Source organism: Chanos chanos, chromosome 6, assembly GCF_902362185.1.
Source record: "Chanos chanos chromosome 6, fChaCha1.1, whole genome shotgun sequence".
In the NCBI taxonomy this organism is placed as follows: Eukaryota; Metazoa; Chordata; class Actinopteri; order Gonorynchiformes; family Chanidae; genus Chanos; species Chanos chanos.
Window position 1 is genome coordinate 33622339 of NC_044500.1, and position 60948 is coordinate 33683286.

At 41.2% G+C, this 60948-nt stretch overlaps 7 protein-coding genes across 7 annotated transcripts in view; 3 read left to right on the top strand and 4 right to left on the bottom strand.

The window, feature by feature from the left end:
* vamp3 (vesicle-associated membrane protein 3 (cellubrevin)) overlaps positions 1 to 1084 on the top strand; it is an 8695-nt gene extending 7611 nt beyond the window's left edge. The window contains exon 5 of the mRNA XM_030776616.1: positions 4 to 1084. Coding sequence (XP_030632476.1) covers positions 4 to 20 — 17 coding nt within the window. The 3' untranslated portion in view covers positions 21 to 1084. The remainder of the gene's footprint in view (positions 1 to 3) is intronic.
* A 697-nt stretch (positions 1085 to 1781) lies between these two features.
* On the top strand, positions 1782 to 18462 carry per3 (period circadian clock 3). The gene is made up of 22 exons (XM_030777470.1): positions 1782 to 2030; positions 5299 to 5823; positions 6955 to 7112; positions 8799 to 8917; positions 9126 to 9327; positions 9564 to 9615; positions 9835 to 9977; positions 10107 to 10185; positions 10424 to 10530; positions 10856 to 11012; positions 11138 to 11246; positions 11595 to 11723; positions 11857 to 11959; positions 12106 to 12241; positions 12549 to 12685; positions 12806 to 13006; positions 13245 to 13502; positions 13716 to 14503; positions 14823 to 15015; positions 15242 to 15422; positions 15922 to 16072; positions 16407 to 18462. The coding sequence occupies exons 2-22, from the start codon at positions 5453 to 5455 to the stop codon at positions 16539 to 16541; spliced, it is 3909 nt and encodes a 1302-aa protein (XP_030633330.1). The 5' UTR covers positions 1782 to 2030; positions 5299 to 5452; the 3' UTR covers positions 16542 to 18462.
* A 582-nt stretch (positions 18463 to 19044) lies between these two features.
* Positions 19045 to 20244, bottom strand: uts2b (urotensin 2, beta). Its single transcript, XM_030778720.1, has 4 exons — positions 20139 to 20244; positions 19683 to 19808; positions 19295 to 19338; positions 19045 to 19155 (listed from the first exon to the last, which is right to left on the bottom strand). The coding sequence occupies exons 1-4, from the start codon at positions 20242 to 20244 to the stop codon at positions 19045 to 19047; spliced, it is 387 nt and encodes a 128-aa protein (XP_030634580.1).
* A 3386-nt stretch (positions 20245 to 23630) lies between these two features.
* Positions 23631 to 33950, top strand: ccdc50b (coiled-coil domain containing 50b). The gene is made up of 11 exons (XM_030778686.1): positions 23631 to 23679; positions 26961 to 27023; positions 27211 to 27334; positions 28378 to 28468; positions 32247 to 32349; positions 32579 to 32679; positions 32793 to 32843; positions 33104 to 33223; positions 33401 to 33510; positions 33631 to 33725; positions 33805 to 33950. Exons 1-11 carry the CDS (start codon positions 23631 to 23633, stop codon positions 33948 to 33950), a joined length of 1053 nt encoding a protein of 350 aa, XP_030634546.1.
* A 1654-nt stretch (positions 33951 to 35604) lies between these two features.
* Positions 35605 to 38183, bottom strand: tnfrsf9b (tumor necrosis factor receptor superfamily, member 9b). The gene is made up of 7 exons (XM_030778286.1): positions 38057 to 38183; positions 37216 to 37335; positions 36776 to 36913; positions 36581 to 36653; positions 36386 to 36456; positions 35990 to 36124; positions 35605 to 35726 (listed from the first exon to the last, which is right to left on the bottom strand). The coding sequence occupies exons 1-7, from the start codon at positions 38181 to 38183 to the stop codon at positions 35605 to 35607; spliced, it is 786 nt and encodes a 261-aa protein (XP_030634146.1).
* Positions 38184 to 40305: 2122 nt separating this feature from the next.
* fam83e (family with sequence similarity 83 member E) lies at positions 40306 to 44386 on the bottom strand. Its single transcript, XM_030778287.1, has 6 exons — positions 43919 to 44386; positions 43468 to 43614; positions 42668 to 42792; positions 42109 to 42496; positions 40658 to 40852; positions 40306 to 40494 (listed from the first exon to the last, which is right to left on the bottom strand). The coding sequence occupies exons 1-6, from the start codon at positions 44384 to 44386 to the stop codon at positions 40306 to 40308; spliced, it is 1512 nt and encodes a 503-aa protein (XP_030634147.1).
* A 2003-nt stretch (positions 44387 to 46389) lies between these two features.
* On the bottom strand, positions 46390 to 48609 carry emp3a (epithelial membrane protein 3a (MAM blood group)). Its single transcript, XM_030777856.1, has 4 exons — positions 48532 to 48609; positions 48223 to 48325; positions 46975 to 47115; positions 46390 to 46565 (listed from the first exon to the last, which is right to left on the bottom strand). Exons 1-4 carry the CDS (start codon positions 48607 to 48609, stop codon positions 46390 to 46392), a joined length of 498 nt encoding a protein of 165 aa, XP_030633716.1.
* Positions 48610 to 60948: the final 12339 nt, after the last annotated feature.

Sequence of the window (60948 nt, forward strand, 5' to 3'; positions counted from 1 at the left end):
TAGTTTGGAGTCAGTCGTAAAACAGGAGCCAAGCATAAGAATGACATGATGATGGGATTGAGGAGTAATTAATGAAGGAGCGTGGACTGAGGATAAGAGAGCGAGAGAGAGAAAGATCTTTTGAAATGAAATAATTCTAACCTGCTGAGTTTAAGAAGCATATTTTGTAAACTATCCTGAACATTTTCCTTTTTTTTTTTTTTATTTTCTGTTTTTAATGATTGTGATTTCATTGTGGCCACACAGGCTAAGACAAGTGCTTGTATGTTTAACTCTATCTCCTGCCTTTATTTACTGTTAAATCTTGATTTGTGTTCCAAGTTGACACTCCTCTTGTATACATACCACAGAGCATAAACTTTTTTGTCAGTCATTTTAAATAATTCACCTTGGTTTAAAAAGAAAAGTGTCTCCACCAACTAGCATTCAAACTTATCACAAGTCACCTTTTAACTACATATTGAGTAGTAATTGAAACACAGAAACATGCAAAAACAGAATAGCTATGTTGCACTTTTATCATATTGGCCTCATCTTTGAAAGGTTAAAAGATTATTGAAAATACCTCCATAATATGTTGATTTGGAAGCAAAAGCACCAGGAGACACATGCCTATAACTTTTAAAACAGTAATGTTTCACATCTTAAAGGCATGTAAAACAGTGATGTTGCCTTACATTCTGTGTAGCCCTGGACATTTGTCAGTGCCAGTACAAGTTACAACCATACTGCCATTTAAAGATATCTCCAAAACAGTAACCTTAATATGTGCCATTAGACACCAGTAGTGCCTTTTAAAGCCAATTGGCCGCTCTGATTCACACAGCAGTTTTTGGAACAGTCAGTTGAAGCGTTGTCACCTACCAGCTGGAACTGTACATGAGATAAATTTCCAAATTGGTAAAGTAGTGGTATTCATTTAATAGAGCAATGTTCTTTGTGTAAAAATAAATTGACAAGAATCATCCTTTCTTTACTAATATCTGCAAACCTCAACTCAAGTTTTACATATTGAGAGCATTTTTTTCACACATGGTGTTCCAGGTGCCAAAGCAGATGACCCATGTTTGTTTTCTGTGCCTTATATATATATATATATATATATATATATATATATATATATATATATAGTAATCAAGTGCAATTGTATACTGTTTTCAACCAAACTTCCAGGCTTATAAAGATTGTTCTTGTTGACTTAATAAAAATGGATCTAACAACCCACATTACTAATTACTTGCCTGTTTGATTTTGAAATGTGTGCACGTTGCAGTTTTAATTGTGCACAGTATTGTGGAGGTATATTGTGGAATGTCTTGTTTTAATATTTATAGGGGGGGGGGGGCAATACAAAATGAAGATTCTGCCCTAAAGCCGTTCACCCCTACGTCGTTTCTTAAACGCTTTTGACATAATTTTCCAAACATGATAAACCGCTTGTGGTGATTTACGCACTAACCACAACCACAGAATGGCGCCTGCAAGGTTGGACCCAATCAGGTGCGACCGTTAACGACCAATGCGGAACAGCCCGCCCGTGGTTATGACGATTAGCTACGACGAAACAAGACTTGTTTTCCTACGTTGTATAACATGGGGGTACACGTGAATGCAGCAACAGTCTGTTTAGACCCACCTAGGCTGAAGACACGCCCAAGACTATGTGTCCAAGCAAATCAAAACTGCCTATAGTTGACGTCAGTATCCAATGGGCTTCTAGGGGGTGTGGTTCCCAGTGGCTGAACTCACGTTGCAGTAATGTGTATCGCTTCTCCCGGTTGAACTGGAGAACGTGAATAGCCTCTAAACAGAAAAAAAGAACAATCAATCTAAACAGCGAACTGCAACACCAAACGCTCCCAATTATGCTACTTTGTGGATCTGTTGAGTTGTTTCACACTGAATGCTATTTGTTTGGAGTTCTACTGCGATTACAAGAGTGAAATTCTCTGAAGAATTCGAAAACCGCGAACTGTCATCGGCTTTCAGAAACTACTTGGGAGGTTCAACACCGCGTCTCTACTGAAAAGGTGATTAATGGTACAGCCAAATGTTTATGTGTGTGATACGGATTTATTGTCATTATTAATAATATTATTAACAATAATATACCTATTGTTAAGTATGATGACTGTAAAGCAACCCCATACGATAAGGTAGCGTTCATTGAACGCTCTCGGCCTAGTTCTGCGTTGCTGATTGTGGATTAGCGAAGCTGACCAGCGACAGCTCTCTGACATTTCAGCCTGTAGATGTATTCTCATCAACGAAAGTTGAAGTTTTTGGCTTATAGAAAATACCTGTTTGTTTGGGGTTTTTTTTTAAGTTTTTGTTTTAGCGTTTGACTACATTTTCCCACGCGAAATGATTAGCCTCGTGCTGTTCCATGTGTAAATCTGTAGCGAAAACACAGCTATGCTAGCAGCCGTATCCAAGGATTACTTCTGGTTGCTCGGGCCTATGGCTTGCTTTGGGGTTATTTAAACGTGCTTCTGTAAACCTTTGAAATCTGTATTTTGTTGTATTGACAGTTTCTGGAACGTGGAGTGTCGAACACAGAGTGCATTCTATAAAATACGTTTATTACATTCTTAAAGGGGTTTTTAATAGTACAAACGCATAACTAACACTGCTATTGTAAGTGTAGGGGCGAGCCTGGCTTGCACCACTTTAACAATACAAAGAGATTTATTAAAAGTTATTATCCATGGTTGGTCCGTGAGTTGTTTTCTCGCAAGATCGCAAGCTATACGTCGTGTGTGGAAAACTTGACTTTTCTCTTAAGTTTCCTGTTGTGGTGGTGTTTGGCTCACGCCTCTCTGTTAATCAGACTTGTCTGCCATTCGGCCCAGAAGGGGAGACAAATATGTTGTGAATGTGTAAACACAGGAAATCTGAATCACATATACGACGTGTGTATAGTGTTGTCTCCTCTATATTCAGTGTAGTGCATCTTAGCCATTGTGGTCTAGGAGTGAGGCTCCAGAGGCGCATTGTTCTAATTTTGGTTGAGCTGAGACATTTCACAGTTGTTTATTGAGACACAAAACATAATTACTCGAGCTAATATCATGAACTAATTCTCTGTAAAATACTAGTGACTCAAGAATTTGAGAGAATTCTCGTCAGTGTTAGATGTTCTGTAAAGTTACAGAAGAGTATATCTGAACATCAGGAGTGATCGCCACGAATTCTGAACCAAGTCACAAAATGGGTACAGATCAAACATCAGTGGAGACATGTTGTTCAGGCAATTACTTAAACACGTTGACTTGTGTATCGTTCTACTCTGTCATGTGTACGAATATAGTCTGTTTACCTAACGTTACATCTTGGAGAAGTAGGTCAGACCCATTCAGTTTTCTGCACTTGTAATAAAATGCTCAAGTATTTCACAGAGGGCGTTTTCCATCCGAAATTAAAAGGGGCCAGGCAGAACTACCCTGTGTGACTCCAGCCGTTTCATGGCATATAAATGGTACTAATGTAGTGGAATGTCCAATCAGAGCAGCAGCTGCGTTAGGTCTACGCCTCTGGAAAGGGGAGACTTAAAAGGCAGTGTCTGGCCGATATATCATGTTTTCACTGTGTGTGTTTATAAAATCCTTCTATGTACTCACTGAAGGTTAACATCAATGACTAACTTGACAGCTACAGACCAAAGGTTTTAAGCTAAGACATACATGGTTCGAGCGAAATGTGCCTTGAGAAAGTTGGATGAGTTATCTATAGATTTATTGGTACCTCAAGGCAAAGTTCCTTAGCATTTGAAAAATAAAGATATTATTTATGTAAAAAAAAATGTATGTATATATATATATATATATATAGAGAGAGAGAGAGACCAGTTACATATAAAAAGTTACACATATAACATTTTAACGGGTAGAAAGTTTCCTCTCTTATGTAAAATGCCAGTAAACTGGTGACACTCTGGTATTCAGAACTAGTAGATACAGTGGTTGTGGTATTGATGGACAGACCCTTTCACACTTGCACCTAATTCCTGGAAATGCTTATATGTCCATCCAGGAGACCATAATGAGGATAGTTTTTTTTTTTTTTTTTCCTGAAGTTAAGATTGACACTTCCCAGGAGTCTGTTGTCCTATTAGTCACCAACAGATAAGTGGTGATTGTGGCTTACAGGGACAAATTAAACAAAGTGTCCAGTGTGTATTTTGGGGTATTATGAATACAATACATTTCTTCTGCCATATTGCATGCCTCATTATGAAGACTACATGCCTGCCTTTGTACCCTGTAAAGTCCACTACTGGAATTTGTACATTTACTCTTTGTTTATCTCCAGAGCAGTCATAGTGCTGAAGCTATGTTTGAATAAACGGACATGGCTCCCCTAAGCAAATCATATATGACATAAGCCAAAGCTTAGTCTTCACTGTCCAGTTATTGTCTGCTCAAGATCAGCATAGAAACCTATAGTATATTTTTTACATGGGCCCAGTATACTATTTATAAGCAGTTGCAGAAGGCGATATAAATGTCTGCAACTTGTTGCCATTCTGATACACTCTATTTTGAGATGAGCCTAGGGCTGCTGTGTCAGTGAGCTGGGGTACCACTCGGAGATTCGGCAAGGTTGTGAAACTTCAGATCACAGGGGTGAATGGAACCTAAGTTGATGGCAGAGACCTGTATTGCACAGCACAGTTTGACCCATGTTAGGCGGAACGACAGAGAAAGCTGATAGCAGACTGGTGTATAGCGGCCCTGTCTCCTCCTTCAGACTTCAGATCTCCCCTGAATAGTGCAAGCCTGTTATATAATGAGACAGCAATGACTCACTGTATTCCAGATTGGGTCTGGCACCTAATTATCTGCTGTTTGGAGCTGTGAAAGTTATATTATAAGACCCACCATAATCCTGTTGCGAGGTGTTAAAGATTTGGTTGTTGTTTTGGTCGTTGATGTACGCCGTTAATGTGCCTCAAAGTCAGTCATTATATCAAGGTAAATATAATGAATATCAAACAGTATTTTTCTTGTAAACAGTATCGCCTTCACTACTATATTGCAATTTATGATTTTTGGACAACTCAGAGTATTTCTGATGTTGACGTTGAGTGAATCTGCGGTTGTTCTTGTTAAAATTCTACAGACTGGAAAGTCCCGTCGTGTCACATTTGTCACCGACTGAAACATGTAGCCTGTGTCTTTACCTTAAGCCCGACTGGAAATAATACATACCTGTTTGACGTAGTTCTCTATTAATCACCAAATGTTATTGATTTCCTAGTTTGGACAGAGGTACAGTGACCCCTTTTGATTTTTGCAGTGTTTTCAAGACATAGCCTTCATGCAAGATTCTGCATGACCCTCAGAAGGTCTCCATGGATTTCTCTATAGAGGAACACTGTTAAAAAGACCAGAGTGGAAAGGGCATCAGCTGATATTGGATTGTCAGATTACCACAGTGGGTAGGCCTGGACATGCCGGGAGGCGACAGCTACCCAGACGGGGAGGAGAACGCCTCGCCATCTGCAGACTCTGGGGAGCAGAGCGGTCAAGCAGACCAGACGAGCGGTGAGCAGGGCACGGACGCCAGAGGAACAGGGTCAGGTTCAGGAGAGGATGAAGAGGCAACTGAACAGCGAAGAGGGTCAGTTGGTCCTGAGGGTCTGGGCGGGTGTGAGGAGAGCGGCAGAGAGACCTCGGGCGGAGAGACAGGCCATGAGGATGTTGAGATGAACAGCGGACACGAGTCCAGCAGCGGGAATGACAGCATGGGAGGTTCACAACGTCAGTCCTCCTCAGCCAATCACAGCCCCAGCAGTACCACAGGCTCTGGTAGCTCCAAAAGGTACACCACTCAATCGTTACTGTTCAGCACAAAAACTCCTTAGCACTCTTATCCGACTGCCCTTAAACAAACATAAGTTCAACAGGTTCAACCTGCATTTATATGTTTTTGCTGATTAAACAATTGTTCACATGTCCTTTTTGAGTACATGGTTCAAGATTTCCACGGGGAATCACCCACTCTCTTTCAAGACTGGACTTTCATTCTTAGTGGCACGGCCATAAAGACCCGTGATTTTAAAGGCATCTTGACCAAAGGCTAAGACTCTTAGGCCATTAATTGTGTGTGTGTGTGTGTGTGTGTGTGTCTTGTTTTGAACACCAGTTTACTAGGTACCACAATATTACCACTAATTACCACAGACTAGGACAAATATTACATCTCACTGTGCTGATGTTTATTGTTTGTTCAGTGTTTGATCAGAAAAGCATATTTCACAAATTAAACGCTTTGGTCAGTATTACACAGTAGCTGTTAAACAGTGCGTCCATTTTTAGAGTAAATATTTATATGTTTTGCCCACATTGATTTGAATACTCAGTTTTATTTTATTTCACTGTAAGGAGTGAGACTTAATTTATGCAGAAACAAAGTGCTGAATGCAGTCGCTCTGGGGAAGGTATGGAAGGAACTGGATGGGTAATGACCACAGCAGGAACTTCCTGACTGCACTGCCGCTCATAAAAACTGATGCAAAAACTAACCAGTGTGAACTGGCTGACCTTTACTCAGGCAGTTTATAAGTAAACCTATCCTACTCCTTCCCGTGCCTTCCTCAGAGAGGCCGGTTTCACCGCTTTGTTTCGGCATGAATTAAGCCCAAGTGCTTTCCCAGTCAGAGCCCAGGAACAGCACTCCGTGCCTCACATCCTTTGAAACTTCTTTTTCCTTCTCTTTGAGCAGGCCACACATCACATTGTGCAGATTTTTTTTACCTGTACAAAACCCTTTAGGGAGGCTTTGCTCTGTGACATAACTGCAGAGTAATCCACTCTGATTTTTGGACATGTGGAAATGGGGAACTTGTTGTCTTTGTGGACTTGTATATACAATAATAATGCCTTTCTCCTCACACTACTTTGTATCAGCCGTAGCATATGTATCAGACTGACTCATGGGTTTTGCGTGTAGCGACCAGACAGACCAGGGCCGTGACCAGGCCCACAGGGAGATGATGCAGACTGTGCAGGAGATGAAGAAGAGGCTTCCTTCAGAGAAGAGGAGCCGCAGCAAACCCAGCACTGTAGAGGCTCTCAACTATGCCCTCAATTGCGTCAAACAAGTACAAGGTAAACACACACATCACACTATGAAAATCTCCACGAGAGGGAAGGGGAAAAGTGAGACTTGTGGGAGGCAAGTAGAAGCGTGCACATGGAGTCAGGTCATAGAGACGGAGTGAGGAATGCTGTTACCATTTGAGCTATTTCCAGGTTCAGCAGGGTCTTAAACATCTAAGCCCCTTTCACGCATAAGACCCGGAACATTGTCGGATTAACCTCTCCGGTTAATGTTGACAGACGCCCCCCTTTCACACTTGCACCCCACTCCTGGAGAATTGCTGGGACTTCACACTTGGCATGAAAATCTGAGAAAGGTGGGATGTGACATTAGCATATGTACTGGAAGACGCTGTGTTTTGAACAACATGGTAGGTGGATTCTATCGAGCATTGATTTGCTGACAATATTATTCATTTATAACACGTTTTGTAGACAGCTGATGTTCTTGCATATGATATTGGGTTCACAAAAATGTGTTTGTGACATAAAAATAGATGATAAATGGGAGAGGATTAGAAAAGAAGGCAAAACTGCTAGACTCTTAGCACAGAGTTAAGTAGTCAGAAATGTCATCCCCTTATCTGACTGTGTTCACACTGGAGTCTGCCCAGAACTTTTCTGGAAAAAGTTACTAGGTCACGGAAAATTGCCAGTTCAGCTTTTCTAGAATTTTGACTGTGCCCGCGTTCAGATCTGACCCTGTTCGTGAAAATTTCCGGTTCAATTACGGATGAAACTGCCTTTGTGGCAGGGATTCTAGTCATTACGTAGGTAATCAAACATACTTTTGTGAACTATAGGACTAGAGCAGAAAAAAATGATGTCAGCATGATTTTCAATTTGACAAACATCTCTGCGCAGTATGTGCCTGCTCTGTGTATGTCTTATCATTGGCTGACTGCTGCTCTCTATGTGACTCAGGAAGTGGTTATGTAATACTCTGTGAGATCTATCTGCAAGAATGGAGGGTTTAGTCCCAGGCTTTAGGCTCTATTGTATCCGTTCGCAGTGAAGCCAGACTATTAAATGTCACCTCCCTTTCAGAGACTAAAAGTCCCTGAGTCAGTTTATGACACTTCTCAGGAGTTTGTCATTTTTCAGTTATTCTCACTCATCTGCTCCATCTGATTTTCAATGTACATTGTTTTTATTCATTTTGGCAAAATTGTGTTTCTTTATGGGAACATTTGTTTTCTGTCAGACGGATAAAATATTGTGACATATTTTGTCATATACATTGAGAGTGGAAAACCACACTGAAAGTGAAAGCTGTACTACTGTCATTCTTGAATAACTTGCTCCATCTTAGCACCCTCTCTAATGTTTAACAGTACCTTTAATATAGATCTCTACTGCCTCTGGTAGCAAAAAAAAATTCCTCATGCCTTCTCAGGGGAGCTATTAAAAATTGAGTTCACAGATTATTTGGCAGTTAGTATTGTGAACTGCAATGGAAATCAGTAAGTCAGCCTGTTGTGTAATACTGATGTAAAATGTCTGGGCCATTATGCCATAACGTAATGAGTTGTAAAATCTGGCATTTGTCACTTGTGCATTCAGCTTTTCAATGCTGTTGTAACTAAAGGAGGTCATGTGTAATGGAACTTGCATTATAACTATGGTAATGAGTGCATGTGATGGCAGACCCTTCTTCAAGGCATTTTTTTGTTCCTTTATTGGCGCCACCTGTAGCTAATAGCGAGTACTACAAGCTCCTGATGAGCAACGGTGTAGAGGAGAGGAGAGATGCCACTGTCTGTACGCTGGAAGAACTGGAGAGTATCACCTCAGAGCACACCCTCAAAAACACAGTAAGACTGCACTCTCATCCAGAATACGCATCTTTTTCTACCTGCCAGAACGAAGCCAAAGAGAATTTGCCTCACTATTTCAGCTTAGCTTTGTCAGTTATTGAATTATTTACAGAGTATTCAGAATGTTGAAATGAAATAATTTTAGCCTTTTTTGAAAGTTGAACCTAACCCTTTTTTTTTTTTTTTTTTTGCTTGTTGTTTTCAGGACACATTTGTAGTGGTGTTTTCTTTGGTCACGGGCAGAATCGTGTATGCGTCAGAGCAGGCCTCCAGCATTCTCAACTGCAAACGCAAATTCCTGGACTCAGTCAAATTTGTAGAGCTGCTCTACCACCAGGATGTTAATGTGTTCTATTCACATACAGCACAGCCTCACCTGCCTCCCTGGAATGTAGGCTCCAACAGTGGTAAGACAGGCTTAGGATTTTGACACACTGCTTACATACTCTGTGTGTATGATTCAGTCAGTGAGCACTATGAGTATTGCAGATACCCTGACCATTCACTGTACATTTTACTAGTTATGAAAATGTATTAATAAATGCTCACAGTAATTACTCCGTCAAGCCATATCTGTGTTTGCGCTCTCGGATTTCTCCTTAAATAACAATTTGAATCTCCTGTGTTTTTTTTTTTTCTGCAGCTGCACTCCTATTTAAATGTGCCCAGGTCAAATCTTTCTTCTGCAGAATTAGGTTAGTCTCCACGTTTCACTTTCTCAGTAGCATTCTGAACCAAAGACCTTATCACTGACCTATGACAGTACATACTGACTCAAGTCACATTTTAACCAGTCTGTTGCAGTATCATAATGACTTAAGTACTGTCACGTGTTCTCAATTCTATGTGCTAAGGAACATTATCTGATTAGAAGTGTTCTGTGTAAATGGTTATAATGGGTATGTTATGTGCAGGGGTGGTAAGGACCGTGATGGGGAGATGCGGTACAACCCCTTCCGTATTACACCCTACTTACTGAAGGTCCAGGGTGTAAGGGGAGAGGAGGAGCAGCCCTGCTGCCTGGCGCTCGCTGAACGCATCATCTCAGGATATGAGGGTACGACCACTCTGATCTTTCACTTCACGCACTACTTAAATTACCATGACTCCAAAATCCTACTTCTTTAATTGAAGTTGCCTTAATTTGGTTGTCTGTTTATTTGTTTGCTTGTTAATTACTCTCCAGCCCCACGCATTCCCATGGACAAGCGCATCTTTACCACTACTCACTCCCCGGGCTGTGTTTTCTTAGAAGTGGATGACCGGTCAGTACCTCAAATCAGCAAACCAGAGCCAATCCCACCCTAACTACTATTGAAGAGCCCACAATAAGAAATTATCAAAGGCCTGCTGTCACTGAGAATCATTGAAATAAGAAAACAATATAGCTGTTTTTGTCAAGTTAACACATAATGATTATTTCCCAAACCATCTCATAACATTAAGTCTCAAAATCATATCAGAACTCTCTTTGTAAACAATAATGTCTGTGTCCTTCCGCAGTGCTGTGCCTTTGCTTGGCTACCTCCCTCAGGATCTGATAGGCACTTCGCTGTTGACCTGCTTGCATCCAGAGGACCACACACTCATGCTTGCCATGCATCGCAAAAGTAAGTCCTCGGAATTCCACTGGCCCCATGCATGATCAAGAGAGAACTCCTCTGGCCCTGTGAAAACATGCAGAGTTAAGGAGGAACATTTATAAAGTAAACAGCTTTCCTGCTGTTTGGTCATCACACACGCACCAGTGAACGTCCCTCACTAATTCATAGCTTTCATAAGGTTAAGTTAAGTTTCATCATTTGTGATCCATCATGTCTGTTTCTTTCATTTTACGATTGGTTTGTGGTGAACTGATTCCTTAATTCCAACTGACTGCGTATATTGTATGATAGTGAGTGTGTTTGCAACCAGTGTTTGTTTTTTCCTTTGCAGTTTTGAAGTATGCAGGCCAGCCTCCCTTTGAACACTCTCCCATCCGTTTTCGCTGTCAGAACGGAGACTACATCACCTTGGACACCAGCTGGTCCAGCTTCATCAACCCCTGGAGCCGCAAGGTGGCCTTCATCATAGGGAGACACAAAGTCCGCACGTAAGTATCGGACACAAGCTGTACTGAGTATACCAAGCTTGACCCTCTGATAAATGACACATGATGGAGTGTGAACATATATTGCTTAAGTGCTGCTCTGACCGTCTCTTGATGTCTCTCTGCAGTGGGCCTCTGAATGAGGATGTGTTTGCTGCAGGGAGCAAATCCGATATGCCTGTGATGCATGAGGACATTAAAGAGCTGCAGGCCATGATCTACAAGCTCTTTTTGCAGGTTCGTGTTACACCGTCCTGACTAGAGAATTACCCTGAACGCAGTGAAAGTGAGATTACCCACTTATCCCACCCTCAGCAGAACACAATGAAATGTCCTGTTACGTAGTGTGGTGATATCTGTCAGAAGAGTGTTGTTTTTCACAAGCAGTTTATGATTAGTATGAGGTTTCCCAAAGGATTTTGTATCAATTAAAATAGGTAGCATAATTTAGCAAATGGTATGCATAATTATAAATTATTCAAATTTCGTTCATGACAGATAGCATGTGAGATCACTTAGACAGAGATGTCTGCAGTCTAAAGACTTGATGCATCTTGAATCCTGACTCTTTTGTTTTGCCCACAGCCGGTCCACAACAATGGCTCTAGTGGATATGGCAGCCTTGGTAGCAACGGCTCCCACGAGCACCACATCAGCGTGGCCTCGTCGAGTGACAGCAATGGCAACCTGTGGGAAGACTCACACCGAGAGCCAGTATGTCACAAGTTCTAGCTTAATGGAAATAAATTAACAAACAACACATCACCTAAAACATACAGCAGTTCAATTTCATCTTGATGCACGTGCTCGCTGTTCTTTGAATGTAATTCATGTTTTTTGCTCGTAGATGACATTGCAGCAGATATGTGCTGATGTAAATAGAGTGAAGAGTTGGCGCCCAACCTTCGACTTCCGAAAAAAGCACAACCCCATTGGCAAAACCACTACAGGTAAACAAATTACATCCTGAACTAAACTGCATCCTGATTATCAAGCAAATGCCATCTGAGCTTCCACTAACTAATATTACACAAGAGGAAATGCCCTGTTCTTCACCTCTTCTTTACCCCTCTTTCCTTCCTATTTCTCCACCCAGAGGCTAGAGCTGCTCTTTCTCAAACCGCCCAGAATGTGGAGGTCAGAGGTCACCTCCAGCAGTCTCAGGCAGAATCCAGGAAGCAGCCACACATTCCATCCTACCAACAGATTAACTGTGTTGACATCATCATTAGGTGGGTGAATATCCAACCTGCAGATATATCTGGATAATGTATTGTGTTGCTTTATTCTGTGTGCTGGCCAGAGGAGTATGGGCTCCCCCTGTTGAGTCTTGGTTCCTCCCCAAGGTTTCTTCCTCCTCTTCACTTCAGTAGGGAGTTTTTACTTTGCACCGTCACCTTGCACCAGCTCAATGAGGCTTAGGCACTGATCGCTGTAAAGCTGCCTCGAGACAATTTGTGATTGTAAAAAGCGCTATACAAATCAACTTGAACTTTATTTTAGGATGATTAAGGAATGTTCCTCTCCCTTGTCTCACAGGTACCTAGAGAGCTGCACAGGGCCAGCTCTGAAGCGGAAGAGTGAGTCCCTGTCTGTCACTACCTCCTCTTCCTCTTCAACATCCGAAGAGGATAAGACCCCTTTGGCCACACATGAAGACATGACCAACGCAGTTGGTGAGAGACAGCTCTCTCTGCTTTCCTTATACCCTAGATCTGAGAGGGTTTTTCTCATCTTCTCCTCCAAATAAATGATTCAATCTGGCTTTAATCCTGCTTCTCTCCATCTCTCGGTAGAAGCGACACTGGAGGCTAGCAGAGCTCTGGACAGTCAAGTGTCTGCAGGATCAGGTGTGACAGTGGCCCACACAACTGCTGCAGTGGTGGGTGCTCCTCTGACCGACATCACCCTGTCCACCAAAGCCATGAGCGTGGTGTCTGTCACCAGCCAGTGCAGTTACAGCAGCACCATCGTTCACGTGCCACAGCCTGAGTCTGGTGAGCATAGCCCTTGCTTTAAAATGTACTAACACACATATACTGGAACCTGAGTGCAAGATGGATGCACACAAAAATCCAAGAACTTCAGTCATATGAGTGAATTATTTTGTGACACCTTGTAAAGAAAAACCAAAAATGATGAACATACTATTATTACCACATTTAATCCCATTTGCGACACTACGTTCCTGGCAGAAAATGCACTCTTAAAAACCACCCTCTCTTTTCCCTGCAGAGGCCACTGCTTTAGAGGATGCTCCTATGGGTAGCGAACCAGCTGACCCGACTCCGGCGCCGGGCCGGCCTGCACCGAGCTCAGCTGCTGCGCCCGAGGAGTTCCGCATGGTTGGACTCACTAAAGAGGTTCTGTCAGCCCATACCCAGAAAGAGGAGCAGGAGTATGTGGACCGCTTCCGTCATCGCATCCTTCAAAGTCCCTACAGCTCCTACCTGCAGCAGGACAACAGCAGCATGGCCCACTCTCACCACAGAGGTTAGTTACCTATTTATATGTGTCTATTAGTTACCTATTTATATGTGTCTATTTATGACACCCTTGGCCTGTTTAAACGGACAGCCGGAATACCTTCACGTGTTCTCGTATGACACGTTATGTCACAGTATTTATTTTTGAAAGTCGCGAGTCCTGCTCTGTTTCTACTCTGAGTCAGGGCAGAGGACCAACTATACTCTCTCTCTGACTTAGGTGATTATGTCATGAGGCCATTAAGTGCAGGCGGGCGGAACAAGTCCAGGAGAGGGAAACACAAACGATCCAAACAGCAAGGCTCATCTGATAGCTACGGCTCCCAACCTGGAAACTTCCGGACTCTGCGCCACTCCCCTGTCGTCCCCAACTCCTCGTGGCCCTCGTCCGAATGCTCCCAGCCCCAGCCCTCCAACATGGGCTTCATGCCAACTATGGTCATGCCGACACCCTACTTTACCATGATGGGTCAAATGAGCTCGGAGCAGCAGACGGGAGTATCCGTGGACCTGCAGACTGGACAGCCCATGCCGGCCATGCAAACCGTCCCACAGATGCAGCTACTGCAGCAGATTCAGCCTGCGCAGGGCATGAACCCTTACATGGCTCCCATCATGGCTGTGATACTGCCCAACTACCCCACGTTTCCAGCCAACTACGCAATGTACCCCCAAAGCATGAGTGCCACTGGTCCAGTCCCTGTGCTTATCCCCCAGGATCCCTTCAACGCGGGGGGATACAACCCTGCCCCCTTCCCCACGGGTCAGGATCAGCCCCAGCAGGGTGTGGTGGGCATGCCCCAGGGACCTAACCTTTTTGGTTCTCCAAAGGTCTCCTCATGGTTGGGTGAGGATCTGGATGCAGCACAGCCCCCAGCTCTTTTCTCCAGCTCTCGATCCAGTTCACCGCTTCAGCTCAACCTACTGCAGGAAGAGCTTCCCAAACCAGCTGAGCCACAGAACAGCACCGGTCGCCCAGAGAGCCTGCATGAGCAACACGCCAAGGGGGTCAGACTTTCTCACCTTATAAGCATTTTGGCAACACCGCAGCAGAGCTAGCACATTTCTCACCCACTCAAGCTTAAACACACCGCAAATGCAGGCACAGCACAAACACTTGTCCACACCATACCTTTAGGGTTTGTCTTGATGTTGCATAGCATTTTAAGGAGAAAGATATGAATGGCTATGTCTTTTTTTCAAAACTTCTTTGGTTTATCTTGCCTCAGAGACAAAATGCTTCCTGGCATGCAATATGATTATGATGAGTTGTGTTCAGGGTTTCAGTTTTGTGATGAGTAATCTAAGGCTGCGACTCATCCGACAGGAGGACGCTCCAAGCGAGTCTGGGAATCAGGACGCCCAGTCCACCTCCAGTGAGCTGCTGGACCTGCTCCTCCATGAGGATGCTCGCTCTGGCACTGGATCCAATGCCTCTGGGAGTGGTTCAGGAGAGTCTGGTGGGTCTCTGGGCTCTGGATCTGGCTTGGGCTCTAACGGGACATCCACCAGCCACACTGGTACAGTATAGAACCTATACACACCAAACACACTCACTGCTCTGGTCCAGATTTGGGCCAATTTAAAATGAAAGACATGTATCAGCTTAGTTGGCTGTACACGTACGCGTGTGCTTTGATGCTGATGTGCTGTGGTTGACTTAGTTGCCCCCTAGATTGACTGTATCAGCACCTGTCATCATTTTAAGTTGTGAAAGTTTTGACTAAGAAACTTCTGTCAGTGCAGGAAGCAGCAACAGCAGCAAGTACTTTGCCAGCAATGACTCATCAGACACATCGCGCAAGGCTCGCAAGAGCCAGGAGACGCATGAACATGACACTTTTGACAAGTGCGTGGAGGATACGCTGTGGACCATGATCCAGCACACTCCTGAGCCTGTCATGATGACCTATCAGATCCATCCCAGGTACCCGCATCTGTTCAGTCGGCCCCACCCCCCTCTGTCTCTGAGTCAGGTTCCCCTCATTACTCTGAGTATATGAGAGGAACTTCACTGTCTGGGCCATCTCTGTCCACAGGGGAAAGAGTTAGAGCTTCCAGTCATTCTCGCCGATGTAGTTCTCTCCAAGCTAGTTGTGTCTCATTGCAATGTCCACACGTTGACTTGAGGTAGGTGATTTCAGGTGACAGTTTGAAATGAGACCTATTCTAAACGCTGGCGGAGGGGACTTCAGTTAAAAAAAAGAAAGAAAAAATTACAGTTGGTGGATGGAGAACTTGTCCCAAGACATAAACCCATGGTACTGGAATGTCTCACTGGGTGTATTTTGAGCGTAGCATTGGTGTGTTGTACTTGGTGTTGTTTGACAGTGGGCTGGGCGGTATTTTTTAACCTTGATATCATCACTGGTGTGCCTGTTTGCACTACTTATTTTTTTCCCCTTCTTGCTCTCGCTCTTGTCCAGGGACCAGGCACAAGTTTTAAAGGAGGACCGTGAGAAGCTGCTGCTACTACAACCCATGCAGCCGTGGTTTACTCAGGAGCAGAAAGAGGAGCTGGCGGAGGTTCACCCCTGGATCCAACAACACAGCATCCCACAGGAGATAGACACACAGGTCCAGAGCCCTCCACATCTGCTGAAATAGCTGAAAAGGCTGAAACGCTGTTCTGATTGATTTCAGATATTTTAGATCCAGCAGTGTATTTAAGAATATAATACACTATCTTAAGGACTGAAATGACCTGTAATAGACCCTGAATTCATACTTAAATTACTTTTATACTTGAGAATTTGACGCTAGTCAGTGCTGCACAGTAGAGAGCGTACAGGGAAATGAGCGTGTATTTGGTTTCATGCACTACTCTGATACAGCATACTGCACCCATTGTTATTCACCTCAGTTCTGCTACTCCACAACGTGATGAGAATTTGTTGTCTGTGTTCCTCAGGGATGTGTCACCTGTCACGTCTCCACCATGGAATCGGGAGAAGCACCGCCCCACTCTCCGAAACCACCCACTCCGGACAGCTCCTCCACCCAGGACCAGCCATCACAGGACACTAGTCAGGCCTCTGATTCCTGACCCATGCCACTCAAATGAACCACTCCAGTCGCTGGCTAACACAAACCTCAGAGACTGCCAGCTTGGACCTTTCATTGGGTCAGAGAATCGCCCTTCCCCCTCTCTCTAACCTTTTTGCTCTGGTAAAGAAGGAGTCGGGTGACTGGGATTATGTTTGAGTCAGTGCACCACTATATCTCATGGTGTTCCTTCAGACAGTACATGGAGGCGCCATCTCAAAACTGGGACCGTTAGACATTGGATGTTCTACAGCATCCCATCTCAGAGTGCAGCATAGGAACAAGGCCAGTTTTACATGCACAACCACACTTGGGAGAAAAGACCAGAAACAACTTGAAACAGTCCTATCTTTCATCTGTTTCTTTTCTCTACTGCCATTTCTTTCCAAAAACATGGACCCATACAACTGTGAATCTTTTCTCCTTTGGCAGAAAAGTTATGTATTTATATGTATACACTGGAATTCCCTTTTTTTTCCAATGTTTATTTTTGTAAACTCTTTGGTCTGTCACTTGGTATCAGTTTTTCTGTCAGCCCATTCACGGGTTTTGTTTTCCAGTATTTTTAAAGGTTTGGTTGTCTTGTTATGGCTTTGACTCTCTTGTATGTATGTTTGAGATCAAACATGGAAGCCACTGGTGAATGGTGATTGGTGTGTCCTGTTCAGTCATTCTGATAAGTGTGCAAGCATTTCTGAATGTCCTAGTGATGCTTGTGGGGACTGTGCAAACTTCATCCAGCTTCATCCTGTATGCACACAGCACAAAACACGCATTCACCAACGAGACCTTGAAAGTTCGTCCAAATGTAGATGAACAGCTTTTCAGTCTCTCCAGTTGTGTTTGGGCTGTGAAAGAGAGTGGACAGGAAAAGTAAAGATATCCTTTTGCTGCTTTGATGTATATACATGTTAATATTCTCAATGTTTCACCTCAAACCCAAAGACTGTTTTTCTTTTTTTTTGTTTTTTTAACCTTTTGACGAACAAGCTCAGAAAAGACTGAGCTTCCTGGAGCTCCTTGTGAGCTTACAGTTGTGGTGTTGTATGATGTCATCCGTCTGATCAAGAGGACCCATGTATGGAATTCTGCCCAAGGATCAAGCAAGCGAGGCCTTATGTTACTGTGCTCAATCTGGTTTTAATTCCTGTTGGCTAATGCATCTACATCTGTCTTTTCTAAATGACTTTGTGAAGTTCAACAGCTTTCTGCAGGAGGATAAACCCGTAGTGAATACAGGTGCTCAGTTTTCACTTATATCCATGGTTTCAGGAGGAGTTTTGAAGTGAACAAACACGAATTACAGTCCATCAAAAGAAGACTTGGAAAAAGAGTCACGATGTTGGTTTGGTTTCAGTTTGTCTCCTGAGGAGTTATTTTCTGAATGTTTGTGTCTTTTAACACAACTCGCTTTGTAACCGCAGGATAACATGATGTTTATGGAACCTAATCCTAGTCTTCTTTTTATTATTTATTAAAATGTTCTGCCAAAAGGCACCCATATTGCTCACTTGAAAGATTTGTCATGTGTCTGTTGTCTGTGGATAGCCCTCTGTTTGTCACTTGTAGAGTTAATATTTTCTTATTGTCATTATGACAAGGCATCACAGGCCTTGAGATGTGTGAGAGGGGCCAGTGTCTTGAAGAATGCAAATAATCATTGCCGCTAAAGTGTAAACTGCTGTTTTATAGTTTTGTGACCGGAGACTTAAAGGTTTTGTACAGTTTTTTGAAGAGGAAAAAAATGTATATTACAATGTATTTTACAAAGAGAGATGTGTGCATTCAGAAAAAAAAACCACACAGACTCCACTAACTGTATGAAAAAAAAAAAGCCATTTTGTCTTGAATTCAGGGAAGTATTTTGTCACACTATGAAAATAATTAAATAAAAAGACCACAATGTCTTGAAATGTCACTAACCAGTGGTCCTTGACTGTTCGTTTTACTCGTGCTAATTAATCTGTCTGACCTAACATTACTATGTATAAATGCATACAGTTTGAGTCTATGAGAAAAATGTCACATGGCTTGACTGCTCCCTGTTGAGCTGCAATCTTGCAATGAGATTTCTCTTACATTATTGTCAAGAAACAAACATAAACACTTTTCCAAACATAAGGCTTTATTCACATTTAACATACAGATCTGACAGTTTATATTTACTATATTTACACCTGAGCTTTGAGCAAGGAAACTAATATATAACAAATTTAATACCATCCTGTTTCTCTGTACACACTGAGTGTATATGGTTGAGACTCAAGTGTACCAGGTCTGCTCTAGAATTTGTGCATAAGTGTGCAAGGATTTGTAAAGCATGTGAGAGCATGCAGCTTTGTGTGTGTGTGTGTGTGTGTGTGTGTGTGTGTGTGTGTGCATGTGTGCACAGGCTCATGTGTGCATGTGCATGTAAAAGAATAAGCCCCTTTCTACCTAGCTACCCACCCTGTGTGAGAGTGTTTACGAAAGGTGTGTGTCCGTCCGCGCCTGCGTTTTCTTTCTCAGACACAGTACTTCCAAAAACACTCTGTAGTGCTGCCTCGTTTTCTGTACTGCTTCCTGCTTCCCAGATAGTGGCTCAAAGGGTTTAGCAGTGGTTTTTTCAAGATAACCTGAACACATGGAGAGGAGAAAAGGGGATACAATAAATGTGAGACACATCTGTGTACACGTATATTTTGGCCTTAATTCTTTGTTTGTTTGTTTTTATCTTCAAACAGTGATTAAGAGAGAATTCTGAGATCGGCTTACCTCCTTCACTGGCTGGCTGGAGAGAATGGCAGGTGTTCTGAGACCTGTATAATGAATGAAATGACTGTGAGAGAAAGCAGCAACCATCCTGTTCAAGTGAGTGTCATTTAAACAGGAGTCTGTGTGCTCAAAAATACACATACATTACTTTACCGCTCGAAATTTCAAAACAATGAACTATAAGATTATACACAAGCAAATTAAATTCATGACAATATGTTATAAATTAATATTGAGCAGGGTTGACAGGTTTCATTTATTTAAGGTGGATCATGCATTGTGTTAAAGGACCAACACAGAGATATTAAGTAAGCCACAACTCGCAATGGAACAGAAGTGACAGCAATAGAATGGATGCTAACAGAATTGACAGCAATGTCACCTTCACCTTCTCCTCTGATATCTCCAGTCAGGATAGAAGGGTAGCCATAACCTGCTGAGCCCTTCGACAGATATTCCTGGTCAGACAGAGAAAACTCATCTGGGCTAATTATCTGATCCTCTTCCACTGACACTACAATAGAAACAACACGGCATTACAGCTCTCAACAAACTTTAGAGATGTGTCCTTACAACCGCATTTCTTCATCTCTTCCTCTACAAATGACTGAACAGTATTTTTTTTTCACTCCTACTGGTGGACCTGGTAGACCGGGCACAAAGTCTTAATGGTAGACAATGTGAATCCGGTATCAAGTGTTCCGTACAAACGGACACACGTTGACGTGTCAAGATGAAATGAACTGAGAAATTTCTCTTCAAAGAATGTTGACCAACGTGTGCGTGCGTTTGTGTGTGTGTGTGTGTGTGTGTGTGTATGTGTGTGTGTGTGTCAGTGTCTCACCTGGTCCAGCGTACGTTCTCTCAGACGAGTGTGTGAGGGGGTGTGCCAGCAGAGGCTCCGCCGCGGTCAGAAGCAGAGCGCAGGAGAGGAGCAGCTTGCAGATCATGACGGCAAGTGAAGATGACCCAAAGTCTCTCTTAGGGTTCCTCAGGAGGTCTGAGTTTGATGTAGTCTTACTGTTCCTGCCTCTGGCTTTTATACTTCTCTCTCTCTCTCTTCTGGGGAGTCAGAGCACCCTGTTTTTCACCCCCCCCCCTCCCGCCCACAACACACTTGTCACCTTTATTTCCCCCCACCCCTCCCTCCCCCACACCCTCATTCCCGTCCCTGGGACCTTTTTTGACATGCATCTTTTAGCATATTCTGGTGCTTGTAAATTCAGAGTCTGGCTAACAGGGTACGTGAATGAATGGATCAATAAAAAAGGCAAACGAACGTAGCTTTGTGCGTCAGGGACGAGACCCGGCATTTTACCACCCTGGCATGTAATTCAGCCAAGTCCATAAATCCACCGAACGCAGGTGTTAAGACGAACACTTTGTATCTGTGGCCCTCCGCTCACCACCGTGGAGACGGGCAGGCAAATTGCCCACTTAATTCATATATTTAAGAGACTCACAAGATTGATTCCGCACAGTGTTCACTCCAGGTCTGGCAGGACTTTCTATTTTAAGAGGGTCAAAAAAAGGGCAAGTGATAGATAGAAAGAGCAACCAATATTCTCAATGAAGTCAGTGGAGAGTTCAGTTCAGTTTTGCCTCACCGATATGTAGATAGTGAATGGACATCCTTTTAATACTTGTTTGTGTGCAACTGTCTCGCCACATATGTTTCAGTGCAGTACAACTGAAACCAGAAAAACTGCCACATAGGTTCTTTAATGTAAGTTAAGGTTTGTTAAACCCTAATTTGGAAAAAAAAAATCCTGTTTAACATCCAGCACCAACCTCTCTTTTCACTTTGAAGTCATTTTTGAGAGCAAGGCAACTTGTATCTGACCTGTACCAGATCCCTGAAGAAACTGCTAAAATAAATATCCATTGCAGTATGTACTCCACCTGTGACTGTTTCCATACAACAACATCAACAGAATTTGAAAATGCATCAACTGTCAAATTATGAATTCTATAATATGAGTTTTGACCTCATGCACCTGTTGCATCTATTAGTAGGAAGGACTGCAATTGGATTTCAGGCCTTTAATATTGAGCAGTCAATTAAAGATGAAAATACTGATGTTTAAATTTAATTCTATGAAAAGGACTTCAACAAAATCAAATGAAGTCAGATTTCTAAGTATATTGACGCATTATGGAACTATCCCAGCCTCATCTTAAGTACAGAAAGCTTTAGCTTCTAATATGTAAAGCTTAATTTGAATTCAGTGAACTGAAACGCAGCAAGCTCGCTGTCATTTGTTTGTGAATCAGTGATAAATACTCCAGTAATTCACTGCTTGTGCCTCTGTCATTGCGTAGCACACATTAATCCCTGTTGACGTCTCCCATAAACTCTAATTTATGCGGGGTGGCGGCAGTTGTAGGGTTGTCAAAGTAATAGCTTGTAGAAAATAAGTTCATGTTAAGACGGACGCGTTATCTGAATGAAACCCTGTAACCCTCCTGGACCTGGTAGATTGCAGCAACATGTGGCTGTCGATGTGATTTATCCTGCATTAATTGTTCTAAACCGTTAGGAATTTATCCTGCAAAAGGTTTTGATTTTGATGGATATTATATTACTTTCTTGAAGTTAATGCTACTGACATATTATCACTTTCTGGTGCTCTACCATTTTATTGGAAGACAGTTCTTAATTCGATAGTGTTAAGTGAAACACTTAATAAGAAACATTTTTTTGACACAGAGATTACCAGCAGGTGGCGCAAATGTTACAGTAACATACTGCCCTGTAATTTTAATTGCGAGGAGAGATATTCTTTTCGTGTTCATTTTCAGATTTGACATAAACTCTTTAGATCCGCCAGTATGGAGTGTTACTTTTTTGGGAGGGGGCGGGTGAGGAGGGTGTACTCCTGTCCCGTTAAATCTGTTAACATTAACCGAGAATTTTGACACTGCTACATCATCAGTGGCAGGTATTTGGCAACGAAGTTGTTCTTTTATGTCAACGTGCTAATACATAATAAAACCCTGTGCAGGATCTCGTTGTCATACATCATTTACGTTGTACTTCGTCATTAGCAAGGTAGAGAAAAGAACTGATGCCACAGGTTAATAATTCCACAGGGTGAAATTTGTCCGTTGGGAGTTGCCATCTTGTAGTGGCTTATACTAACGGAGCACTGGGCAACAAAACGGAGACGGCTGAAATCCCGAATGACATTAACATGGATGTACCGCATGTTTTCCTGCCGAGTGATGTTGGTCTGACGAATTAAATAAAGGATCTACCAACTCAGACGAAGCATTGCCAGTGTCTAAAGAAGAGGGACGCTCTTTATGAGGTGAAAATAAGATTTTTGATATATTCCCAAAGCATATGGGTTGACAGTATCTATCATACTGAAGAGTTGCCTTTGTGTATTTTTTTTTTTTTTTTTTGGCAAATTTAACGGATGGTGCATTCTGCCTACTATTTAAGATACTTGCATGTTTTCGTTTTAAGTTTTACTGCAACTTTTACAGTTTACTTTCCAGTCACTGCAAAATAATAAGTGACTAATTGTACCGTAGATGATCCGGTAACTTGGAAATTATTGTATTTTGTTCTGATTTTCCAATAACTTAACCGAGGTCTTCAGAGACAAATATTTAAGAGTACAGGATTTGCTCTGGCAGGTTGTTGTGTCCATGAATGCACTGACTTATCCTTAGCTTTCAAGTGTAAAGAACAGGAATGAATGAATTAATAGCATGTTTCAGCTTTCTCCTTTCTCATCATTAATTTGTATTTTTTGCTTTCTTTCTTTCTTTCTTTTTTTTTTGTAGTTGACAGTTATTTTGTCTCAAGGATGAATTACCACTTTTTTCCTTAACCATATTTTATCTGTATTTGTTATGAATTTCATCTCAAAATTCAAATGAACACTCATTTGACTGTAGGTTATGACAACGTTGAGAGCCTTTAGGATAAATTATCAGTCTGTCTTATTAAAAGTTTCGAATAGTGTAAAATCACAGCCATTTCAGCCAGATATGCACAGGTCCACAGGCCAGCCTCTTTTTTCCCTCCTCACCTGAGGTTCACTTATATGAGAGAAGCAGGTGTGTTTACTTCTCAGCCAATCAAAGATAATGGTTTGTAGAACCAAAAAAACCAACAGGACTTCCAGATTCAACAGCCTGAACTGGCAACAGCCCGAACTGCCCGAGTTGTCATGTTGGTTATGTTGTATATTTATGTGCATCATTCCAGTGTCTGTGTGTGTATATAGGGTTTTGTGTGTCTCTCAGGTCCTGTCTCTGTGGATGCAGTGAAGCTCTGTGATGCACCACGCTCGGCTCATCTGACCTCAGCATTGACACAGCAATGACTGAAGCCGAAATTGACAAATCTCACCTTCCAAGCGTCCACAACGGTGGGTCTCAATAAGTGTTTGAACACTTTGTTCAGCAGAATCACTCAATTTCTTTGATATATATATATAAATATATATGTGTGTGTGTGTGTGTGTGTGTGTGTGTGATGAACTTGAATTTTTTTTTTTACAAATATTATACAATTACTAAGTCCATAAGAACAGCTTTGTATGCAAATAGACTAATAGACTAATACATGTTCCCATGAGGGACAGATTGACCAGCATGAACTCAGACAATGTTTGTTTGTCTTTGAGAGATGTTTAAGCATTGGTCAGTAACATTTAGAAGGTGTCCTCATCGCTGAGGAATTTGATCTAAGCCACAGGCGGACACGAGAGTCAGTGGAGGCTGGAGAGACTTGATAAGACAGAAAGAATGTGAACGCCATTCCGCACACTTTCCTTCTAATTACACTCTGTTGAGGACTCATGTATTGAAGTGTTCCCAAGAGACAGACAGACAACTGGTCCATCAGACAGGATTTGAGAGGAGACAAGGATCTGTTCTGTTTCCTGGGGTGAGATGTGGGGTGGAGGGCAGGAAAGAGGTGTCATCAAGTTCAAGTGCAGCATTGTCTTTTTTTTTTTTTTTTTTGACAAAATTTCCTCTAGCTTAGAGTCAGCATAGTTACAGACCTGCTGATTAAAATGCAGAGTAGTATTGTAATCTGTAAAACAAAATCTGTATTAGAAAGAAAAATTAGAAAAAAAAAATTGCTTAACACGGACTTTCTCAGTTGTGCCTCAGGGAATAAATGGAAAGTACTCCTGGATAGCAGACAGACAGACTCCACAGTGTGTCTCTGAAAGTTACTGCTTAACCCCATTTTCTGAGTGCCATGTGCAGGACCCCTTAATCCCCTCCTCCTCTGTGTCCCCCTCCCCAACCAGGGCAGATATTTATATCAGCTCCTACTGTACAAGCAGCCAGAGCCAAACATAGACAAAGCCATTTCTCAGAGACAGAGCGAGAGAGAGAGAGAGAGAACGAGCAAGAAAGAAAGACAGAGAGGGAAAGGGAACAGAGGAAAAGTGCATGGGTGATAATTCAACATTCTCTCTCTCTCACTCTCTCTCTCTCTCTCTCTCTCTCTCTCTCTCTCTCTGTCTTTCTCTTTAACTCTCCCTCCCTCGTTCAGTATGCTGTCCTTTTGTGTGAAGCTGAATAACACCATCTGTATGGCCTGGGGCTCAGCTGAGTGGGTCAAACGGCTGGCTCTGGCCTAACAACCCCCGCCCCCCCCCCTTCCCAAAAAACAACCCCTTCCCCTTTCTTTCTCTCCCTCTCTCTCTCTATCCTCCTCCCCATGCGTGGGTGTATGTTCTTCCAGCATAGATTATGTACATGTCCAGACTGGGGTCAACTTGAGCATGTTTTGCACATCCTTTGTCAGAGATTTCCTTGCACCCTTTTTGTTCATAGATGTTTTTGGCCACATGTTTCACATTTAAGCCTCACAAACTTTACCTTGACAACTTTATAGTACCAGTTATTTACTTACTACCACACAAAACCTTTTTTATGCCAGTAGTCTTAACCACTGTTGTGCCAGCATTTCATGAAAGCAAGTTACTGTCTTCAATGTGACCATGTCAGCTTTTCCATTCTAACTCATGCTCGACACTGGAGAGCAGAATGAAGGAGGTTTTTCCACCTCTTGCTGCTGTGGTATACAACAGTCCATCTCCTCTCTCTCTGTTTACAGAGTGAAAAAACAAAGCAGACATGCTTCCTCTTGCTTAAAATAACAGTAGACTCTCTGTAGTAAAATAGCACTTGCTAAAATAGTAGTGTATAATGTTCTAAAATCTGTACCCACAGGGGATTTTAGGGCTCTAGACATAGAGTTGGGCGAGACTGTTAAAAAAAAAAAAAAAAAAAAACAGAAACAGGCAACTCTATGTGAGGTTAACTTACTTCATAGCCTCTTTGAGTTTATTCAGCTTGTTAACAAGATTACTTTTTCAGAGAACTTTTCTGCCTTTAAAGTGAATCATTCAGTAACTACAGTGACTGTGTAGGCCTGGCTATGACTGGGTATGTCAATTCTGGCCATGACTTACCACCACAGTCTCACATACTGTGTACTTCACTAGATAATCTTCTTAAACTTCCTGCACCTGTGGTTCAGGGTTAGTGAGTCTGTGCGTGTGTGTGTGTGTGAGCGAATCTATGTGTATGTGAGAGTATGAGTGTGTGTGCACGTGAGTTTGCATGTGAGTGTGCGTGTGCGTGCGCGTGCGTGTGTGTGTGTGTGCGTCTTCAGCTACATAATGACTTGTATGCATTTAGAATTGTCTGAACCTACTTCCTACTTCATCTCTCTACAGATTCACTAGGGGAATTATTACTTCCCTCTTCATCTTTTATCAGATACTTTTCACATATGACATATGCACACACACAAACAAACACACACACAGTCTCCCACTCACCCACCCTCCTTGGGGCCCATGGGTCCATTTTCAGTGACCCATTTGGCCAGCGGTGTGGTTTCCTGTTTGGGTCTCTGTGTGAGATCACAGGGGGGAGGAGAGATAAGTCTTGAGTGGAAAACTCAACCCAGTCTTCCAGAGCCTCCTGTCTCTGGCACAGCTAATATGTGTGTGCATGAATGTTTATAAGAGAGTAATGTTGAGATGGTGTGACAAAGAGAGACACCGTTTCTTAGTGAGCGTATTAACAGTTACTTGGAAATGAAGAAATACAGCCTATCTGTTGGCCTCCTTCTGTTCTTACACCATTTTTCTAACGTGACTACATCAGGATTATTATAGTTAACGAGAAGTAAGACTAAAACTAAAACTAGCAGTGAGAAAATTATCTCATTGACTGAAAGAAAAATACAAATGACAGTTTTCAAAAGCATGAAAACTAGGTAAAATCCATACCGTTTTAGTTTTCGTTTCGTTTCGTTTTCTGTACTCCTTTTTCAGCTTCTGTAAGTCATGGCTTTTCTCATAATACATGAAAAACTAAAACTAATTAAATACTAAACTAAAACTAGTCAATTACTCAAAATAAAACTAAAACTAAAACAGCGTATGCACTCGTAAAACTAACTAAAACTAAACTGAAATCAAAAACCAGACTGAAAGACTAAATAAAAATAAAAACTAATGAAAATTTCCAAAACTATAATAACCCTGGAATACGTACTACATACTATTGGTACTAGGAGCATTCTGCTGTTGTATTAATGCTTTGTGTTTTTTTGTGTGTGTGTGTTATTTGTGTGTGTGTATGCGTGTGTGTGCGCGTGTGTGGATTTCTTCAGTGTGCCAGTGTTTCTCTGTGCTGGAGGATGGAGCATTAGCTCATAGTCTACAGGAACAAGAGAGTGAGTAGATTACTACATGGTATGCTTTTCCTGTCTTACTCCACTCTCCTTTACCCTCACCCGTGTGCCTGTGTTCTCTCTATTCTGACTAATACTCTCTCTCTCACACACACACACACACACACACACATTCATTCACTTTAAATCAGGATTGGTTGTCTTTTCTCTCTCTGTCTTTCTTCCTCAGTTGAACAATACTATAGTGCAAATGTACAGAAGAACCAGGTGGTACACAGTGACCTTCGTCTGGCCAGGAGGCTGCAGGACGAAGAGGAGCATCAGGCCCAACTCTGTCAGGACCTTCAACAGCTGTGAGCGCCCTTATAACCCAACCAAACTCTGGGCCCTTCAGCTTAGTTCAATGTCTCTTTCTTTACCTGTGGCACTTATCATACGATAACCAATAGCTTAAGTAGTCTAGTCCAAACAAACCGATATATTGCCTTATTTAAAATAGGGATGCACCGATGTGTTAGCGGATTACAGTAGGCTTTAAATTTGAACATCAGCTGAAGGCTAGCCCCATTATGTCAGTCTAAAGATAAAAAATGTAGTCTATATACCAGAGGTTTGTAAGAGGTGACCTGTGGACCGTATCCAGCCAGAAGAGCGTTTTCATCGGGTCTGCGCAGACGTTTCATGCTTAAATACCAAACAGACTGTTAATAAAACATTGTCTGCCTTTCATTATGAAATAGCCAGACACATGCACATGTTAACATTAGACTGTCACCTTGAAAAGAATAACAAGGTTGAGCGGGCTAGCAGAAAATAAGGTGCACGGCATAGTCCTGACTAACAAATTACAGTTAAAGACTTAGGTTCAAGTCCATTTTTAAAGTTTACTCAAGTTCAGTCTTTACGTTTCAGACACCATTCCCTAAACCATTGTTGGTGGGTGCCCTCGAAACTCCTGTTCAGTTATGACTGTTATATTCAGTTGAAATTATACAAAAAATTACATCGCACGTCATTGTGATTTTAACATCAATTTTCAAATTAAGTTTCTCATTAGCCTAATTCTTAATCAGTAGTTGTTCCTGTTTTCATTTTCATTTTCCGGTCTTTCAAAATAAATGCTTAACTTTGTGTATTATTTTAAGGTTGTGTTATTAAATTTGTGGTTTTTAGAATGGTAAGATTTGAAGCAGGTAAGCATAAAACTTTTGAGAGCAAGACCACCAGAAAATCAATTTTGGCATCAGCTGATGTTTATCTAAATAGTCGGTATTGGCCAGCAATTTTCATATTGGTGCATCATCAACATAAAAGAACTTTGCAGATGTAGGACTTTGCTCAATGTACCTGTCCCTGGAGCGTGAGTCACAACAGTTTCACGATATTTCATCTGCAGGGTGGAGCAGGATTATGAATATGCACGGATGATTCAGACGGAGATTCAGAGACAGTCGGATGAGGCTCGGCGGAGGGAGGCGGAGGATGAGGTTAGTTGTGAGAAATGTGATGCTGACTGGCTCTTTGCTGTCCTACATTATTTGTGTCTGGTATGTGACACCACTTGCTCCTGTGCTGGCACTCAGCAGGGTTCTTTGAGCTGATTAAGAATCCTGGTGAAGTGTCCTTACAGAGTGTTGCTTGTATGAGGCAAAAAACATGGCCAAGAAGAGAGATCAGGGAGGGGGGTGGGGGGGGGGAGAGAATGAGCCTCCTGTTTCGTCAAGTGGCATCTCTCGGAATATCTTAGACGCGATGACTCTAAATACTCCTTTATGCCATTGTAATCTCGATTGGCTCTTTTATGTCTCTCCTCTAAAAGACCATCTCTGTCCAGCTCTTCGTATGCTTTCAAACTTGGCTCTGAAAACATCTCCATGGTGCAGACTAGTGTTTCCATGGTGATAAGTGATTAGTCTCCAAGGAGACTTAGGTTCTGCTTGTGGTTAAGCAGTGAGGCCACTCATCCCGAGACTGGCTTGTGTCAACGCCAGGTCACTTCAGTGACGACAAAGTCAAGCACGAGGGGGGAAGGGAAGGAGTCTCTTTTGCTGTACACGTGAAGAGAGTTTGCAAAAACGTTATTGGCCTGTCCGTTTCTGAACCAGAATTTTCTGCAGGTAGTCAACCGATCTACTAGAAATGGGTTTTTGATTCATTTCTGTGTATGTTTTCATATTGAATTACCCCTCTTGTTGTTGCCTTGAAGTCACTGAGTTGTTAATTACCATATCTTTAATATCGACACAATATGCGAAATTTTGAGAAAGGTGTACTTTCTTAATACTTTTACAGCATCTGTGTTAGTAATGGTAAGGATTCTCATATAGCACCTGGTACTGTGAACATATATATACTTTCTGCTTCATTTAGAAAGTGATGTTTGTTAATTATGAGTCACCTGGTGTTGACTTATTCAGTGCTGTCAGCTTGTCACTGGTCTGCCAATGACCTTGTTCTGTCTGTACAACAAAGCACGTCACACTGTCAGTAGACACATTGACTTAGCCCAGCAGCACACAGTAGTCTATTCATCAAACCGAGGTGGAAACATCGTCACTGAGTTTTTTTCCCTCAATTTTTCCTACCTTGTCACCCTACAATTTAACTGCTTTTGAGCAGAGTATATGCCTAGTCAGGCAGCAGGCATTTCTCCTCGATATTTAAAATCAGGTTTCTAACAATGATTAGTCTAAATATACCTCAGGCTAAATATACCCCAGTGGGTGCTGTGACGGCTCTTAAGGCCTGTCTCGCGCCCTGACTTTTAAGGCCAGAGCCTTTTTTCCTACCCTGATGTCTTTATCTACTAGTCACTCTGTGTGACCTCCAACACTATGTCAACAATTTTAACAAGATGCTACTTTACCATAGTGTTGTGTCACTACTCCCGCTCACAAAGAAAGCCTTTGTTGTTTGTGTGTGTGTGTATGTGTGTTTGTTTCCAGCAGGTGGAAGGGACTATACAGTAGCCATTTTACGTTTAAAAGAGAGAGCAGTCCTTTCTTTAAATGGTCTCTGTACTTTGTCTCCCACATTGTTCAGACACAGAGCCATTCTCCTCTACTGGTCGAGGACAGAGCCGGCTCCTCTGGGCACCCGGCTCTGTTAGGCGTCTTTATACACGGAGGTGTGAGAATGCCTCGGCCCTTCGGCCTCCAGACCTCCCTAACCAGACAAATGCTGTGGGGAACGTATGGGCTCTGCTCCAGTGAGAGGCAAAACAGTTCGCTGCACTCCAGTGAACTCCCTTATTTGACAGTGTGAAATTTCTCAGAACAGTGCTAATGGCAAATAAAGAACAACGCTGCTGAATGCTTCAGCTAATGAAGGGAATAAATGAATGTTATGTTTATTCGCATTATATGTCAATATGTAGTTAAGACCGGTCAAGACTATTATTATATCCTAATAATCTCAGATTTGAAATCTCAAAACAGTTTTTGTTTTTTTGTTTTTTTGTTTTTGCTAATCTCTGCTTTAACGTAGTAAGTAAAGTAGTACGTTTGGATACCACAAACATGAACAGCAGATGTTCAGCCCTTTCTCATACAGAGAACAAACATCTGAACCATATAATATGTTTTCGGCTGTGAATATCACCATGTTGACTGTGTAATTTCCTTGATCCCTAATTCACCGTTGTATTCACCCAGCTTAGTCCCTGACTCTCTTCATCTAACCTCTGTTACCGTAACGCTCTTAGTGTGTTTGCCCCAGTTAGTTACTGGATTGGCAGTGGAAGTCCCCATATTCATGAGTTGGGATCTTCCCTTTTGCAGCAATATACAAGCAGTGTGGGGAATTATAGCAGCATGTCTGTAGATTATCAGATCACAAACACTGGGCAAGGAATTTCTTCTCTGTCAAGAGGTAAAATTAAGTTTGAGGTCTACTCCTCTGTAACGTAATTCGTGGGACTATTGCTGGTTAAGTGCTCTTAAGTGGAATTGTCATTGAATGTTCACCAGTAAAAATGAAAATTGCTATGGAGCAAACCCTCATCAAATGAACGCTGAATAAATGGGCTGTTTTGAAATGGTCAACTCAGTATGACTTACAGAAGAAGAAGCACGCTAAAATTTTCTTCACGTGTTTTTGTCTGGATACATGTGGGATTTAACGTTGCTTGTTTTAAAGTGAATGTCGCCACCTACTGGCAGTGGAGATAGTGAAAAAACCTCACTCTGGTGATCCTTCTAACATACAGGAGGTAAGAGGCTTAGCCTTGTTTAACACTCACCAGAGTAATAATACCACTAGCATAATAACCCCAGCGTTTAATTCTATGACTTCACCCTGACGTGGTGCTCCATCCTCCCTGTTTATTATATTTCCCATACATTTACCTGTTTCATCTATTTTAATTTGTTCCAATCTCACCAATCTCTACAAAAACATGTATTCTACAGCACTGATTCTCTCCCCCTCAGATTCATTCACTCCAACAGCTAAAATGTGTAGGTCCTCAGATGTTTACAAGTCCTTCTAAAAGTCTAGTCCCTGTCCTCGGTGGAGAGTGCGTGGTGCAGATGAAAGGTTTTCTCAGGCCGCACTGGTGGAAACTCAGTAGAAACTGCGCAGTAAAAAGAGACAGCAGACTGTAAAAGCGCCACCGCTTAAAATGTGTCACTGCAGCATAGCAATAGAACTGAAAGCTATTCAGTGGGTGTCTGCTACTGTCTCTGTGCTCACATGTAGGTGAGTTACTGAATTCTTAGCTGTACTTTCCTCTTGTGTGTGAAGGGAGTTGGTCTGGTTTTAATGCCAAAGTAGGCTGGAGAGTGTAGGGGAAATTCACCAACCCACTGTACTGTACAAAACCAGAGCTTGCCTTAAAATGGAGATGGTAATTTCATATTCTCTAAATATTGCTATGGGAACGTTATTACCATTGCCATATATATACATTATTACGATTAATATATATTACCATTGCCAGTGCCAGTATAATATCACAGTATCTACGACAGTAATGAATAGATATAAATAAGAGTGTGTGTGCGTGTGCGTGTGTGTGTGTGTGTGTGTGTGTGCGCGCGCGTGCACGTGCGTGTGTGTGTATGTGCATGTGTCGTAGGCAGTGTAAAATACGTAAGTAAGTTGTTGAGGGAAAGATGTCATGGGTTTTTTTTACTCCAATAATAAATCATGCAATCTGTGAGGATCTGTGTAGTTTCTAATGTATATGCCAGTATTTTTCATATTGTAATACAGACGCATCACTCTTTTGACTTTTTATATGAACTGACCACTTCCACTTTGCAGGAAATGGCAAAACAATTACAGAGAGAGGAAGAGATGGAAATCAGGCAACAAAGGAGTAATGCTTGTTGCCATGACAATGCCGATGAGTCTGCGCTCAGTGAGGGTAACTGGAAGACCTCATTATCTTTTTTAAGGGTCTGCATATATTTGTCAATCTCAAGAGTATTGTTCAAAATGCGGTCTTATTGTGAGCTCTGTGTAGCTCCTCTTTTCTCTTATAACACATGAGCCATAGACCTGAAAGAACATAAAATGTTTGCATTAAAAAACTAAACGATTCTCGCTCTCTCTCTCTCTCTCTCTCTCTCTCTCTCTCTCTCTCTCTCTCTCAGGGAAGGCACTGCTGCATTTAGGGGTCTTGCAGCAGGTGCTGGAAGATGCTGAACTTGCCCGTAGGCTGCAAGAAGAGGAGAACAGGAAACCACAGAGGAAGGTGGGTGTCCTGTGCGAACCCAGAGACATATGAACAAAATGTCTCTTCAGTATACGTCTGACCTACTCCTCCACACTCCCCCACACTCCCCCTCCCACTCACTTTGTTTTCAGAGTCCTGGCCCACCACTGGACTTCAGGGCAGCTCAGGTGGCGCAAGATGAGGTAAGGGAACCCAAGGGGACCAGACACACACATGTCAAAGGCAATTCATTCCTTATGTTTACAGTTTTTAATATGTTTCAGATACTGTCAGTTTGAAGTTGTATCTTAGTAGGAATGAATCTTAACCAACATATCACTTTGGTCAAGATAACCTTCTACGCTTTATATTGAGGTAAATAAAGACAAAGTAGTCAAACTGGGAAGGATCATGCTAACTCCTCACTCTCTGCTCCTCCTACTCTTCCTCCTCCTTCTCCCAGGAGATTGCTCGCTTCATGCAGCGCCAGGAGAAAAAAGCCCACCACAGATCACGACATGTGGAGGTTCAGGGGAGGACTGATAAACAGCAAGACGAAGAAGGAGATGCCAATCGCAGAAAGGTACCGGTGCTTCTGTGAACTGAACCCCATTGTTTTGAATTTCTATTTAAAACATGCACCTGTTGTTTGCTACAGATTTCATGTTGCTTCAGTGGTTTGAATGAATGAATCTCTGTATATAGATATAACAGCAGTTGTCTGTACAGTCTGTAAGAACTATCTTGCCTTCAGATTGAGATGCTGCAGATTCCAAGGGAGAGACTAAACTCTGAGGGTCTTCACTCTCCAGTTGAGGAGGACAACTCCCAAGAGCATCATCCCCCAAACCAGGGATGGACTCATACACTGTGAGTCTACATCACAGTCACTGTCAATCTAGCATTACTTTGTTTTACAGAAATTCCTTATGCAGCTATCCTTTGAGAATGTCTGAAGCAGATCTTTGTTGATTGCTTCTGTCTTTGCAGGCATGAGGGGCCCATACATAATATTGCTGAGGAGCTGGACCCAACATTTAAAGCCAGGAAAAGGGAGAGTCAGTTAATGGGTAACTCAAGCTCAGGTTAGTAGTGTGATTGTTTTGTGACGTCCGTTGTGTTAATAGAGGGCGGTTTTCAGATCAGCGTGTTCTCTCTGCATAGGTCTGTGCCTGGCCGCTCGTGCCCCGCATTCAATTTTCTATGACTACCTGCCGGAGCCAGCCTTCATCCCACCAACCAAACGCCAGAATGACCGATCAACCCGCCCCAAAACCAAAGAGAAGAGAGAGAGCTGCAAACAACAATGATACCACCACACTCCTTATCATCTGCAGGATATTAAAGAAGCATGTCGCAGCAAAGATTTCTCTAAGTTTAATCACAGTCATTCCCACCCCACGTCATCATCACTGTTATACCTCCACACCGTAGTGAGAGTGATATTTTAATACCTCACAGGACCTTGATATTAATACCAACTAAATCATGTAATACTAACATGTCGTTCTCCTTTGATTCAGTGGCTAAGGGATTGGACACACCCAAACCCGTCACCTTTGCCATTGAACCACAGTTTTAACTTCAGAGCGGATTCAGTTGAAGATCGTTGCACAGATAAACCACACACTCGTTGCACAGATAAACTGCACACTCACTTTACGGACCTCCCTATGCTATATTTTGTCCCTTTCTTGTGCACAGAGCAAAGTATGCAAACTCACTTTGATTTGGTTTTACTCAGAGTATTAAAGTCACCAGACACAATCCACCTTCACCAATGAACTTTTTATGGTGAAGTTTAAAGGGGAGAAAGGAGAGTGGTCTGAATTTACTAGTATTGTGTCTGTCTGTTCATTTGTGTTGCTATAGAAATTGTTACAATCAATAGAGAGACAATGAAAATTCTTATTACATTTTATTATTCTTTTATCATGATTACTGTAACATCATGTTTATCTACATTTTTTGTATATTGTGTGTTAATTCTTACTTGTTATTAACACTTTATCCACATCAGATAGGAATTCTTGTCTAATGTAGCACTCTTATTGTTGAAGGACTTTGTTTGATTAAAAGATTCTTAGATGTGTTTAAAATGAAAGTTGACAAATCTCTGTTGAATCCAAGTCCAAATCATGGGGTCATCTTTCATTGGAATTTTTGATACCTAGTTCAGAGCTTGTACAAATTTGGTCATTGATTATCTTGCCTTTGGTATTTTCTGGAGTTCTCTCTTATGTCTGTTTACTCTCTTTACAGCAGCACGTGAGATTGCGTGTGACTCATACACGCCGCTGCTTGGCTTTAAAAAAAAAAAACTGTGGTTAAGTGAACGAGAGAGCTAAAGTGCACGCCACTTTAGTGTCTGACTTAATGTGATGAGACGTAGGGGAAATCTTGTGACGTTTCCTCTGATGCGTCTTCCCCATGTTCGTCTACCCACTGTTGTGCTACTCACAAAGGTCATTTGCATCGCTGACAAGCAGTGAAACTTAGTCAGGGAACTGCGCTCACTGTTTCTAATATCTCTGACATAAGCACTTTGTCTGTTAAAATAGAATGTCATTGAGAGCCATCCAGTTTCACTTCATTCTTTATTTTCTTATTCAAATTGTAACTGAATATCATTTAAATGCTTGTAAAGATTAATAACAGTAGCCTATTCCTTTCACATTGTGATGTACATGGTGAAGATTAAACTTCCCAGCACATTCCAAGGCTAAATCTTATCAAATAGCTTGACAAAAGACTCTGTACATAGAGTTATAAAAATTAGGAGGATTGCTAATAAATTAGTTCAACAATAAAATAAAATGCTTAATTTATAAAGCTTACAATACAAGGTAATTCCAAAAAACCTTTAGTAACTGACCCCACCAGCACTCTTAAATACACAATTATACATCCACACTATATGCCGTATCAGCCTGGTCCATATCAGTCATTCCCAGCTACTCAAGCCTACACAGAGAGAAGTTTCTCCTCAGAGTCCAAAGATGCTATGGAACTCAGACTGCTACCTCCATGCTCCTGCTGGGGAAAGCAGAAGCTACACTCCTCTTGCAGTACCTCCTGTCTTGGTTCTAGAGAAAAAAAACAGACAGAAGAATCAGACTATATTTACAAGTAAGAGTACTTTATAAATACCATAGTTTACTTAAGAAAATCTTTTTGGCCTCCATGTTGATAACATGGTAACATACCAGTCTGTGAATGACACAGGGTTGACTGAGAGACCTGTATGATAATTTATTTTCCTTTTTTTAAATGATCAATCTTGTCTTGAGCAGAGACTGAAAGCCAACACAGATATGACCCATGATTTCTTGACTACTTCAGGTCTTACCGGGTTGAGCTTCAGATCCAGGGGTGTTTTTGATGAGTTTTTTTCTTTTATAACGAATCATGACGCACAGTGGTACGACTGAGCAGATGAGCACGCTCATACAGAAGATGGTGATTAACACTGCAAGCTCTGAACCTGGAAGATGCAAATACAGGTTATTGCAGACGTAATAATGCTAACATAGGCTACATCCATTAGCAGTTTCCAAGGGTTTTTTATACACTGTTGAAAGAGGAGATTCTTTACTTCAAAGTGAGAGGTTTTAGTGTTTAGTGTTTTTTCTAATGTTTGACAACTGGGAATACATCCAACTCCAAATCAGTTTCATTAGAATATGACTGCTTGACTCACTATACTGTTGTCTGTCAGTTGGTGGAATAGTTGGTTTTACTGTACTGATGTCAGAGCCACAGATTGCATCGCTGATGGCGGTGCCCGGGGTCACTATCCTCTTGCCTTCTGGACATCTTGAGGGAGGAAAGGGAGAGGGCATGTCAGTCTGTCTCTCATGCTCATTTTCTCTCAGTGAAGGAAGAGTTTGCATAAGGTGACATGCTAGGACTGCATGTCCACTGCTGTATCATGACTCACCCGTCTGTCCAGGGCCGACAGGTCTTATGAATCTGGTCATTAAAGGTCCCATTCGGGCAAGGCTCACAAGTCCCTGTACGTAAACAGTAAATGGTGAACATGACAGAATGCACACTTTTTTTTCCCACTGTGTGGATGAACCAGATCAAGAGGATTTGGAAAATGTTTAGTGGCAGCTGTTGGTTTGTAGCTTACTGCTGTCGGTGGGTTGTTCTCCTTTGCCACACTCCTGAACACAGTAGGAGCACTGAGAGTCTCCACAGCGCAATCCGGTTTTACAGTCACACACGGTATCCCTGCTAGCATTGCATGCCATCTTCTCTATCTGAGGACCTGGCAGTAGGTAGGGATTAAATAAAACCACACTGAGGTATTATGTGTGTGATACCAATGAGAATAGCAAAATTGCCTTTAAATAGATTTTTGGCAAACTGTATTCACACATAAATAAATGGTCAAGAGGTTTCAGTAAAAATGTATTCAAACCTCAATACAACATGTTTATTATTTTATTTTTAAAATATCTGCTCAGTATGGTAATCCTGTTTCATTCAATATACAGCCACTGAGCTTTATGTAAATTTGTTGGTGTTGATTTGTCAGATCGTGCCAGCTAGCTTGCTGTGTGGGATTACCTATGCACTGAGTGCACCTCAAACAGGAACGTTGATCTCCAGCCGGCAAGTATTCGTCTTTCTGACATGGCTGGCAAAGAGTCTCTGTGGCATTCCCACACGTCTTCCACAAGCGGTGTCCTAAAAACATTTACACCAATCAGTATAAACATTTTGTCAGCTGATAGGTAATTCTGTTCTGTTCCAGTTCCTCTGTGAACTGTCAGTAGGCTAGTAGTATACTATGCTGCTGTTTGGTAACCTCAAAACCTAGTTTGGCTACTTCAATTGATTGGGTTTAAGATATTTGTTTTCATATTCTTTGTGGTTTGAAGTTTTCATTTTGTGAGTGTAGAGCATGGTAACACTAGTAAAAAAGATGTCAGTTTTCCATCTAAACGCTACTGTTATCCATCATATCTTTTTCTGTCCCTAAACTTTTAGTTACTCTCGTATCAAAAGCATTTAAAGAAATCTTTTTTTAATCGTCAGAGTTCTGTCAAAACTCTCTTTGGCATGTCACATCAAAGCAAAAGCGAAACTCACACATCAATTGCTGTGGTTGCTACCGCTGATAGTGCACACATGTACCCACAGACACACTCTGTATTCTTTTTGGATGTGGCCGAGCAAACAGAAAAATTCAATCATTGTCATATATCAGATTCACCAGCAAGGACATTGCATGTCTTTCAAACAACTTAAATAACAGACAAAATGTTTCAGCTAAATAAAATGCTTTTTGCTTGCTTTCTATCTGCGTCTCTTTTTCCTCTTCACCGTGGTTAAACGAAAGACATGAAAGAGGAACTGTTCCAAAACATATCCTCAGGAACGTGTATATTCTTAATCTTATGCTTACCTGGTTGGCACTTCTTACAGCACACATTTGTCCCTAAGGGTATCCAGTCCTCACAATGTGGGTCCACACCATGAACAGGAGCCACTAAAATCGACAGGAACAGGACCACTCCACAGAAAAACAACATCTCTTAACTACTAGCGCATTGATCAGCCAAATAATCCCTCTGGGGAGGTTCTAGTCTGTTTTGTGTTAATATAAGTCAACGCAAAGACTTAAATGTGAGATCATCCAAAATAAATTCCACAGCGTCATCATCAGACACCCACACAAGGCTTGAAACACCCCCTGTTCACACTCACACACACACTCACGCGCGTAAAAACACACACACAAAGTGTCAGTGACACCCTCATACACAGACGTACGCAAATTCTACAGTGAGCATGAGTCACTCTCAGAAACCCCTGTAATCTCCAAAGGACTCTTTGTTTTAAATTATGCCATCTAACAGGCTGAGAGAGGGAGATTCCTCAATGAATGCTGATTTCACATTTACTAAACAAATTTGTACTGAAGCATTGTAAGAGAGAAACGCTTTTTCATTTTCCTTTTTTGATTACATCAGATGAGGATAACATGTTTGAAATACATTTTAAAGAACATGGTCTTAAATTTGTCAAGAAAAAAGTTAGAATTATCCCATATTGCAAAAATGTGGTTCTGGTTCCACTTCCTTATCTTCTGGCTCTTCAACACTTTCAACACTTGGGCCATTTACCTCTGTTTAACCCAATTCTCTGCATATCATAAACATATATATATATATATATATATATATATATAACTTTGGGTTTTTTCCCTATTTGTTGAAACCCTAGTAGCCTGTGTATTGTGTATTGAACTCTCCTGTTTCTGAATTTGGATCACATTGTGGAATAAACATAGGCTACATTTGCATTCAGCAACTCTGAATAAACGACAAAAGTTTCAAATACTGATCGATAAAACATCAAACAGATTTCACAAATGCCATGATGCTGTAAGAGGGAGTTTTAACTAATATCAATAAGAGTAAAAACAACAATACTGACACAGTGCCATCCTCTTACAGTACAGTACAGTACAGTACCATACAACCTGCAATCCTCTTCCTGTTCAGGATGCCCAGGTGACCTTTTTTATGCACGACAGACCAAACATAGGGAATATTTGGGAAAGAATGAGGAAACGGCGCAGGGAAAGTACAAAAAAGTACGAGGCACTTTCCCGATAAGAGCAATTTATATTTAGTGTAAAATTAAGTACCAAAAAAAGAGAGAGAGAGAGAGAAAGAAAAAAAAAAACATGGGGGGGGGGGGCAAAAGAATATAAAAGGGAGGTGTTAGAAATATAAATAAATTAAATGCAGACTCGAACAGAGAAAAACGGACGGGGCAGGGTTAACTGGGACAGGACGTTTGACAGGTTATTGTGACACAAAGTGGGCTTTGGCTAATTTTTTGAAGGTAGTCAGACTTTTACTGCTGACCATGGAGATTGCTTGTTCTTATATGTTGCAAATAAAACTTCCCGGCAAATTATATCAGGATTATTTTTTTTTTATTCATTGTAGGATGGAAATTATAGTGGTTGCATAAGGAGTAGGAGCTTAAACTGGTTGTACAACAATGAATGAAAGATGATGACAGACAACGTGTTGACAGTCAGAAACTCTGTTCTTCCTGATGACAAACATCTTATTCACATTAACCTATGCGTACCTTGCATGTGCTCAAAATGTCCCCAATGCCCTGAAGTGTCCATACAAAAAAATAATGCCACAAAAAATGGCTGCTTTGGAAAAAAAAAGTCTAATACACACTAAGCTCAACAACGAGTCTTTCATTCTACCTTTTACTTCCACTTTTCTTCATTTATTTTTCTTTGGCACTCCTAAGTGCGTATCTCTGTTTGTCTTGTCTGTCCAGTTTCAGTCCTGTTTGACCCTCATGTTTTCACGACAGCACCACTGTCTTTAATCAAACAAAATAAACTTCTAGAAGGACGAAACTAATTCTGCTCTGCTGGCTGTAAAGGCATTACGATTATTATGCCCTGTGCAGTTTGAAGACAACGTGATGCTCCCTTCAGAAGGAGCTTTTTAAGAATTCACAGTGGCGTTTCAGTTAAAGCATTGCGTCATCTCAATGGGAGGCTGTTTTGATGCGGCTTCTGGAGCAGTCTCTAAATTCCTGCACTGAACACAGTTCTCCTAGCCTCCAGTTATGGAGGAAAAATAAAGACAAGATGAAGTGAAAGCTTGTCTGTCACTTGTCCTCTTCACTCCTTTGTTGTCTCAAAGGAGTTCTCCACTCCCTCTGCAGGCCAAAACTGGAACTGCGTGGTCGTGTGGGGGGTAAAAAAACTTTAGGGGGTCTCTGGAGAGCAGATTTGATGTCATCATTACGCTTTTTCATCAGAGCCAGGGCTGGGGTCAGGGGCAGGGAGTCATAGGTCTGGTAGAGAGAGAGAGAGAGAGAGAGAGAGAGAGAGAGAGAGAGAGAGAGAGAGAGGAATGGAATTTCAGTCATGATGGTTTATTAATATAATCACTGCAAATGTAAAATCATTTTTATGAAGAATTTCACTCTACATATGTGACATATCTCTCTGTCTTACGCTGTGTTGTGATCTTGGTGTCATGTCTGTGTAGTCTGAGCTGAGGTCCAACATGGACTGGCTGAATCTGGTCACTGTGGTTTTTGCTGGTCTTTTTGTGAGGCCTGAGGAACTCTGACGAGGATTTATCCTTCTCATAATGTCACTCAGGCTGCTGCAGGTCTCCGTCTGGGGTACACTCAAAATGAGGGGTTTCTTAAAGAGCAAGAGCAAAATTGAAAAGAATAATTAACAAAACATTTGTAATAATTTCTGCATTTGTACAAAGAACATTTTTTGAATGCTTAACTGTTCCGATACCTTCGTTTGACCTTTCCCAGAGCAAGGTTCTTGCCTAGCTCCTTCAGGGTTTGTTGTTGACCTAATTGTCTCCTCTGGAATTTTATCCTTCAAAAGACAATCCTTTTTTTGGCTGGATAAAAAGGCTCTGAACTCCTCTTTTGGGCTGATTTCCTTTCGATGGTCTTGATACTTGGCCATACCTAACCTTTCCTCAAATTCAGAGTTTGACTGTGGGGAGACATGTCTGTACTGAATTTGCTCAACTATGGGCGTGGTCCTTGAAGGAGAAAAAAGAAGTTTTAATTGAATATATAATTTAATATACATTATATACATTAATATATTACATTTAATATACATGCATATATATATATGATCCTGGATAGATCTATGTATCTATGTATTTGTATATCTATCTATCTCAGTCTCAATCTCTATCCCTTTCAGTGCATTGATGAGTTATAATTGTTTTTCTGTTATGACTAGTGTGAGCCCAGATTGTGTCTGACAACATTTGTTTTTGTAACAGTATTTGTTTTCTTTCATTAGCTGCCCGGACAAGATTTCATCATCAGGATTGGGTAGTATTTCTTCTGTGGAAATCTTTAACAATTGTGCAGAAAACAAAATGAAAGCGAGTAAAAATGCAAGAATATCAGTTAACAAAGCAAACATCACTTCTGATAAACTCACCTGAAACCTGTTTGATGATCTTGCGTGTGTCTTGTTTCAACATTGCCATACGTCCTTGAAGTTGATAAAAGAAAAAGAAAAAAAAAGCACATACACTATTTATCTTACTGTGTCAAGACTCCACAGACTGAAGAGATAAGAATGGAAGACTAAACTATGATGTCATTATGAAGATATGGGTCAAGAACAAAGTTTTTGCTAAAGAGTTCACAAAATGCTTATTCATACCCTACTTTTTCTAAATGTTCAGTTTTGTAGGTCTTTTGAGATATGCCAGACACTTTTTTATCAATGAAGAATTTGTTGTATCTGTGGCTTAAACCTCTGAAACCAGACAGGCACAACGGTAAACCACCTGGCATGAAAAATACTTGGACAACATACTTTAACCAGACAGATTCTAAGCATGGTACATACTTGCCAGCCTCTGGGTTCACATGCGCACTAAACTCTTTGGAAAATGACTCCCATCCAACTGCTTTCTGTCTGCCTGGAATGGGCTCCTGGCACTGGGAGGGCTCCTCCCACAGTCCAGGTTGACTGACAGGGTTTTCTTGACCTTGGTCATTCCTCTTAATGACCCCTAGAGCTTCCCAGTCCAAAGGGCTATCAGTGATTGGAGGTGGTGGACTGGAAACAGTCTCCATCAAAACTGGTTTAAAGGTATTCAGGTTCAAAGGTTCAGACTGGTGCAGGGGATGTGTGCTTTCTGATTTCATCGCAGGATTCCCCGGCCTCCTCATGTCAGAGATGGGTAGGGACGCAGCATAGAGAACTCGAAATTCCCGATCGAAAGATTCCACGGCTGGACCGCTCATAACTGTGACAAGCTGCCGATGTAAATGGGCGTCACTCCATGTGAGACTGCCAATGACAGAGACAAAGAGAGTTTGCTGACATCATGAAAACATCCCACCCTTGATGACCATGTTTCTGATAATAGCATTGTTTCAATAGTTAACACTTGTTGAATAGAAAATTTGATTCTTAATGCCTGAGGTGCAAAATATGGTCATCCCTACTGTCATACTATACCTGTAACTCCCCACCATCACTGTCTCCAGGTCTATCATCACAAAATTGTCTTTCAGTTCTCCCACCACCATCTTCCCATTTCGAGAGCAGAATGTCTTCCCACCCAGCATGCGGACCTTTATGTTCTATAGGGATGGAGGAATATTTATAAAGAACATTGTGAAGACAGTCAGACACACTGTCAGATCTATGTTTCTACCAACTCTCTCATTTTACAGGGGATCATAGATTCAAAAAATCCTGAGTGGCTTATCCGGGGGAAAAAAAAGCACAGATGAGTAAATGTAAATCAGTTCTAGACAATATTGCAAATGTTTCAACTGCATTTGACGAGAAACGTGAATCCTGACTGAATGCAGGGCAACCTGTTTTTCTCTGTTGTATCTGTTACCTAAGTCACTCGTTACATTCCAATCATTTATGCCCAGAGAAAAAAAAACAGCTCCATTCTTTCTTTTGAAAGCTCACATCCGGTAACAATGAGTATGTTCTCCCTGAAACCAATTAGACAATGAGTCACTGAAACAAATTACTTAGACATAGTACATAGTAAAGACATAGTACAAATTAGGAGGTTATTTGGTAGTCATTTCAGTGTTCTTGTGTTTTTCATTCTAAATTCTCGAAATGTGAACATTGTTATATATTATATTTTATTATTCTGGGGGCTTCTGAAGGTGAAATATTGTACGGTTCATTCTCATCTCAGTCAAGTCAGAAACACAGACAGACAAAATACTGTACAATGAGAAGTTTCTTGGAGGATGAGAATGATCCTGTGCTCCAGGTTCATGACTCACTGGGTGTCTGAATTTATGAACAGTGAAATTCTCTTGTACTGATCTTCGGTTCAGGATGATGTACACAGGAACACCTCGTGAGGCTGCAGAATGCAGATCCCCTATCACAGCGCTGTCAGTCAACCTGTCCGTAACCACGGCAATGACCTGTTCGCCACAAACAGCCCCAATCAAACTCATGTTACTGACGTGAGAAGACATGAAAATGTGCCCTAAAGCACCCCAACAAACACTACACAATTTTTTTTCTTTTCAAATTTCTATTTTTCAAAAAATACTTCAAGTAGCAATACAACTGATAGTTAATGCTTTCCCAAAATATATTAAGTCTTTCTTTTAACTCGTTCTAAAGAGTAGAGAGATTAGATAAAAGATAAAAGCATCTCAAAACCACTACAGCTCTGTTTCACTTTAGTTATTCTTCACAATAATTTTCAAATTCCATTCCTACCTTGGAAGCCCCCTGTAGAAGGCTCCTGATGACCTGCCGTATGGGTGGTGTGGGTTCCATGGGTGGATTAGTGTAAACAGTGGCATGACCTAGCCCCCCCCAAACTTTCCTCTCAGGCCAGCCCAGTTCCAGAACAGGAGCCGGAGTATCGGAGTGCATGGGGAAATAATGGTCCGAGAAGTTCTGCACGCCAGAACCGCTTTCCTCATACACGTCCTCATCATTTAGCGACAGCTCGCTGCAGTGATAATCTTCCACCCAGCTGTTGATCTGATTTACCTCCTCTGGTGAAAGGAACGGACCCAGACGTTCGGTGTTCAGCCTGGTGTAGAAGGCCCCAGGTCCATCACTCAGCAGACACTCCAGAGCGTGGCGCTCCCTCTCACAGTGGCAGAACTCCGGGCTCGACTCAGGCACCGTCATGAACAACACATTCTCATCAAGGCTCTGCTCCTGAGAGTTAGGCATGGCTGGGAAGTAAGCACTGATAGCTTTTGACCAAAAGGTTCCCTTTTCTATGAGGTTAATAGGCCAACAGAGTGGAGCATGCCAATAGTCCTGATGTGATTGCTTGTAAAATCAGTAAGAAGGAGGCTGGAATATCAAGAAAATGTAATAAATGGTTTAGAAATTCCCTCTGCTTTAACAGAACTAGAGTCACACACATCACTGGTTTCCCCTCAGAGATATTGTCAACAGTTGGTGGAGTACATGTAACTCCAGAGCTCACCAGAGTGCTGAAACAACCTTAACTGAAAAGGCAAAGTTCAAAGACAAAAAGAATGGTCCCTGCCTTTCACAAACATGTTACACATGACTGTTGACCCTAAACTTTCAAAGGAGAAATAACCTAGGGTCGAAGGTATGAAGACTTGATTGTAAAATTAAAAAAGAAGAGTCTGCAGTTTCATTCAGAGTTTTCAAAACCCTTGCTACTCACCGCTGTCTCTGTTTATCGAATCACTGATGACTTCTGAAGAAACACCGATTTTGTCTTATCTCTTTTCAGCTCCGTCACTCCTCTCCTCTTCTCAGCTCTCTCGACTGTTTCTGTTTTTCAGGATCAGTTTTTTTTTTGTCTGATGCAGTGTAGCAACCCTTGTAGGATTTTACTCCTGCTTCTTTCATCTGTACACAAGTTTAGCCTCAACAGCATCTGATCAACATTTTCAGTGTCAAAATTTACAGTGGTTCTCAAACATTCTGCAATCATCAAAAGCAAGGTGTCCCCTGCTATAACATTTCTGTCCTTTTGGTGTCCATTCTTTACTCATTTGACTTCTGTAGTGTATCTCTTTCACTAAGCTGAAAGTTATAGTGAGTATTATGACTGGTTCTACCAGATGAGCAAGTTTGTGGAAGGGCCCAGAGTAGCTGCGATAGGACCATAGGCCAACCCTCAGAGGGAGGAACTGGGACTCAGCCCTAGACACCTTTCAGCCTGCAACTCTGATGTAACAACATAGTATTCAAAAGAGAAAATACCTCAGATTTTATCTCAACGTCTCATGACTGACAACTATACGTCAGTTTCAGGGTGTGCTTGAAAGATTAAACATATACTGGTAGTGTATGTAAGTTTGTACTCTATGCTGGCCAAGGAATGACACAAGTAACTGCTGAGATTTCAGAACTGAATAAGAAAAGAACAGACAGCTTGAATGAGCAATAATACACTGCACTACTTTTGCAGAATTTACCATGTCGAAGCTATTCACCACAAAACTCGTGTTTTTGACTTGTCACCCTTGCTGTTGCAAGTTTTTGACACCTTTGCATATTTGCATACACATGTTTGCTTGTATGTGCCATACAATGAACAGAACTATTATTCTCTCTAGAGCTGTGGTTTGATTATGCGAAAGCATACTTTTGAATGTTGTAAAACATGGACAAGTACAAACATCCTCTTAATCCTGCTTGATTAACGCACAGGTCACTGTGTTGTCACTGATAAACTGCTATACCAGAGGACTCATTGTGTTTCAGTCACAAGATTAAACACCCCGGTTTATTTTAAAATGTATTTATGTAAACTATGGCGTGACATATTTTTGAACATGAAAGGATAATGCAATTGTAACACTACATTTGATATAAAATACATTACTGCAGCTCTTATAAGCAGTGAGTCCTCTGAATAAATGAATTCTCTAAATATCTTCAGAAATATATGTCCTTTGAATTAAACACTTTGTGGATAATCAATCCTCCAATCTCTTATCAATAGTCTCTCAAAGTTACCTAACTAGAATACTTTGTTCATGCCAAAACAGCAATGAGAGATAGCTAATACAGACGAATAGAGCTTTGACATGTATAAAAAGAATCTGTTATCAGAAGCAGTTGACGACTGTTAAAGAAATAATATTAGATGATCCACTGTTAATAGAGCTTCACATGATTACCAAAAGCAGCAGCATTAAAATGTACAGTCTCTTTAGTGAAGTTGTAATGGGTTTGACTCCAGATTATGCTCTCTTGCGTAGGTGAACATAGAGAACCCCACTGCAGAGCAGCAGTGGTACGCAGACCCAAGCCAGGATGAAGCAGTAGCCAAAGTTACCCAGGGCCAGCTCCCTGGAGTCCTGGAGAATCTCTTTACGCTGGAAGGTGTAGATGAGGGCACCTGCAAATGCTGCAAGACCTGAGCAGAGGGATAGATGAGTTAGAAGACTGAGTACAAACTAAGACGAGAGCAAGTCAACAAGGCCGTTAGAGTTGCTGAGATGTTGTTTTGACTAGAACACAGATTGAATGAAGAGTCCATATGCTGACAGTGTGTCACTACCAAAATACTAAACACTCAAGGAATAAACACTCATTTAAAATTTAAACTTGATTTCAGATGGCATAATATGAATTGGAATAACATGGGAACAGAGTCTTCTCTGATGTAGTGTTCTAAGGAGCTGCAGGTTTTTGTGGTACCCGGCAGTATGTAATTGTATTATGTTATATTCTACAAACATTGTATAAGTTTAATAGCTTGTGTGGTAGGGTATTTACAGATCCACCTTAAAATGTAAAATGAGTGTTAAGTTTCTGTTCATTACCTGCAAGAATCTGACAGAGTCCAGTGAAGTAAAAAAGCCCTCCCTTTGACATGGTGAAGAGCTGGCCAAGAAAAACCAAGAAGGAAATGGAGGAGAGCACCACTGACAGAACCATGAGGGCCTGGACCGTCTGAAGCCACTCTAGAGATGGAGGAGAACTACGCTGTCAGTCAAAGACATCACATTCAACAGACAACCAATCACAGATGTTAACAATGCCAATAGACCGCAAAGGTTTATCTTATGAAACTATGACTATGTAGGGGGTGACATCTAGAGGCCAAAGAGTGCATGAAAAGCATTTTTTTAAATTTAGGTAAGACACTGTATCAACTTTAATGCTTTAATCATTTCATGCTTTTTATTCCTAAAGTTCCCATAAATGTGTGCAAAATCAGCTCTGTACAATGTTATTTTCCTGAGTTTTTATGCCTCTAAATGTGGTTCAGACAAATTTTGTAACCATGTTTGGGCCTCTACATCTATCCAGCCATTCCATCCAGTATAAAACAAATGACAGATTTGGAATCTACAAGAAGTACTGAATCAGCACTCAAAATTTCAGAACTCTGGTCATGTTTATGGCCAAGGTACTAAGCTCCAAAGATCAGAAAAATGCCCTTGAATGAAAAAATGCTCACTTTAAAGGTAGTTTTCACGAGTACTAAATAAATTCTAAACAGAAAAGTTATGGGAGTAGGAAGCTAAAATTTTGGGACATGTCATGTCAGAGTGTATTCTTCAAGACAAAAAAATGATCAGCCAATTCTGAGATGGTGTGGTGGAAAGATTTTCACAATTTGGTTGAAATGACATGGAATGACTCATATCCTTTGTGCTTTTCTTTTTGTTATGTTTTTTTTGTTTTGTTATGTTTGTTTTCTGTTTATTTGCTCTGCACGGGGGAAAAAGTCTGACAAAGTAAAAAACAGTCCTGTCTAAGGTACAAGGTCTTCTGGGAACCAAAATAGTTTGGATAACCATACGCTCAGAGTTTAAATAGCATGTGCAGCTCCATCCTACCAGAATGTTAACTCTATTTGAGATGTTGACTGCTGCTGATTTGATAACTTGGTCCGCCTTTATGGGCAGCGGTTCACAAAACATCCAGATTACAACTGTGCTGATGTAAAAAATACTCCTCACTCCTTCCACCAAACAATTCTGAAAGAAATCAACTCTTTATGCAAACACAAAAATGAGAATTTTTGTAAGTTAATAATTGTTTATATTTTCTGTAAAAGTTACCGTTCTCAGTGGCAGAGGCACAAAGCCATGTTCCTGTGGCATTGTCGAATATACACTTATGCCAGAGGTCGGAATTTTCCACATCTCCCCAAACCCACCATGACTGAAACACACACACAGCAATGGTCAGAAATATAAAAGACACAGATAAGGTATTTAATTTATTGCAGCACATTCTATTTCTTGGATTGTGACAGAAATATACAATTATTCAGTTATTAATGCACACTGCTGAATACACAATAAGAGAAGTATTAATGCTGACACAATGTGACATACAGAGTGCAATGTTGTGTTCCATGGTTTTACCTTCTCCATGGTGGCAATGAATAGCATAGCCAGAGTGATCAGGTGCAGCACAGTCACTGACAGCAACAGGAAAGCCATGATGGTCTGTCCTGCACACAAAAGAGTTGTTGTACTAAGTCTCTCTCTATCTTTCTCTCTCCCTCTTTCTCTCTCTGTCTCCCAGTCTCTCTCTGTCTCTCCCTCTCCCCCCCCCCCCCCTCTCTCTCTCTCTCTCCATAGGGAATGATGGCTTTCATCATGTCCTCCTCTGAACACTCTTCAGAATCTTCAGCGATTATCTGTATACCAAGAGCGGTTTGAACCACTGGAATTTACATTCTGTTTGACTGAATCTGCTTTTGAAAAAGGCATTCGACCTCTAGAATTATATAGCACTGGATAAACATTCCTCTTTTGGATCCCTGATATCCCCATGGCTGAACTTTTCTGCAATTAACGGTTCATGTGTGCAGACTGTATAGAAATGTCCCTATTTATCCATCATGGGTGCCACCTGAAGACTTACACTTACATTTATTCTTTCAGCATATGATTTTTTATCTTATTAATCAATTTTTTTCTCCCAAATAATTTTACAAACTGTGCATCATGATCACATCGCTGTTTTGTCAGCAGCAAATGGAATGGAATTTTCGTGGCATTTTATTTCCCAGTATGTCTGACAACTGAGGCTTCACCCAAGAAATATTTCTCCAGTTGATGTCACAACTATAATTGGACTCTCACTTGACTGTTAGATGCTGTTACACTTAGATTGTTGCAAACAGGTCATCAAAAGGCAGATATTCCCTTAATTTAAACACGGTGAGATCTGTTTGTTTTTTCACCACCACTAAGAGATGATACACTAAATAAAAAGAAACTGATGAAAACCTGACAGAATGAAAATGCTGTAAATGAAACTCCTTACAAAGTATCTTTTCATGGGTTCTGCCCAGTTTACTCTGGTGAGACGTGTTTGGATGAAGTGTGAATGGAAAGTTAGAGTCAAGACTTAGTAGGCGATGTTCATGTGCACGTCTGCTCACCACTGATTTCTACCGCATGATCATAATACCCACATTAGGGTATGAGTTAATAATATATTTTCATTCTTTATTGACTTGTAAAACCCTTTTTTACATGGACATTTGTGTATGTGCTGCATTCAGCTGCATTTGGAAAATCTGGTTTACATTTAAGATTTTTTTTCCCCCTCAAAACTTCATTTAGATTATGCAGCAGCACATGATGTGTGTTTGTACCAAGCACAGACATGGATGAAAGTGCACTATGGCCACCTAGCGTCAGTCATGCAAGAAATAGTACCAGTGTACTCCAAAAATCTTCCAAACACTCTTAGATTGGAATAGTTTTTTTAACTGAAATAGTTCAAAATTGTACTTTTTGTTGACCAAAAAAAAAACATGTATCAGTCCATTAAAGCTCACAAAGTCTTTAAATAAGATTTCAAATACAGGATGCTTCTCTTGGATGATGGTGTGTTATGACTCAGTTAACTTTTGACAGGATCACTTGTGTTGTTTCCTATGCCATTTCTGCTCTGACGTTTTCAAACAAAGATGTCTTTGATGGCAAAATGGGTAAAAGATGCTAACAGAACTACCCACAACCGCAGGTGGTCAGGTCTATACACACAAACACATGGACCTATACAACCATATACACACCCAAATAAAAACATACTGTGAAATGTTTTGTTCTAATTGAGAATTACAAAACCAAAAATGTCTCTACAGCACAAAGAGATACATTTATATATAGAATTATTATAACCAATCACTCTGCTGAAACTTACCTTACAGCGTATATTTAATCTCAAAGGGCAAAAAACTTCACTACACTGTATTCCTCTTTCCACTCTTTTTCCTTAGCTGCCACTCCCCTCCCCCTGTCCTCCTCTTTACTCACTCTCTCCACAGCTGGGAAACAGCATGGAGAGGAATGCAGGCTTGATTTCTATGAAGGCGTTCTCAACGCCCATTTCCTCCAGACTCCTTCAGCCCTCCTCTCAAATCTTTGGCTAAATCTTGCACACTAAAAATGGGTCCATGCTGTGTCCGCCCAAAACCAAAGACAGAACTAACCACATAAAGAGCATTTCAGCCTATTACATAAAACATGCGCACATTAGAAAGAAAGAAAGAAAGAACATAATATTTTATTTTAATTTGTAGCCTAATATTTATAATACTATAATAGTATCACTCGGAAACCTAAATTCAATCTTATTTCGGCTGTTCTGACTTGTGAAACGTCATTACTGAACTAATTTTGCGAACGCTTATCGCATGTAGTTATAGTGTTTGAATCACTGATGTGAATGAGCCTTAATTATGGCTCTCTGGGAGCAACTGTATCACTCCGTCGTCAAGGGGGGTATACGGACCACCCAAAGAACACAGCCTTCAGTCAGCAGTCGTTGATTAAACCTGTATGACTCTTGCTTTGAGAGGGAAAAAAAAACTTAGAAAGCTAATAGGTACAGGTAGTTTGGGTAGCAAGCGGCTTGTGTCCCTACAGTTTACTGGTTTGAATGTTGATTATATAATTGTTGTTACTGAATTAAGCAGTTTGTTAGTGGTTGTTGTTATTTTATTGTTGTTGTTGTTGTTGTTGTTAAACACGGTCACGGCCACGATGGCCTTAATGCACAAACATTATTATTTTGCAGCTTTACTATCCGGCACAGCAGTTAATCCTGTCAATGTGTGCTGTACAGACTTTGCTGTCTTTTTGAATAACGCGTTGTCCCACCACTGTGCAGGAAACAAGACAGTGTTTTCGTTTCATGTTGCTAGTGGCGAATGTATCGTTGTACTTTTACTCTATTCCATTTTTGTCATTATTGTGGTCATTATTGTGGCTACATTGTTGCGTAATGGAACGTGAAAAGTAGAATACGAGTGTCAGTGGACGTATGACCACTATCGTTTAGACTAGGCGGTACGAAAACTGTTTTCGCGGACAGCGAGACAATTTAGTATTTGCAAAATAACGGTTCGCCAACTTTACAGCCCTCTCACCAGAGAAGATGGAAAATACAGAGGTAAATAAGACTTCAGGTCCAACTGGAAAAGACATTGTTTGGTTTTACTGATTTAGTTTTAGTTGTTTAGGTATTTGCAAGTTTGAAAAGAAGGCTACATTGTGAAAATTAGCAAAGAACAACGGAGAGTTATTTCTGCAGCTCTATCAATCGTCAGTGTTGCTCATCAGGACATTAGTTCTTTCTATCTATGTACTAAATAATTAATCGGATTTGAAGTAAAAAACAAAACAAAAAAAATCCGTCAAATGTTGCTCTTAATGTAGCATGGATCTTACGCTCGATGCTACAGAACTGTGCTTTGTGTTGATCACTCGGGACTACTGTAAATTGGTTCTTTCTTTAATTTAAAATATGTCTAAAATATGGACACGGGTTAATATAAAGACTATATTTGCTTTGTAAGCATGAAAACTGTTGTACACATAGCGAACAATCTCACTCCATGGTAACTGTTAAAAACAACAATGAAAAGTCTGACTCCAAGTTTCCGATAGAAAGTGCCAAAATGCAGCTATATTGCTTCCCTCTACAACAGTCGTCATAGAATAGAAGCGGGCTGTGTGAGGCAGTTCATTTGCATGTGTTTTTATGCTGGCCACTTCACAGGTCCTTGTAATACGGGGTCAGTATAGGCATGCGGTTATAAACGACCGTTGCTAGGAAGGGTGATGGGAGAACAGTCCAGCGTTAGAGACATCACAGAGTCTTAATCTGATGCATGTGATTCAATTTTGTCTGTCGTCTCTTGCATTCCACCCTTGGCTCAGGAGAGAGAGTTGAGAGAGATGGATCTACACTTGGAGCAGGAGGGTATGGATCCTGAGGCTACAATGAGTGAGCGTACATGCTTCCTGTGGAGACTCTACCTGCACACCAAGAGCAGCCTGAACTCTGTGAAACAGGAGCTGAGGCACCATAAAGCTAAGCATGTGCAAGAGATGGAATCTGTGAGTCTCAAAAACAGCTCAGCTGGAGTAAATGGATTATACATGTTCATAATGTGTTGGTCTGGCCCACTGATCAAGAGAAAATTGACGAAGCATGAATGAATACATATTTCACTATTCTCAGTATTTATTCACTGAATTATAATTTTGTTGTTATTTTAGAATGGCTTCCATATTTAACGTGGTTGTATCTCAGCATGGGTGCTGGTCTGTTTCCACCCTGCAATATAGAATGTGAAATTTAAAATCAAGTGAAGAGTTTGTTGCCACTATGTGCTGACATTATGAGGCGCTGTAATGGTCTTACTGTGTTATGTGTCTGTCGGCTCACAGGTGCAGCAGTACCTGGATGGCATTCGGAGCCTGTCTGAGCAGAGGGACTCCATTGCCATGGGACTTGAGGAAGAAAACAGTGGTCTGAGCACCAGACTGAGGGAGATGGTGCTTCAACAAGGTGAACCCATGGCTGTCACCAAAAAAAAAAAGAAAGAAAAAAAAATATGTATCTTTGTGTGTTTGTGCCAGGGCCTTGTTTAATATTACAAGCAAAAAGTAAAGTTTCTTTAAATGTAAGCATTCCTGTCTTTGCACGATAAGACATCTGTATCTATTCTCACTGATTGCACTGGTCACTGCAGAAGCCCAGAGGGATGAGGTAGCAGAAATGCTGTCCCAGGCTGGTTTGGCTGAGGTCATTCCTAGTAGCCCCAGTGAGCAAGTGGCCTACCTGTTGGTTGAGAGAGCATCTCTGATGGAGAAGCTACAGCAAATGGAGGCCATGGAAACCAAAAGCATTCTGCCCACTCAGTCTCTGCAAGGGACTGGCTCCTCTCCACAGATTCACAAAGAGAGCATGGACAAGGTGAGAGGCTGTGGCTGTACACCCACATAAAAACAGTACTTTCCATCAAAACAGGTTCAGACAGAAGTTTTATACTTTTTTATCCCCATATAAATATTTAAATTCACTTGGCTTTCTCCTCTGAAAATTGTGATTATGAATGATGGTTGTGTTGCCTTAAATGTGAGTGTTAGAATGCTAACAGTTAATCTATGGTGAAGACATATGTAATAAATATACCATTCGGCAGTTAATATTTTTGCTTGGGGTACTTTTGAGTCAAATCATATTTTCTGGATCTTGATCAGCTTAATTTTTAAGTTCAGTTACCTGGGTGGGTTGAAATTGTCTTACTGTGCTCTTTACACACATCGTGATATATCAAAAGCAAAATTATGCATTAATTCAGTCTCTCCATAAGGGGGCACTGCTGCGAGGTCAGAGCCCCTGGAGGAAGCTCTTGGGACTCCGTAAGGCTGCACAGAGCAAGCAGAAACATAGTCCTGTATGTCCATCCAAATCATATGGCATATTCTTTAACCCTATGCATGCTGTTAAAATAGAGCATGGGAGACATTATGAAACAATAATTTTGATATGGGCTGTTCATTAACAAGCAAGCATGCGTGATCTGAAACGGGAAGCAGCAGCTGTGTCTTTAGCTTGCTTCTTTGAAAAGTCGTTCTTCTCATACTGTATTGTATTTTAATATCAACGTGACAGCTATCACGAGGTTGCAAATACTTAACATCTTTCTATGAACTGCATCCCACCTTCAGCTTTAGTCATCTTATAATCTACTCCACTCTCTTCCTTTATTTTCTCTGTAGCCGTGTGGCACTGGGCATGGGATTTGCAGATGGTTGTTATTGCATTTTGAGGCTCCCTGGTGATAAGTGCATGTACATGTGATTTTAGAGTGGTGTTGAGATGAACAGGCCTGACTGATGTTGATGTATTTGTTGCAGGTCACTGCTGAGCAGAACAGTGGAGACAGTGCAGAGAGAGAGCGGGAGCATAAGCGCCTAGAGCGAGATCTGGAAGAGGCCTCTTACAGGCTAGACCTGGCCCACAAAGAGATCCGCAGACTCACTGACGAGCTGGAGTCTGCACATCTGACCAAGATAGCCTTTGGTGAGATCGGCTTTGTCAGGTCAAAGATAAATTATTTAGGAGATTTGATTTGACGCACGAGATTCATGAGCGTTAATATGAGTGTATTCAGTTGCTCTTTTTTCAAACACACCATCATATCAGTAACATTCAGAGTTCTCTCGTAAAGACATACCGTGCAATATCTGAATGTATTTGTTAGTGTGTGTCTCAGTCATACCTGAACATGCCTGAATCAAAGTGGTTTTTTGTCTCAGAACCAGAATTGCAGGGAGCTCAGCAAGAAGTGGAGGAGCTCAAGCAGGAGTTAGAGATGTTGCAGCGCTCCGGTGAGAGTCTGTCTCCATCACTCCTCTCTTTATGTTCATGGCTTCACATGACAACGTAAAGAAATAGTTTACATTTACTGTGGTTTATGAATGATCTTAATGTGACTTTGCGTTAGATGAAGCTGAGCTACGGAAGGCTAACAAACTCAACGAGCGTCTTGACCATGAGATCCGACTGTTGAGGGACAGAGTACGTGCCATGGATTCAGAACGCATGACCCTCTTAGAGATGGTACATAGAGCTTCTGTCATACTCTGACCTTACTATAATGCATGAGAATGTTTTGGCTATAGGTAGTTGTGTGGTTATGAAGATGGAAATCTGATTTCAGCTACAGGTATGTTTAAGACCAATGTTGTCTCCCTTCCAGTCACATGGTAATAAATATACCTAGCCTAAATGTATGATAGTGCTTGTTGTTTATCTTAGCTGTAAGATGGATTTCATTCTGGTTAATGAAACTGTTTTGTATCATGAAGATTAACAAGAAACCCCAGGATGAGTCAGGCAGCAGGGAGACGGATGATTCTCTGGCACCTCCTTCGATTTCAGCCCAGGTAAAAACTGCTCAAGATCATAGTTGGAAGCCACTGTACTGATTGCAGGATAGTGCCACTTCAAAATTTTTATTAATATGTTTATCCATTGTTCTCATCATTAGGGTGAGGGGCCAGGGAGCCAGCAGGAATACAGCCTCTCCCATACTGTTGACCCTGGAGGAGAGGATCAAGAGGACATTCATAAAAGGTCCTTGAATTTGCTTTACTGACTGATTTACTTGACATGTTTACATTGTTTATGCTTCCATCACAAACAATTAGAGTGACTCAGCCACTGACAATTCGAAATGGGGAAAAAAATATTTTAGAGTTGGTGCATTTAGGAGATAACTCTTTAGATGTTTTTGGGATAGTCGGCTTACCCCTTGTTTGGTTTCGTTGTGTAGATGCTGTGAGGAGCTGGAGGAGAAGCTCGGTCGTGTGCAGGAACTGCACTCGGTTGTGGAGAAGTTGGAGGAGCAGTGTAAGGAACAGAGGAGGAGGAGGGAAGAGGCTGAGCAACTCCTGGAGAAGGCCCAGAGTTTGTGTCAACAACAGGAGGAGCAGCACAAGAGCACTGTAAATCATTTGCAGCTAGAGGTGAGAGAGACAGGACACCACAAGAGGGAGCTTTCTCTCTCTCTCTCTCTCTCTCTCTCTCTCTCTCTCTCTCCCTCTCTCCCTCTCTCTCCTATACAAATTCACAGAACCCTTACTGGTCTAACACAATAGTAATAATAATAGTAATAATTACAATCAAATAAAAATACATACAGAATTCTCAAAACAGAATACACAAAACAGCCATTCACACGCAGAGCACGGAACCAATTGTAGAAATTGGGATTTGGTGCTAGCTCTCTCTCTGACTGCTAATCTCTCAAAACTGTACAAGATTAGCACAGAGAAGACAAAAAATTCTTTAGTAGTGAATCATTCAGATTTACAGAAGCGTGTACATGTGCACAAAGGGTTAAAGTGCCCTCAAGGGTAATCAGTGTTCTACTGTTTTCCCAGTAGCACACCTGTCTCTGTATTCTTTTTCACTTTCAAATTTAGTCATAGGAACCTTGTCACTGCCAGTCAACGGTACCACACACATAAACAACAGAAAGCAGACCAGCAAAGCGCAAAAACAAAAAGTAGAGGAAGCAGTCAAATATGTCGACACATAATCGAGAGACAACAGAGTAGCTTGTATAGGTATAAAACATTAAAAAATATGTGATTACAGAGTGCCTTCCATTTCTTATGTGTGTGTGTGTGTGTGTGTGTGTGTGTGTGTGGGTGGTTGGGTGGGTGTTGTAGATTCAAGCTAAGAAGATTCTGTTGCAACAGAAAGCTGATGAGATTAAACGACAGACAGAAGAGCTCCATCACACCCAGGTCCTCCACACTACCTCCAAACAGGAGCTGCTTTGCAGCATCATGAAGCTTCAGGACCAAGTCGCCCTTTTGGAGCAGAATAGCCTGAAGGTGCCGTAACCATACTGTAGTATTCAGCCCCACCACAGAATTTACTGTATTAATACCTTGTCCTGGAAACTAGTCTCAATTTGAGTCCGACTCATGCATGTAGAGTCTGACTCATGCATTAACTGTGCTAAAAAGAATTTGTCACCCTGTATTGTGTCTCAAATCACAGCCTACATAAGACACTACTAAAGGCACCATTGAACTCACAGTAACAATAGAGTGAACTCGAGAATTGTCAGTGAGTCACTTGACCCACATGAACTATGTGCAGATGGCTGGTGAATTACAGGAGTCTAAAGCCAGAGCAGAGCAGTTGGAACACATTGATGCTGCTCGCCATACAGAGCTGCAGACCCTTTACCTGAGGAACAAGGAGCTGGAGCGGGAACTGGAGGCCCAGCGAGAAAAAGAGCAAGCCCTCATCAATGAGGTCCAGCAGGAGGAACTGGACTCTGCCAGGGAGCAGCTCAAAACCATGGAGAAACTTGTAAAGTCCACAACACTCTTAAACAATGCTTTATATCTTCTCATGTTTTTATCAGGCCAAACTGCATGTAAACTTTTTCAGTGTGACCAGAGGCAACAATGTTTTAAAAGATTTATATGTCCTCTGCTGCACAGGTACAAGACCTCCAGCAGCAAATGAAGAAGACCCTACAGCAGCTTCAAATGGAGGAGGCTCACAAGGCAGAGAGAAGCTGTCTGGAGAAGAAAGTCAGGGATCTTGCAGGGGAGCTGTCTGTGCTGAGACCACAAGTCCAGGAACACCAGATGGAGAGGTACACAGGATAACAACCTGCTATTGCCATTTAATCATAGCTTGGTTCAGCATCACCAAAGTCCTCATTGTGTCTTTTCACAATGCTGGTTAAGCAGTTTGTTTGTTTTTCTTTTTTTATCTTTTTGCGGGACAGGAAGCTGTGGCTACAGAGAGAAGAGGAGATGCAGCAGCAGTTGCAGTCAGTACAGATAAGAGAGGCTCAAATAGGAAATGTGGCCTCTGATCTCAGACACAAAATAAAAGTTCTGGAGACGCAGCTTGAGACCCTGAAAAGCCAAGACGTAAATGCAGTGAGTGTTAGATACCACAAAACCAGCACAGTTTACCACAAATGCTATGTCAAATGTTTGTTTTTTTTTAGACATTTTCAGATGGAGGTGATCATGGGTTAGAATATTTGCCCCAAAATTTCGACACTACAGTTAACACTAGGTGTCTCTTTGCCTGTTTGGATTCAAAATTACATAATTCGCAGTAGAACTCTCATACCTCTGTTTTTTCCTCTCATGAAGCAACAGCTGAGACATGATCTAGACAACAGACAGCAAGAGTGTGAAAAACTGCAGATGCAGCTCAAACAGGTCATGCTTGAATTGGACTGCAAGATGAGGTACAATACTTCACTCCTTCAAGTCTGTATTTATGCTCTGTTATTCTGCAAAAAAGAACCTTGAACCCTACAAAAGGGTCTTTGCGAAGTTGAGCATCTTAGGATTCAGCACATAATGCTCTCTAATTGGTGATGAGTCATGAAGACAATACCTTTTTATCTTTGTAGAAAAACACATGATAGATAATATCATGCATGTAGGTTTTTGTTCCAGTCATTATGTAACACACCTGAATGTAATATTTTAAGCACTTTCATGAGTTTGATTCTAAGGTGTGGCTTAGTAGCGTTAGATCAAAACTCTGCAACCATTGCAGCCCTCTTTATGAAACAACTGTATTTTTCTTCCTCATCTCTACAGCATGTACAGTAAGAAACACATCCGCCATAAGGAAAAGCTCTGCAAAGCCAAGCAGCTGTTTTTGAAAGAGACCGCATGGCGAGATGAAAAAATAAAAGAGCTGGAGACCAACATTGGTATCCTCAGCAACAAACTGGAGAAGGTGACTTGCCAATATAATGAAAACATAAAATGTCACTGGTGTTGTACACCTGAGATAGATATAAAATTACACAGTCTGCACCCTGAAAGTGATTATTAATTTTTCTCCCCAGAATAACAACCTGATGAAGAACATCACAGAGGAGAATGAAAAACTGCTGCTAGACAATTTCAACCTTACAAAGACCCTCAGTGAGGAGGAGGAAATAAGTCAGAGCAGTTTAAATACGTTCACCACCATGAAGAACAGGTCCAGTATCAGATAGCCTCTCAAAGCTTAATAGTTTAGTGCAGTGGATTTTCATCTGGGGGTTCATAAACCCCTAGTGCTTTGTAGCAGAATTGTGGGGGTTTTATGAGATTGTAATTGAAACATCAGTGTCAAATTTAATACACTTAGTTAAAACGTCAGTGGGGTACTTGAGGAAGTAACTTGGGTTGAATGATGAGAAACCCTTGTTTAGTGAACCAGAAAAGGGTGGCTGTTACTACCCCATAGTCTTGTGTTTGCGCTGCGATTTCTGATTGAACTTTCTTTCTGTGGAATTTTTGGATCTATAATATATTATAAAAAGACAGTTATTGTCATTTAAGAGGCTGTAAGTGATATCCTATGAACTGGAAAAATATAGGACAGTTGATGAGAGTAAGGTTATCATTATAGGGTTATAATTATCCCACATCACAAAATAGATCCAAAAGCAATATGAATTCAAACCAGTTATGAAGACCATTACATTAATCACTCATCAAACTTTGGTTTAGTGCTGCAAGTATTAAAGAAGTTTATAATGGAAACACTTATGCTTGGCCTTAGCATTCAGTTTAATGCTGCCCTGTTATTTTTTCTTCCAGTTTGTTAAACAGTGCCTGTCATTCTCAGTTTGCTTCTGTACAATCATAATTTTCAGGCTGAATCATGTTGAGAAAGAGAATGAACACCTGCGAGATGCTACACTGGTAATGTCCTGTCAGGTTGCAGCTTTGGAGCGTCTGGTGCGAAATATGGACACTGCATGTGGAATTGAGGTAATGGATTAAGTGAGAATGTTAAGATAAGGGCAAGAACAAGGAAGGTGATGCCTAGAATGAGATTTAATACTCCATACAAATTTTAATGTCCTTGCACTGTGTTCTTGATGTGTTCGTGCAAGTTTCTTTATTAGTTGTGACGATCTTCAGTGTAGAATTTGTGTCATGTTAAGACATTCAGTTCCTAAGACGTTTTACCTGTTTTTTGCTTTTAGGAACTTAAGAAAATGTTACCCTCTCAAAGTAATTCAACTGAGGATATAGTGCAAAGAACCAGGTGAAACATTTGTTTTGAACAAATATATCACTATCTCATTACCCCTTTATTACCACTTGTCATAAAACCGCTAGGATAATCTATGGTAATCCTCTTCAGAGTACCAGCATAGCCATCTCTAAGTGCTTGTTCTAATGAATGATTTGAATATTTCTCACTGTCACAGCAGGGCTACAGCAACTAACATTAATGAATGTTATGATTAGAGTTGCGATGGACTGGCGACCTGTCCAGGCTGTTTCCCCTCCTTTCGCCCAGTGAACGCTGGGATAGGCTCCCGCACCCCCCGTGACCCTAATTAGGATAAGCGGCTTTGAAAATGAATGAATGAAAGATTAGAGTTACAAACTTAGAATTTTAAAATATCTTGGTTTGTGGGTTTTTACTCCACTCACTCTGGGTAGTTACCTTGTTAGTCATGTTTACCAGCTTGTTGTTAATTGTAGGTAAAATATCTTTTAAAATGTTCTGTGAAACTAGTGCTACACATTATCGGGCCTTTTAAGGAGTAAAAAAATGAACCTGTTTTCTATGATTTAGTTGGTATGGGATTTCATAGAAATACAGAGTAATAACCCCCATTCACAAATGTTTATAAACCACATTGCTGATTTCCAATATAAAGAAGCCTTGACCACGCTGAGGTCTCTAGCAAGCCTGTTTAATTAATTATAAGGTTGATTGTCAATAGATTATCATATAACTGGGATTGTAACGTCATGGAAAGTGACATCATGTCTGTGTGATTGACAGATTCAAGTTGCCGGGTGTGTTGGATGTCACCAAGAAGTATGAAGGGGATCTCAGCTTCCCTCTCTTCACAGCTGAAACACTAAGCTCAGAAATGGGCTACTTGAACTGACTCTCACCAAAGGCCACAGTGTGACACACCATTGACCTTATTGAGTGTTATGCTC

Bases quoted from the DNA above. Each gene is read 5' to 3' on its own strand.
- per3 (XM_030777470.1), top strand. From the start codon at position 5,453: ATGCCGGGAGGCGACAGCTACCCAGACGGGGAGGAGAACGCCTCGCCA. The intron at 12,242-12,548 runs GTGGGTGAATAT...CTTGTCTCACAG, and splicing joins TGTGTTGACATCATCATTAG to GTACCTAGAGAGCTGCACAG. The intron at 13,503-13,715 runs GTTAGTTACCTA...TCTCTGACTTAG, and splicing joins GGCCCACTCTCACCACAGAG to GTGATTATGTCATGAGGCCA.
- uts2b (XM_030778720.1), bottom strand. From the start codon at position 20,244: ATGATCTGCAAGCTGCTCCTCTCCTGCGCTCTGCTTCTGACCGCGGCG. The intron at 19,339-19,682 runs GTGAAGGTGACA...TTCATTATACAG, and splicing joins TGGAGATATCAGAGGAGAAG to GTCTCAGAACACCTGCCATT. The intron at 19,156-19,294 runs GTAAGCCGATCT...CCATGTGTTCAG, and splicing joins CCAGCCAGCCAGTGAAGGAG to GTTATCTTGAAAAAACCACT.
- ccdc50b (XM_030778686.1), top strand. From the start codon at position 23,631: ATGACTGAAGCCGAAATTGACAAATCTCACCTTCCAAGCGTCCACAAC. The intron at 32,680-32,792 runs GTGGGTGTCCTG...CTTTGTTTTCAG, and splicing joins ACAGGAAACCACAGAGGAAG to AGTCCTGGCCCACCACTGGA. The intron at 33,224-33,400 runs GTACCGGTGCTT...CTTCAGATTGAG, and splicing joins GAGATGCCAATCGCAGAAAG to ATGCTGCAGATTCCAAGGGA.
- tnfrsf9b (XM_030778286.1), bottom strand. From the start codon at position 38,183: ATGTTGTTTTTCTGTGGAGTGGTCCTGTTCCTGTCGATTTTAGTGGCT. The intron at 36,125-36,385 runs GTACAGTAAAAC...TGCATCTTCCAG, and splicing joins AATCTGTGGCTCTGACATCA to GTTCAGAGCTTGCAGTGTTA. The intron at 35,727-35,989 runs GTAAGACCTGAA...TTTTTTCTCTAG, and splicing joins TGGATCTGAAGCTCAACCCG to AACCAAGACAGGAGGTACTG.
- fam83e (XM_030778287.1), bottom strand. From the start codon at position 44,386: ATGCCTAACTCTCAGGAGCAGAGCCTTGATGAGAATGTGTTGTTCATG. The intron at 42,497-42,667 runs GTATAGTATGAC...TGTCATTGGCAG, and splicing joins GTGATGGTGGGGAGTTACAG to TCTCACATGGAGTGACGCCC. The intron at 40,853-42,108 runs GTTGGATGGGAG...TTGCTCTTTAAG, and splicing joins TTCCAGGCAGACAGAAAGCA to AAACCCCTCATTTTGAGTGT.
- emp3a (XM_030777856.1), bottom strand. From the start codon at position 48,609: ATGGCTTTCCTGTTGCTGTCAGTGACTGTGCTGCACCTGATCACTCTG. The intron at 47,116-48,222 runs GTAACTTTTACA...CTCCATCTCTAG, and splicing joins TGCCTCTGCCACTGAGAACG to AGTGGCTTCAGACGGTCCAG. The intron at 46,566-46,974 runs GTAATGAACAGA...CCCTCTGCTCAG, and splicing joins ACTCTGTCAGATTCTTGCAG to GTCTTGCAGCATTTGCAGGT.